The 58352-nt window shown below is 34.6% G+C and overlaps 2 protein-coding genes across 3 annotated transcripts; one reads left to right on the top strand and one right to left on the bottom strand.

The window, feature by feature from the left end:
* Window positions 1-1854: 1854 nt before the first annotated feature.
* On the bottom strand, window positions 1855-13880 carry LOC114258636 (dihydrolipoyl dehydrogenase 2, chloroplastic). Of its 2 annotated transcripts, XM_028198624.2 has the most exons (16): window positions 12911-13880; window positions 11389-11535; window positions 9613-9747; window positions 9356-9461; window positions 8610-8734; window positions 7865-7990; window positions 7652-7732; window positions 6703-6765; window positions 6530-6604; window positions 6373-6451; window positions 6176-6276; window positions 3889-4002; window positions 3618-3731; window positions 2752-2823; window positions 2405-2460; window positions 1855-2259 (listed from the first exon to the last, which is right to left on the bottom strand). In XM_028198624.2, the coding sequence occupies exons 1-16, from the start codon at window positions 13229-13231 to the stop codon at window positions 2193-2195; spliced, it is 1782 nt and encodes a 593-aa protein (XP_028054425.2). In that variant the 5' UTR covers window positions 13232-13880; the 3' UTR covers window positions 1855-2192. The 2 variants fall into 2 exon arrangements, with proteins under 2 accessions (XP_028054425.2, XP_028054426.2); XM_028198625.2 differs by lacking the exon at window positions 2405-2460.
* A 13988-nt stretch (window positions 13881-27868) lies between these two features.
* On the top strand, window positions 27869-32856 carry LOC114258637 (universal stress protein PHOS32). Its single transcript, XM_028198626.2, has 4 exons — window positions 27869-28325; window positions 31373-31533; window positions 31646-31764; window positions 32594-32856. Exons 1-4 carry the CDS (start codon window positions 28127-28129, stop codon window positions 32688-32690), a joined length of 576 nt encoding a protein of 191 aa, XP_028054427.2. The 5' UTR covers window positions 27869-28126; the 3' UTR covers window positions 32691-32856.
* The last annotated feature ends 25496 nt before the right edge of the window (window positions 32857-58352 follow it).

The raw sequence follows: 58352 nt of genomic DNA on the forward strand, positions 1-58352 counted from the left end.
ACTCTGCAAAACTTTTGTAACCTTGCGCATACTGCTGGAGTGGTGGAAAGTTTGTTTGAGTGGTCTCTTTGATTTTGAGCACTTCACTTGAACGGTGGTCTGTTCAAGACAACACATTTAAAAGTCGATCTAAACTCATTCTCTTTCACTTATTTTCACATCTATTCTCTCTCTAACATCCATTTCCAAAACTCTAACCTTAAAACACTTGATTTCACTTAGTTTTACCCTAGATCCGCCTTAGATCTTCCAAAGGAATTGAAAAACAAGCTTGATTTAAAAATTCTACTAATTATTTCTCGTTTTCTTGAAGTTTGAAGTTGGGTTTTTATTCCTTATCTTCAATCTTGAGGTAGGGATACTTTTAACTTATTATATCTTTGATTTGAGACTCGTGTGATATTTTCATTAGATATCAAGTTATATGATATGTATTATGCTATAAAATGGTTTAATAAACAAAAGTGGCTTATACCTAATATTTTTGGAAGAGATTCTTAATGTTTCTTGTTGATTACTGTTACAGATGATGGATATTGACTCTTAAAGTATAGAGGAAGGAAAAGCTCCAATTATCTTAAAATCCTAATTTTAAATTTGATTTAATAATAGTGCTTGGTTCAATTGACTCTTGAATATTGGAATTGGGTGAATGATTATGACAAAAGTGTTGAGACATGAGGTTTTGAACTATCTTGGACATTTGAACGTATTAATTCGTAAATGTGAGATTGTGGAAATTGTGGAATTAAAGACTATTGTTGCTCATATTATATTTTGTTGCGTTGAATTGAACAAACCCTAGGGAAATTGAATTTGAAAAACTCATGCACCATGTGTATCATAATTTCTCTCGTGATCCTACAATTTTGTGGAAGTTTGGAAAGGTTAAAAGGAGGTAAATAGCATATGAGTCCGGATAGTTAAGTTGGGTTCGAGTAATGGGTTGTGTTTTGTATTTGGTACCCGCGAGGAAAATCAATGTGTCCAATTGTCCTATCTTGTGCATATCGCTGAACGAATATAGAAAAGATTTTTTAGATGTCCATGAGCCTATTGTTTATAGATTCAGCTGATGTGAAAAACTTGATTTTGGGTGTTCACGAGCTTGCCGTTTTATGAGTCGGCAAATATGAAGAAGGAAAAGTCTTGGGTGCCCATTGTCCCGCCGTTTTGAGAGCGGACAAATGTGGAGATTATTTTTTGTATATAAATCTATATATATGTATATATTTGGTTGGTACTCGGCCTTGTATCGGGACGTTATAGCGTATTTACACCCCATGATTTTGGTTATAATAAGTTGTTGTGATCGAGCATTTCGCATCATGATTTTATAAAGAAAGAGGCTTTGGTTTTTCTCATCTCTAGCATGGCATAATCATATGTATTTTGATTAATTATATAACTTGATAATGATATTTCCTGCTGGGTAATTGCTCACCCAAAAAACTAACAACCTTTGAGAAAATGATGCTATTGTGCTGTCAAAGTGAGTTGGCTAAAGAGAGGTTTTTTGGATGGGAGCACGAATGAATGTTTTCTGTCGAAGCCTTGGGCTATTTTGTACTGAAGACAGAACTCCGTCTTTTGTGTATTCAACGAAAATCCTTGAAAAAATTGTAAGCCTTTAGGGCATTATATTTTGTATTTATCTATTGCATTTTAAACTATTTATTCTATTGATTAATGTACTTGACAATGATATAATCACTCGAATAGTTCAACGGGGAAGAGATAATGTTTGGAACTTCTGAAATGGATTTATTAATGATCTAACTTGTTCTTATAAATTATATTGTTGGGAATTAATGTTGTGAAAAGATGATAATATCAGGGCATTACAAATTGGTATAGCAAGCAACCTTGTTTTTGTTTTATTAGCAATTTTTTTATTTCTCAAATACAACATTTCCTCCCATTACAAAAACTTAACAACTCAAATACTATGGAGAGTAAAATATCCACTTAAACAAACAATAACTAATATACTCATACAAGTCTATTACGAAAAAAAGAAATTGAGAACCTCTGTAATGTGAATGACACAAAATTGAGGAAACAATAAACCAAGAAAAGCAGAAACTACTCTTCCTAATATAGTTATGCTTCTGTGCTAGTTTGCTTCTCATCTTTAGAGACAATGTGCAGCTTCGTATGGAAATCCCAGCAAAATTATACATCTCAATAAATTATACCTTGCTGAGAAGCTTAGACAGCAACTGGTTCACCAACAGAACTAGAACTGTCAACTTTAACCTGCATCGTGAGAGGCAACCGTAAATAAAAATGTATTATTCACCATATCATACATTTATTTTTCTCAAAAGGTGCAAAAGACGACATGGAAAAGAAAATATGTGTTGTTCAATGTTATTTGGGTGAAATGGGTGATCTAATGTACCAGTGCAAAATGACAGAGTATCTCAGTTCAGGACCTAAGGAGGCTTTCCTCCTTACCTGCAATTCGTACATGCACAGATGTAAGGGGCCTATAAGCATTTGGCCGTCTCACCTAAGATTTCCAAACTAGAGATTGAGAGCACGTGTGTTGCTTTTGCTTAATTAGTTGGCCGACTAACTAATCAATCCACAAAAAGCAAATTTTGAGTACTTTTGCGTCAGAAATACAGTTTGTGATTTTCAATTCTGACGTATGTTGTTGATGAGGAAACTAGACTACATATCATATGTTTCGACCTTACTGAGTTGCTGTAAATCCTCCATCACAAGGAATAAAGAGCTTCTTACCTTGGCTGACTTGAAGAGCTCATCAAGTACTTCAGACAATGTTGGATGTGCATGAACAGCATACCTGATGTCCTGCAGGATGTAAGTGTTGCAAACTATTGATATAGAACGAACAAATATTGAATGGATAATATTTTAATGAAGGTACTACATTATATATATATATATATATATGTAGTAATAATTTATAAGATAGGAAGTAGTAAAGGAGAGACTATTGAACATCCCAACAGAATTAAGCGATTCAACCATCATCTGGAAAACTGATAAAAAAATAATAAAACTTGTCGTAAGAGCATTTCTCATTATTTAACTTTCAAAACAGGTAAATTGATTAAATGATTTTATGGCAGATTATGTAGAGGATAACTTTTATTCCATAAATGGCTACAATTGTTATTATATTATTCCCAATGTGTGACACATGCCGTGCATGTGGCGAGATTTGATTATCAGAACACACTGAGATGGTAGAGAAACATAAATAACTCCAGTTAACAAGATATCTTGCTAAGTTTGAAAGTGCAACTTCTAAATTTTATTTTATTTTTGGAAAAAACAAATAGATTATGTGGGCCTCCGTTATTTTTTTCTTTTTCTTATATGTTTTATATAAGTCTCGACTCGAACATCATTTAGTCCTTCAAAATTTGGAAAATTTCCAAGCAATGTTCAAACACCTCCCTTGTCCCAGGGTTCTTAAAATTAGACCACATATCTTTGGAAAGTTGTTAAAGCTATTGCTACATGGAACTTATATATTTTAGTTAGTAATTTAAGAGTTACCATTCTATTTGAAGATATTCATATAGAGCCTACTAATTTATGTGCTAAAACATGCACATGGAAGGGGGGCAAAAGTATACTTGTATCCGGGTTCCCAGAGCTATTGCATTGGATGCTTCATGTATGAGGTCTGCAGCATGCAATCCAAAGATATGCACTCCTAGAATCTCTCCATTGTCAGGTCTGTAAATCAACTGCATAAAACCAATAGACTTCAGTAAACATGCAACCTAATTGTATCTTCGAACAATGAGAAAACTTGCAACAGTTCCCAATGAGGATAAAAGGAAAGGCAGATCTTTAAACATGCCACACCACACTCCTAGAAGCTAATGGAATTATGTATATTACCTTAGCAAGTCCTTCCCCTTCATTTTCGGCAAGAGCTTTTGTGTTAGCTTTGAAACTAGTCTTGGCAACACTGACTTCAAATCCCTCTTTTTCAGCTTTTTCCCTTGCTTGAGGCTGCAACATTTGAAAACAGTGAACCAAAACTGGAAAAAGAGCAAACTCTTTTATGATTTTCAGTATTATGTTGAAATGAACTTCTTCATACGAGACCATGCTAGGAAAATTAGGAATGTTTTATAATTGTTTCTTGAATTCAAGACAGAAACGCTGCTGAGGTAAACTGAAAAATTACCAGGAGAAAAAAAAAACTCATCTAAGGGAGGGACTACAGATGAAGACTTAACTTTTGTTTATCTCCTCAGTATAAAACTAAACTATACAAGGCCAAACTATCATCAACTCTTATTACTTTTGCTCTTTAGTTTCGACTTGCATAATTTACTAGTGAACCATACAAAAAGTTGTTTATAGATCCTGCAGGGACAAGTTACCTAAAATGCACTTCACTGTCAGCCTGGGAAAACTAAGAACCCACATTATTAGCTGAAAATATTTCTGGTTGCCAAAGGCAAAGGGGAAGGCTCATTAAAGTATTAGAGATCACTGAAAAATAGAGTTGAATGTCCTGTGCTATGCAGGATGAGAGTGCTTAAGTTTTGATCGTTCGACAAAGCGTATATGATCTGAATTTTAGCATAGTAGATACTCTTCTACGAATAACCTGCTTATACACCTTTCTTGAACTTCAGTCATTTTTTATCCCCACAGTTGAAAGTATGGTATACATCCAAAATAGTCTTAGCAAAGCTGGGAGCATTAACTCTTGTATTACACAAAACTAAAGTAAAAATCTTTTGATTTTCCACCATAATTGAACAGCTGATGTAAAAGTAACTTGATGAGAACTTGTTGATGGAGGACATGATACCAAACTTGTGCCAGAGCCTTCAATACTAAACTTGTGCCTGATAGCCAGCCAACTAATGTAGGAGCAGGACAGCACTTGGTCAAAAAAGTGTGGTTCTCTTTAATCAAAGAACATTGGAATAGGCAAGGCAGTAAATGGGACAACAATGGTAGAGAATGGAAACAGTAGAGGAATAAGGACAATTTTTAGGCAACGGACCTCAATATTATCAAGAAGAATCACATTTCTTGATCTAGATGAAGGAAATGCCTAGGCAGTCATACCTAGCTTCTTGGGCAATCACACTTAAAGAAGAAAAAGAAAAACAGAGAAATTTCTAGGTAACCATATCTAACAGAAGATGAATCACACATCAGGAATAATAAGCTTCGAAGACAACTTCATTCACTCGTTGAATAAGATAATTAAATCCCTATCACTAGGGGACCTTAGGACCCTACTTCATAGCCAAGTACCTAACAGGGAACTATCCTATTACGTGCCTAAGGTTTAGATACGTTCTAGATGCAAAAACTAAAATTAGTAAATGCACACAACAATAAAACTTATTATATAGATCTTAACCAACATCTCGCAACAATGCTTTATTAATTCATGTAACTTCAAGGAAATCTGTGTTTCTAAATGAACCAATTTTCCAAAAGTCTCTTCAAAGTTCAAACCTTCTGTGTCTTTGTCCTTCCATAGTTAACATCAGTTGTAAAACTTCAAAACTAAACACAAATTAATCACTTCAAGTAGTGTTAAAATGGCTATATCACATTCAGAAGCCTCTCCATCCAAAGCTCATGTCAATGTGATAGTAGCTGCTCTGGAAAGAAAGGAAGGGGCGAAAATAGTGTATGCCTTTTCTCAATTAGAATGATACAAGGGAATTGGAGGGAAAGGGAGCTATCTTTTCTTCCTCCAGAACCAACTTGGTTTCTTCCAAAAGTGGGAGGAAATAGGACATAGCAACTTCTTATTTCTGGGTTAGGGAAGGAAAACATTTCTAGCAAAGAAACAATTTTCTCCTGGTACACAAATTCTCTTAGGTTTTTTTAATAGACTTCAAATATCAGCAAAATAATACTCACCGCAAATATTCTCCCCACTGGCCACGCCACCTATATTAACTAATCATGTGCTAGTAAACACAAGATGCATCTAAAGAAACACATAACACCCACACACACACACATAAAATGATTAAAACAAGGACTCGTGTTTTTAATAAATAGTTAAAAGATTATTACCTATTTACAATGACCATTTTGAATTTTTAAAGAGTCGGTTCTGTGAAACAATAATGTAACATACATTCTGGGAAACAAAATAATACACAGGCAGAAGAAGCAAAGTTGCAAAGGCACAACTTACCTCTGTTAATCCAACCATACTGATTTCAGGATGAGTGAAGCATGCCGCTGGGATACTCAAATGATTCAGCACATGATCCTTCCCACAGACTTGTTCAACAACTATGTTAAGAAAGCAATGCCACAAGTCATATAAGTCTATACACAACTGGACAACAAATACTATATGGTTGATGAAGTAGAGAATGAGGTTGTTACCAGAAATTCCTTGTGCACTTGCAGCATGAGCAAGCATCATTTTCCCATTTGCATCACCAATGCAATACAAGTTAGGGACCTAATTATTCCAGATCTGAGTCAATAAAACAAGATATAACCAAACACTACATACAAATGAACAAAACTCATGACTGACCAATTTTCCATTTGCATCGATTACACGCATGCGCTCATCAACAGGGACAAATCCACGTTGAGTTTCTACATTGATCTGCAAATGAAAAAGGTGTATTAGATTACTCAATTTAGTACTTGTAAAAGTGATGTTCCATTAGTAGTTGAGATGTGTTATTTTCCTAATCTACTAACATTTTCCAAGCCAAGCCCTTTTGTATGTGGAGCCCTTCCAGTCGCAATGAGAGCAGCATCCACCTGCAAAGTACATAACATAGTTCAAAGTTATGCTAGGATGGCGACAAGATGATTATGATTCATCAATTTATCATAAGAGAATAGAACACTAAAGGAAACAACTGTAGATATAGGGAACAGTCTCACTTTTGCAACTCATTTCCTTGTTAATAAAGCCATAATAATGACGATAACAAAATTCACAAAATGCAAGAGCAAATACTTGAGTAGTGGCTGTGTGAATTAATAGCCTTTTCTCCAACAGTTTATGCTGACATTAACAGTTCAACACATTCCCTGAGCTCAAGTATGCATTTCATGTGCACTGCTAGACTTCAACTAAAGGGTACAGAACAATGTTCAAATACCAACTATTTGGTTGGGAGCAATAAGAAAAGCTCATACAAAGTTCACAGCATTGTTTGGAATAGTGTTAGACCACAATACAATGCCAAAGTTTATGAGCCACAAAACCTAAATTGTAGAGACAACCAAAATTAGAATAACTTCTACATATATTTGAACAATATGAACAAGGTGCTATAGCATTATCATATTAGTAGTATAAAATTGGCTCAGGACTGAGGTTTTGTTCGACCTTCTTTCATTAATCAAGAGAACCAAATTGTGAGATGAAGTGTCTCTGCTTACACTCACCTCAAAAGAGAGAAAGGAAATAAAAATGTGGTGAAACAGAGAATTAATCTTAGTTGATAAAGATGGACTGCAACTTGATTTCTTCTGTTGCCTACTGAAATAGTTGACAATTTAAAGTATTCCTATGTAGTTGTTTATTATAGCAGAGATATGCTATATTTGACACCAAAGCATTGCTCCATCACATACACATATGCAACATTGTGTAGGAGCCTCAAATGTTTGCTTAGACAAGATGCTTGCAACTTACCTCAAGAGTATCCTTTGGTTCCTTTGTCTTAGCATCAACAAGCTCAATCATTACAGGCTTTCCATCCTTTGCTGGAGTAATCTGTTAACAACGTTTACCATACAAGGGGAAAAAATTATAACAAAAAGGAAAGGAAAAAAAATGGAATATATTTTTTGGGATATTGCCAATGCAAATAAAAAACATATAAGTTCATGGTAAGCCACAAAGCACCTTGCTTGCAAATACACCAGTGTGATAATCAATTTTTCGAGGATTTACAAGAACCCGCTGTGCCAGTTTACCAATCTCAGGATCAAAACCAGGCATAAGCTGATCTAGTGCTTCAACAAATGTGACCTGCAATATAGTGCTGTTGTTACTTTGGTGACTTGGGTAAATCTTACTGCATTTATAATGATCAATGGGAAAAGACAGAGATATCACTCATTTAACTTCGTGATACAAAATCTAGACGACAATCCAAAGTAGTGACTTAACTCTGGATGGAATGTCAGAGGGAGGTGGGGGAAACTCTGGGTGGATGTGGGAGTCCTCTGGGTGGATGTGGGAGTCAAGTGGGGGAAATCTCCGTTGGAGAGCTTGATATGCATTGTTATGTCACTTTCCCACTTGCTTAAGCTTTTAAAACTAGTGGTGATCTACCATGGAATTAGAGCTCGGGTTAGAAAGGTCTTGGGTTCAAGTACTGGGGAGAGGCGGACTGAGTACAAACACATCTGTCCTAACTCAGACAGTTAATGCAAAGCTTACGGGAATTAAGTTGGGAAAACACTTAAATTCTAATTTCCTGGCAAAACATTTAGCTATTTCAGTTACTACTAATACAATATATAGCCTTCGTAAGAATACATGTTCATCATTTAATTATCAGAAGCTACTCCATAGATACTTTTTTTCTATTTTTAATGAAATTAACTTCACACAAAGTTCTTCAGATAGTATAAACCATGCCTACCTCACTTCCAAGTGCTGTATACACATCACTGAATTCAAGACCAATATAACCACTTCCTATGATGGCAATCCATTCAGGAACAGATTCCAGTTTGAGTGCATGATCACTGGTTATTACAGTCTTACCTGCAAGCCATTATCCAGAAGAGCTTAGTGGTGTCATGAACCAAAGAAAGGTAGTATATTTTCATATTAAAACCAAAGGGAAATTCCATAAACAGACACCGGAAGTTATGACCCAAAACATGGAAAAAAATTCAGCCAAAAAACAAAAAAAAAAAAGAAATAATCTAGGAGGTAGAAATTAAAAGCAGCATTTTCACTCCTGTGATCATATATGGTCACTTTTTGTGACTAAACGCTCTACTACTAAGCTAAGCGTACCACTAAACTATATTCCACGTAATATCAGAAAATACTTGGTAATACCGATTCATAGAGCCAATTAGTATTGGTATTATGCAATACTAAGTATGCTCAAAAGTATGTCACAATATGTGCACAGCTATCCTAATGTGACAGACAAAGAGTACGAAAATACCAGTTTATCCTATCAAGTAATGCACATATTCATACCATGTTGTTTGTCATTCAGGGAGCTCTTTAACTGTTAAGAGTGATGAATTGAAAAGCATGTTACCTCACAAAAACTTCCTAACAATTTCATGATCTGCAAAATCATATTCACTCTACATCTTAACTAGAAAGTCTAGATAGTAGTAGAAGGATGACAAAACAAGCACTAACCATCAACTTCAATTCCCTTCGGCACAAGAGGTACTGAACCAGTAGCAATGATTATGTCTTTTGCAGTTATTACGTTGTCTGCCCCATATTTCACTTTTTGTGGACCCTGATTTATACATGAAAGATTAACACCATCATTTATAGATACTCATTTTAAGCACCATTAATCAAATGACAATTATAAATTGAATCATAATTATTCGATTGAATTTATAGCATCTTTTTACTGAACCCAAATTTCAGCATATCCAACATACCAAAATTGTACCAACACCAGTCAATATATCAACACCAAGAGCTTTCATTGAATTGGTCAAGTTACTTCGTATTTTTGACGCAAGATTACTTGCATGATCAGCAACCGCCTGTCTGTCATAACCAGCAGCTGCAACCTGTTGTCAAGTTTTAGACAGCAGCACTGCGTTTAAGGTGCACAGAAGGAAAACAAAACAATACTAAACCCACACCAAAGAGCATAGACACAAAGTATAAGGATGCCATAAATCATAAGCTATAAGCGCATGCCAAATCAACCCATACTACTTCAGCTATGAAGTCAACATGACATGGGCTCAGAAAATATACGACCCACAAGTAGAAAATAATTACCGAGTATTCTAAAAAGAAATATGCATGGAAAATCAGGGCACATATTTTAAAAGTTTGGGATTTTGTAGAATTGGAAAAACATCTAGACAGATGTATTTGCAGGTTCCCCAAAAGTTGGAAAGTGATTAAACATCTAGGTTGAAATCCACATGCATAATAATTTATTCTCCATTGAATATAACCACCACCTTACAGTTGACAGTGGACAATGTTGCAACATTAGCTACTCTTAGACAATGACTATATATGCACTGGGATGAAGCAATGATGTCTTCAAATAGGTTGGTTTCATCCATCTTGAAGAGTACCAAATCAATTATACAAACATTTTACTGCTCTCCCTTAAAAGCTTATGCACTAAGCGAAGTTGATTGTTAACATGGCATCGAACCACATCAAAAAGAAATGTGGATTTCTTTTCTTTATAAAGATGAACACAGAGCATAAGTTTTGCTGATATTCAAATGTTTGCTTAGCAACTGGATAGGAAAGAACTTTCAATAATATAAGATTTTTTCTTCAGATAAGATCAATGTAATTTATAAGCTTATTTGCATGACAAAAGTACATATCTTCAACAGTTATGCATCCATTAGTCAATGTCTGAGGATTGTTATTATTTTGAAATGTTTCTTGTTGTGCGCTTCTTTTCTGAATGAATGCAAAAAACCCATGAACCTTATACAGGTAGTCACAAGTCCATTTCTTGGTGATTCCCCAAAATGCCTCACATAAAGAAGCCATAACATAACCCACAAAATGCTCAAGAAAAAAAAAGGTGGTGATGTGCTATTAAATTTTTACCTTAATGGCAAAGTCATTTAATAAAATGTTGGTTCACTACCTCATGTATCCAAACCACATTATTCTTATGTGAATTCCTTCCCCAGCCATTACCGACTGATTTAATGGTGGTGATTCTGTTGTACTCCAGTAGGTACTATAAGTACTATAAGTGCATCTTTGAGAAGCTTAAGTGTAATAGGGCATCAGTGTTACTGTAGTATTTTCTTAGAATTGTGTGGTTGTTAAAAATGGAAATCACTTCTCAAACTTATATTATATAAACTCGTGTAATATTTTGGCTCATGAGGCGCAATCATGCACTGTATATTTGGTAAATGATCATACACCTGTTTAGATGCTACACAAGAAAGCCACTGAAGAAAGTTGGCAGGAACCCCTACATGGGGGCCCAGTCTTAGCAGATCTCGTAGAACAGGCCGCTGCACATGTGGAAATCATGACTTGAACCCAAACATTGAGTGAGGAATGATGAACACCCAACGCAAGTAATTGCAAAGTAGAGCACAATTTTAATCAAAGCAATAAAAGTTATAATGTCATGATAGATAAATGAAATTTGAAAGTTAGCATGAGATTCGAACATCTTATAAACAAGAGGTTACGACACTCTTATTCACCTGTAAACCAAAAGCCTTCATGTGTTGTTCATTCTGAAGCTCCCGCATGCGGCCACTTACAGCAAGGAGCGCTTTGGAAGGAACACAACCTCGATTTACACATGTTCCTCCAACTACATCCCCCTCAATGATGGCAGTTTTTAAGCCCTGCAACGGATGTATGTATTCATACATTTACCTCAATGCCATCAAAAACAGAATATAGAAAAGCAACAAAAAGAACTCAATACTCCTTGTGCACTTATTTAGGCAACATACACTGCCCCTTTTTGAAAAGATAGTAATAAACAATGTCACTGTGTTTATTTTGCTCAACTACCGATGTGATGCACTATATTGCATGCCATTACATATGTAAGTAATATACAATTGATACATACGAGGTGAAAATACGAGTACAAACAAGTAAATGGTCACAATGAAAAAAAAAAAAAAAAAAGTGCTCATCAAAATAAGTTTTGCGGAATATTAAAAAAGAGGAATTAGAATAAACTAACCAGCAATAGAGACTCTGTAGTTTTCAGTTTTCTCAGTCTTAGCTCATAATAATACTTACAATTAAAAAACAACGAGAACAACACAGAATCAAGTTCTAAATGATTAATGATGTAAACTATGGCAAAGTACTCAACTGCTATTTTTAAGCTTTACAAAAATGATGATCACCAAGGGCGGATTTATAAAGGCACAAGTGAGAGCAATTGTCCCCATATTGACTCTTGAAAATTTTCATTTGTACATATTGCTTTAAAATCAATATTGCCCCTACTGGAATTGGAAATTATTAATTTGCACTTCTACTGCAAAAAAAATTCAATTTGCCCCACCCCACTACACAAAAATCCAGGCTATTCAGCTGATGTCAGCAATTCAAATTTCTATATTTTTTTTTTGCACACAATTACATTTTAGAAAATTCACAATCAAAACAAATTCAAATTGAACAAATTCAGCTGATGTCAGCAATTCAAATTTCTATATTTCTTTTTTTCCACATAATTACATTTTAGAAAATTCACAATCAAAACAAATTCAAATTGAACAAATTCAGCTGACATCAGCAATTCAATTCAAATTTCGATCTTTCTCTTCTTTTTTTTTTTTCCACATAATTACATTTTAGCAAATTCACAATCAAAACAAATTCAAATTGAACAAATTCAGCCGACGTCAGCAATTCAAATTTCTATCCTTTTTTTTCACATAATTACATTTTAGCAAATTCACAATCAAAACAAGTTAAATTGAACAAATTCAGCTGACATCAGCAATTCAATTCAAATTTCTATCTTCTTCTTTTCTTTTCTTTTTCTTTTTTTTTCTTCCCCATATAATTACATTTTAGCAAATTCACAATCAAAACAAATCAAATTGAACAAATTCAGCTGACATCAGAAATTCAATTCGAACTTCTATCTTTTTTTTCTTCACATAATTACATTTTAGCAAATTCACAATCAGAACAAATCAAATTCAATGCAATTTACGCAATGAACCTTGAATCACATATAAATCGCATTACCTTCTCGACAGCATGGAGAGCGGCGCCGTGACCGCCAACGCCGGCCCCAATTATAACCAAATCGTAGTCGAATCCTTTCGACGGGGAGCCATTGCCAGACAACGACGCCGATACCTTGTTCAAGTTCCTCTGCTTCGCAACGAGCCGAGCTGAATTGGAAGATCGGAGTCCGAAAACTTCCCTTCTGAAGCCGCAGAATCGAAGCGAGCGCGGCACGAGGGAGCCGGAGCCGGCGAAGAAGATGTTGTCGGCGACGACAGTGCGATCGGATCTGGAAATGGAAGAAGGGGAAGAGAGAGAAAGAGAGAGTGAGGATTGCATTTTGTGAGAGAGAGAGAGAGAGGGTTTGGAAATGGTGGGGGGCTGAGGAGAGAGAAGAGAGAAGTGGGAGGGTTTTTGAAGTGAGAGAGAGCTTTGTGAGGTCAGTTGGAGGGGCGGAGCTACCGAAGAAGTGAGTGCGTTTGTTTTTCTACGTGTTTGTGAGTTTGATCAACGACTGTTGCCAATTCACTACCAACTCATATAATATTTCTTGGTTATATTCGGCAGTTTTTGGCGCTCTTTGTATAATAGGGCTTTAATGGGTTGGACACACTTTTATGAGCCGTTTTGACAGTTGGGGAGTAGATTAGTATGATCATGGCCCAAGCCCACTTCTGATAATTTCAAGAAAATTGAAAGCATAAATCATGGGGAGTGGTTCTGATAATTTTCATACAATGATGATCTAGAGCTCTAAAAGCAAAGTTTTAAACAAAGTTATACTGAACTAGCAGGTTCTAAAAAAGTAAAAAAAACAAAAATTTAAGCTAAAATATCGCATTAAGGTAGTCCCCACATAACTGTCATATCATTAGAGTATGCTTTAGAGCTCTTGCTCTAGAGCTAAGCATTTTTCATTTTCATATCCATTAAGGTTCGATTTTGATTTTCATACCTTATACTCCACTTAATTTATTTGAATTAATAGACTTTCTTAATTTTGAGTTTGCTTTTACTTGCACCAAATAGAAACTTAGACCTCATTTGGGAATATGCTTTTTTAATAACTTTTTAACTTTTTGAATAAAATATAATGTAAAAAAATTAATATGTTTGGAATGACTTTTTAATTTTTTACAAAAAGATGTGTAAAAAGTACAGAGAAAATAGAATCTTTGACTTTTTAGTATAGGTTGTTGGCTTTTTGATTTTTTTAGCCTCCGTTTGGGAAGTGGGTTGGCTTTTTGGCTTTTTGGCTATTTTAGCCTGGGCTATTTTAGCCTGGTTTGGGAAGGGCTTTTTGGCTTTTTGGCTTTTTGGCTTTTTTGACTTTTTTTGTGAGAGGGGATTGTAATGATTATGAGTTGGATTTGATGTTTTGTTTTTTGTGGCTAAAATAGCCTATTTTGTTTTTTATGGCTATTTTAGCCAAAAAAGGCTGGGCTTTTTCTTGCCAAACGGAGGCTAAGTAACTTTGACTTTTTGGATAAAAAAGTCATTTGCCAAACGAGACCTTAGTACGTCAAATTTCTCAGTACTCTCTAGCACTATTTAGTATAAACTAAACAAGTTCACTTAATTAGATAAGTGCACGTATTTATATCACATCATTTTTCTATTTTTTTATACATCTTTTCGTAAAAAATCAAAATATACTTATTTAGATCATCCAAATTAAATTATTTAGGATTATAATGGGGAATTTTTTTTAATGTCCCTGGTATTAAAATTTTACAGCATAAAGGACACTCAATATTTTCATAATGTCTAAGGTCCCTCAAATTGATCCAGAGAAAATTGATCTAGAGAAAATTGGTCCAAAGAAATTTCACTCTAGAGAAATTTTGGAAATTTCTTTGGACTTCGGAATTTCTCTCCAGAGAAATTTTGGATTTATCTTCAGAGAAATTCTGAATTTCTCTGACTTCGGAATGTGTTTTAACCAAATTTCTCTAACTTCGAAATTTATCAAATGTGTTTTCATAATGTGTTTTAACCAAATTTCTCTGACGATGTTGTTTCTCATGATATCAAATGTGTTTATCAAATGTGTTTTCATAATGTGTTTTAACCAAATTTCTCTGAAGATGCTGAAAGAAGCTTTAGCAAAGTGCAACAGTGAATTGCAAGCTTCTAGGAGTATTTGGCAATGGAACTGAATTTTCTCTAGATTGATAATTTCTTTGGTAATTTAGCTCACAGAACGTCTATTTCGATTATTTTTTTTCATTTGAACTAAATTTTCTCTGGGTTGAGAATTTCTCTGGAGAAAATTCAGTTCAAATGAAAAAAAATAATCGAAATAGATATTCAAAATAAAGAGAGAAAAAGCTCCCCCCGGTAATGGTGTTCTGTTATCTCCTTCTCCTCATCCATGAGTGAGATTGAGCATGTGAGTTTGTTCTTTCGTAGGTTCATCTTCTCGCTTTTGAAGTTTTGGACCCGATTAAGAGGCAAAGAGATAGAGTTCTGCTTGGTTTTACTTGCTTTGAGTTTTGTTGGTGTTGTAATGGTGTTACCATTTTTGAGGGTGCTCTGGGCTGTGTATGGAGGTATCTTTCAAGCAGCTGCAATATCACTCCAGTTATGAGGTGCCGCTGGTATTTGTGTGGAGGATATTGCAGGTCTGGACAATGGCCGAGATTAGTCCATCTCTGTTCCAGGGCCGAAGTTATACACGTCCGAGGTGGGTCTATTGCTCTTCTTGCGCTATGATGTGAAGAGTGGAACCAAGCAGACAAATCGTTCGCAGAGTTCATACGTTGTTACTTGTAAGTGGATTCTCTTGTGTCTATCATCAAGCAAGCATATATATATATATATATATATGTATGTATGTATGTATGTATGTATGTATGTTACATGTATCCTTGATTCTGCAAAATTTAGGGTTCAAAAGTCTTCAAATTTGAGTTCTAAATCTATCTCAGGTTCTATATCAATCTGTTTATCACTTGCAGGCAAGGTTTTGTAAGAGATTGATTGAGAATGGCAACTGAACCTAAGGCAGCAACTGAAGAGTCAAAAATCGACCAATTCGAAAACAAATTTCTTTGATATATGTTTAGGGATCTTAGACATCAAAAAATAATGTTGTGGATTTCTTCTATTACGAAAAGTGGGATAGGGAGCCTAGACTAATTTTCCCTATAATTTATTCTCAGTGCACCCTATATTTTTTCACAAATTACTTTCAAGATAAAATTATAATTTATGGTACACCCAAATAATAAACAAATCAAAAATTTTAAATTATACCATTTTTAAAAATCCTTAAACAAATTTCTCATGCAAAAACGAGGCACTGGCAAAGGACAACGATGAAGGAGAATGACATCGGCAAATCTCCCAGCCCCATTGTTGGTTCTCGTCGCGTTCGCATTCAGTGACTTGTCTGCTGTGTCGTAGCCCTAGAGGAACTTAAGTATAAATCAACGAATCTGGAATCTATGTTTGGTTTAGTGGAAGAGAGATAAGGTACTTGGAAAAGAAAAGATAAATAAATGTTGATAGAATGGGATGAGATGAAATTTTAAGCTCATAAAGTTTGGATTTATTAAGCAACTGGTTGTTGTGAGACTATTCCTTGATAATTGATGCAGGTCTGAGATTTCTCTGTAATTACTTATCCGAAGATCTTTGATAGAAACATCTAGAAATACTTCATGATGATAATGATGAATTTTAGTGGAATAGATTTGAGTTTTGGAGTAATGAAGAAGATAAAGAAAAAATTATTAAAATTTGAGAAATAAGATGATGAGACTTAAATATAAAGAATAAGTGATTAGGGTGTACTATGATAAAATAATAATAATAATAACAATTTATTTTAAGGTTTAATATGTATTGTCCTTATTAGTAAATTTATATTAGGGGATAATAGGAACTAAAATTTCAAAATTTTAGCAGGACGTACTGAGTTACTATTTGGGTACAAATAAAATCAACCATCGTGTTGGAAATTCAACTTGAGAGAGTATTTTGGCTTAATGAGCCCATTATAAACTCAATCTTGGTGATACAAATTGTTCACTTTTTAGAACTCATTGAGAAGAATATTCATGTAAAAAATTAAGATGATTGAATTTCGGTAGCTTTCTTTGTAGAGTGCAAAGAATTGTTCCTCCATTTCTGCTTCTGCAAGTATTCCCCACCAGAGTTCGTCTCTGTTTTTCGAGGAACTTTTTCTCTAAGATGAAATTTTTTCCCATTCTATGAAATCGCTTCCTTTCTGTATATACTGTACGTTCAGAATATTCCCCGATATATTAAGAAGACTAAGAGGGGAGTAAGGAAGTTACAATTGTACGATTAACAATTAAGGGACGTTAAATTTGATAATAAAGGTGTAGTGAGATTGTTGAATGGTATTGAGTTGAGTAATAAAAGATGTGACCGTTAATCAGACACGATCATCGTTAAGGGTATAAAATTAATTATGAATGTTCAATTGGGATAAAAAGCTAAAGAGGAAGTTGTGGTCCATGACGTTTTGTTTTTCGTCATAAGTGATAATAGTCCGTCAGATTCCGTCCCCACACCTGACAAGATATTTATTGGAGTTGGTGAGGATAATCCTAACCAGTCCGATAGGTTTTGGATGTTAAAGAAAATGAAATTCAAGCTCAATGGTGGCAAGGATAAAGAGTATGTTCGTCACGAAATAGTGGTTGTGGACCGATTCTTTCTTGTTGATGCTTGGACGGACTACAAAGATACGCTGTTGGGAAATGTTAGAAATATTCAGAAGGGTGCCATATATTTAGTGGTTGCTACTGTTAGTGAAAAAGAATGCAACATTACGTTAAGTAGTCAAATGTACTTTAAAATTGTTTAGAATTATAATTTTATATATTTTTATTCGTAATGTTTAGGCTAATGGAGATGGACAATATAAAAACTGGTATTGTTGAAGGTGTTTTAGCAAGTGATTTTAGTTGTGTTGAACTTGCGTTGCCTAATTTATTTTCTCAGTTGAGGTTAAGATACAAACAAAAGAGTTTTAAGGTTGATAAAATATTGATAGAATATTCCCCCTTTGCGTACCCAATGCTAGTGGGTTGGTCAGAGTAAATGTGTATGATAGGAGGTTAGATGGTAATGACAGTTTGCAGGCGTACTTTATTTTTCCCGTGGACTGCTAGTGCGAATTAGTTTATTATGGGAATGGTTATTGTTCCATTAACGACAAACATGTGCCATGGATGGTGAAGTATCGACTTGAAAATTCGAACATTAAAAGGGGTATTACTTATTGTAAAATGAAGGAGTATTTGAAGTATTCTACGAGTGAAATGCCAGAACTATATGTTTGAATCATATTTGTTTTTAAAAATGGACGGTTATCTTTGAAATTATATTTTTCGTCCATTTTTTAAGACAAATGTGATCAAAACGTATAACTATCAAAATTCAATCATCTTGATTTTTTTTACATTAATATTTTTCTCAACGACTACTAAAAAGTGAACAATTTGGATTATCGAAATTAGATTCACAATGGGCCCACTAACTCCAAATGCTCTCTCCAGTTAGATTGTAAACATGAGAGAAGTCAAACCCTTTAACTTTAGACCTCGTTTGTTTGGCAGATTAGATTAGATAGGGTTACAAGTAGGGATGTAAGAAAAATTGAAAAAACCAACCGAACTGGTTGAATCGAATCGAACTAGTTATTTTTTGTCAGTTTTTTAATATGAATCGATCTGCACTATTTCTAAAACTTTTTTTTAATTTTTTATTTTCGATTCACTCATATGTGCTTGAGTCAAGTTTTGCTACTACTATGTTTTTTTAGCTATAGCAGATATTTATGTTGTTTTCAAATTTTTTTTTGTTTTGATTCTACCTGATAGACTTATAATTTAGCCTTATGAGATGATGGTTTTGAACTTTGGTGTCAAGACTTTGATTTTCAGATTATATTTTGTTTCTAATTCTACTTCAAAATTTATATAAATTATTTAATATACTACAAATTTAAAAAGTAACTCAAATTTGAAAGGCCCTAAACCGATTAAACCGCATTGAGCTGAATCATTTGAATTGGTACGATTTAGTGAAAAATTCAATCTGTATCAGTTCTCAATATAATTGAATTGACATTATCGGTTTGGTGTAAAATTTCACTTAAATACCAGCCGTTTCAAACCGATTACATCCCTAATTACGAGTACAGTGAAATTAAGTGAAGAGATTAGTAATAATGCGGGATTAAGTTAGAAACGTAAGATAAAAAATATTTTTATTTGTACATTACTGGATTAATAATTCCATAGCAATAATTTTTATTTTAATTAGTAATATATAAAATATCAAATGCCACTGATATTTCGCCAATCTTTGCAAATGAAATGGAGGAGTGAAGAAAAGATGATTGATATAGGGCAAAGGGGCTAAACACTCGTTTCCAATATTAATTCTATTGGACTATTTTTTTTAATCTCACTTCTCATCCAACCAAGCTAATTCCACTACTCAATGTAAGAGGGATTTTATTTGCACTTAAAAAATTATTAAGTACACTTAATTTCTCGTTGTATACTTTATTAAATTATTTAAAATTATAATTTATTCTCAATACATTCTATATCTTTTTTAAATTATCTTTCAAGATACATTCAAATAATAAACAAATCAAAAATTTCAAATTATACCATTTAAAAAACTTTAGTGCTTATTAATATTTTAGAGAGTGATGTTAGGAATTCCAAATAATATACTAATTTTTTTTATCAAATCTCTCATATGGATGTGGAACACACACACACATGGGTTTGTATGAATTTCATACCTATGTAAAAGATTTGATAAAAAATTTAGGGTTGGTTTGGGATGTTCTAAAAAAGTATACTTTTTGACTTATTGGCTTATATGGGTTGAGTTTGGGTTGGGTTCGATGTGATGTGTTAGAGAAGTGATGTGATTTAAACAAGATGATGTGACTTAAATAGGATAGTGACTTTTTGACTTTTTGTATTATTTAGTAGATGCCAAACTTAGCCTTAATAAATTATTTAGATCTATAACATTTTCCTATTTTAGAAGGTGACTTTTTCAATGTGCTTAAAGCAATTCAAACAATTAATCTTGACCACTCTTATGTTGGGCTATTGCTGCCGATGTGCCAGAAAATTTGTCTGGTTTTCTGGCGACAAAATGCACCCATGTGTTGATGACTGGCTGGCAAAGCACTTCATGTGAATAATTTCCATGCTTAGGTGGAAGAGGTTCCTTCGAAAATTCATAAATTTATAGTCTCGAATATTCCAGTTGCTAGTTGATTCTGTTTTCCTTAAGGCTATCAAAAAATAATGGGCAAATTACATATATGCCTCGAGGATTAACTAAATTATAGATACTCCCGACGTTTGAGAAATTATAGATATCCCTTAAAGGTTATATTTATATAACAAATTAGAGGACAATTTGTTATGAAAATATAAAGCTCAGGGGTATCTGTAATTTTCGAAACTTCAGAAAGATATCTGTAATTTAGTTAAATCTCGAAGGGGTATATGTAATTTGCCCAAAAATAAAATATAAAAAAGATTGTTGGTTTTTTTGGATGTCATGGGATGCACAGTGAAACATTGTTATGAAAATTTATCAACTTCAAAGTCATGGATACTAAAAGATAAAAATAAAATATTTATATAATAATGATATTGATAATAGTAGTGAATTTTGGTGAGGTGAATTAAGGTCAAGTTTAGCTATCCTAAATAAGTACACACTTTTTATTTTTTTATCTTTTTTCCATCACATCATCTCTCTACTTTTCTTGACATTTTTTCGTAAAAAGACAAAAAGTGCACTTATTTAGGCCATCCCAAACAACCCCTAAATTTTTGAAGTGAGAAAAAAAATGAAAAAAAAAATTTGAAATTTAAAGAAGAAGATGAAGAGAGATCATTTTGAAGAATAGGTATAAGGAAAAAAAATAATATTTTATTTCAAAATTTAATGTCTATTATCTTTATTAATAAATTTACTTTAGAATATAATAAAAACTAAAATTTTAAAATTTTAATTAAGCGTAGTCACTTATTATTTAAGGATAATCAGAACACCTTCAATGGGATTACAAAACTCACTGGAATACCAATCCCCATGCTCATTTCACGCACCAAGGATCCTCTAGAGTATTTTTTTCCTAAAGTTTCCTAGAGTGGTGCATTGTGTGGTTGAGATTTAATGTTGAAAAATTGATGTGACTTGTCATTAAATCTCAACCACACAATGCACCACTCTAGGAAACTTTAGGAAAAAAATACTCTAGAAGATCCTTGCTCCATTTCACGACCAAACAAGTCAGAGTAGGGCCCAAGTCCATCCAACTCCAATCCTGTCTTTCATGCGGGAAAACAAATGACCCCTAATACATAATATTTTATTTAAGTTATAATTATCTTATTTTTGTTACATTATCTCTTTATTATATCACTTTAAATTTAATTCATATTTTATGTTTTTTTATAAAAAGTCAAAAAATATATTTATTTAGATCATCTCAAATACCTTTGGTATCATAATTTTGGTTAAGTAAATTATACTTTCCTCTTTTTATGTTTAATCATTTTTTTAATATATTTTAACTCTTAAAGTTTTTTCCCCTCATTTCAACCCTTCATATTTTCAATTTTTTTTTATAATTTATTTCTTAGAATTAATTTATGTTCAAAATTAGATAGAAAATATATGTTTGCTGCCACATAACAGATAAAATATATTATTATATTGAGATATGAGATTGTGTCAGAGGTGTGAGTAATATAATAAAATATTTTTATTTCTTATGATTGTCAAAGTGTCATTTTTTATCTAATTTTGGATATAAGTTAGTTTTTGGATTAAAATGAGAAAAAACTCGAAACATGAAAGATCAAAATGAAAAAAAAAAAAAAATTAAGGACCAAAGTGAAAAAATAGTCAAACATAAATATATAAAAAAAATATTATCATATGACTTATATATGACATTTAAAATATTGTGAAATGCCTAAAAGAATATTATTTTGAGAAAATATCATATCAGCCGGAGTTGAAAAAGTAATTATAAACCAATGAAAAATAAATATTAATAATTAAATTTATACATATATGTATTTTTTTATCAATATATACTTTTTTTTCCCTCACATCATTGAGATGTAGTAACCCCTATTATTTTTTGCAATAACTTGCCTCCAGTTCACCATTTGAACTGAAGGGTTCAATCTAACTCATTGGTCTCATTTTTAGGTTATTTTTCGATAATTCGAATCGTTTATATTTTAAAATTTATTGAATATATTATTCCTGTAAAACATCACATCGATCAGATAACGGATACTATGTATTCAGATCATTTTTCTATGAACCATTAATTTGTTAACCGTCTATTTTTTTCCAGACAAAAGTGATACGAATATATAGTATTCGTTATCCGATCGATATGATTTTTTACAAGAATAATATATTTAATAAACCTTAAGATATAACAGTTCAAATTATCGATAAAAAGTCCAAAAATAAACCCATTAGACCGAACTGAAGTGAACTGTCCTAGATCTCCCATTATGTTTTTTTGCTCCTCCCTTTCTTCTACTCAAGGCAGCAAGAATAATAGTTGCAGTGTAGGTAGTTGTAGTTGTTGATGTGAATGATACAAACGAGACAAAGAAGATAGAGAAAATAATGGAAAGAAAAGATTAAAAATTTGGGATAAATTATCAATAAGTCTTAATAGTTAGATTTAATTTCTATGAAATCGTATTGAAAATAAGTTATAGTAAAATCATCGCTAAAAATAATTTTTTGTAACAATTTTTTGTATATGTCGCTAAAAATTGATAATTAGTGACTTTTTTATCAATATTTTTATAAATTGTCGCTAAAACTTACAATTAGTGACTTTTTTGTGACGAATTCTTCAAACTATCGTTGAAAGTTGAAAATCAGTAATTTTTTTTGTTACAATTTTTTTAAACTATCACTAAAACTTATGATTAGTGATATTTTTGTGACAATTTTCAAATTGCCATTGAAAATTTACAATTAGTGAAATTTTTTAATAGTATTTAATGAAAAACGTCATTAATTCTCATAAGACCTATTAGGCCTATGTTTGGGAAGTGGGTTTTGTGGGGTTTTTTTTGGCTAAAATAGCCACAAAAAATAAAATAGACTTTTTAGTCCAAATAAGACAAAACATTGCATGCAACTCATAATCATTACATTTTTTCTCTCACAAAAAAATCAAAAAAACTAAAAACCCTTCCAAAATCAGGCTTTTTAGAACCAGGCTAAAATAGTAAAAAAAGTTAAAAAGTCAAAAAGCCAACCCACTTCCCAAAGGAAGCCTAGACTATGGCTAAAATATGAGATAAAAAAAAACTAGTATGTTTAGGATGACTTTTTAAATTTTTACGAAAAGATGTGCAAAAAATAGAAAGAAAAAAAAATTGATTTTTTGGAATAAGTTGTTGGCTTTTTGATTTTTTAATAAGTTTTTGACTTTTAGGCTAAAACAGTCATTATCAAACGAGGTCCAACTATTAGGACTTACATGTAAGTTCCTCAAATTTATTTAAAGCAATTTACAAAATTTGAGATATCATATACAAGTATAATTTTTATCCATTTATATAACGGATTTTTATGTAGCACTTTTTAGGTCAAGTTTGGCATCTCCAAAAGGATAAAAAACTAAAAAATTACTCAAAAAGTTAAAAAATTATCATTATTCACAAAAAAAATATATTAAAAAATTAATTTTCCACACAAAAATACAACTCAACAATCATGTACGTTCAGCGCTGTGCAGAGTTTGTTAAGAAAAATTGCACAGTTTTGGTGCAATTTTCACACACTGCTGTTTGGCCCATGGGGGCCCATCACGGGTCCCGTTTTGATAATCTGAACCGTTGTAGAATTCGTCGAGTACTATATGTTTGTAAAAAATCACATTGATCGGATATCGATAACTATATGATCAAATCAGTTTTGTATAAAAAAATGGATGGTGTTATAATTAACGATTGAAAAAAAACAAATCTGATCTGATAGTTATCGATATCCGATCAACGTGATTTTTTTATAAGCAGATAGTACTCGACGAGTTCTATACATTGAACGGTTCAGATTATCAAAATGGGACTCGTGATGGCCCCCACGGGCCGAACAAAACCGTCCAGTACAATGTCCAAAAAGTAGTCAATAATTTCTTACCACCAATTCAGCTGTGCAGATTGTACGGCTGTACCACACACATCTCTAATATTCTCTTACATACTTTATACAATTTTTTAATATATATTTTTTCATAAAAAGTCAAAAAGTTAACTTAAGCATCCATATTTTTTTTCTTAACTCTTTAATCTAAAAAGATAAAAAGTGCATTTATTTAAGAAATCCCAAATAATCCCTTAGTCTATGGAAGTAAATTGATGTAATAGTTGAAGAGAATAAAGTGTAATTAGGGTTATGACTAAAAATAGTATCATGAGTTCTATACATTGAACGGTTCAGATTATCAAAATGGGACTCGTGATGGCCCCCACGGGCCGAACAAAACCGTCCAGTACAATGTCCAAAAAGTAGTCAATAATTTCTTACCACCAATTCAGCTGTGCAGATTGTACGGCTGTACCACACACATCTCTAATATTCTCTTACATACTTTATACAATTTTTTAATATATATTTTTTCATAAAAAGTCAAAAAGTTAACTTAAGCATCCATATTTTTTTTCTTAACTCTTTAATCTAAAAAGATAAAAAGTGTATTTATTTAAGAAATCCCAAATAATCCCTTAGTCTATGGAAGTAAATTGATGTAATAGTTGAAGAGAATAAAGTGTAATTAGGGTTATGACTAAAAATAGGGCAAATTACATATACACCCCTCGAGGTTTGGCTAAATTACAGATGCCCCCTGAGGTTTGAGAAATTACGAATTCCCCCCTGAATGCTATATTTGCATAAGAAATTAAGGGGTAATTTGTTATGAAATATAAACCTCAGGGGGCAAATTGTTATGAAAATACAAACCTCAGGGGGCGGGATGTAATTTTCGAAACCTCAGGGAATATCTGTAATTTAGCCAAACCTCGAGAGGTGTATATGTAATTTGCCCCTAAAAATAGTATCATGAAGTCCAAACTGCCAAAAAAAACAAAAAAAATGACAAAAAAAAGGGTTAAGTGCTATAATTTTAGTTCAGAAGGATAAAGTGACGTTGGACAATAATTGAGGGGTTAAAGTGTAATTTATCTTATTTTTATTAATAATTTTATATAAATAATAAATGTACGCATACATATATTACGCTAACCTTATAAAATTTATGAATAAATTACCAATAAATTTTCTAATATTTGTTTAAAATAGAAATTATCTTTTGTGGTTTTAAAAATTACAATTATTTCTTATAATTTTTTTTACGTAATAAAATTAACAAAAAATATAAAAATTTTAACTAGTCTCCTACGCAACAATAAAATTATCATTAAAAATTATTAATTGACTTAATAATTTATTAATAAAATGGATCATTTGTTATGCAATTAAAACTCTTAAGAAGCGAGATGTAATTTTCAAAATTACACAAGATAATTCGTCTTTTAAACAAATCTTTAGATGTGTATTTGTAATTTACCAAAACTTTATTATATTATGTGTTTGGCATCCAACTAAAAGAGTTTTATTTTCATTTTATTTTTTTATCTTTAATTATTTTATTTCAAAATTTTCAATTTTTTCACTTTTCAAGTCTATCTTATATACACGAATCTATCAACAAAAAAAAAAATTACACAAAATCCAAATTTTTTACTAAAAAAAGGGGGGGGATAATTTACCAATACAACTTTTGAAATTTGTTTAAAATATGGATTTTCAGAATTTGTCACCTAACAAAGTTAATAAAAATAATTAAAATTTTCAACTACCTTCCTATAGAAATAATAAAATTATTAGAACTATTAATTAAAATATATTTTTGATATCATTAAAAATTATTAATTAACTTAAGTTGATTAATGAAAGGGAATCATTTGTTTATAAATTTTAAAGGGTTGACTTAATGGTTAATTAACTTAATTTCTATAGGGGCCATTAACATTTTAAGGAAACTTCAATGGTGCATTTGTAATTTATCAAAAAAGATGACCAAAAACAAATTGTTCAATATTTAACTTTTTCTAGTGGATCAGAACATAAAAGTGTAAATTTTTTTGATTTTTTTAAAAAATTTATTAAAGACAAAAATAAACCCATAATTTTTTTTTAAAAGAAATAAATAAAAAAAAAACTAAAAAACCGACCCCAAAATTTACCAACAATCTAAAAAATCATCAATATAATTTACAAAAATGATTGGGAGTTCTAATAAAGGAATTCCAATGAGCTCTAATGGAGTGAACCTTACTGTAATGTGATGTTTTGATCTTATTTTTATTTTTATTTATTTTCTGTCACATTATTAGAGTTCAATTAGAGTTTTAAAATTAAGAAATGTATCATTGTTTTATAATTTATTTATGAAAGGTTAGAAATCAATACTTTTAAGCACATTAATTCATCCATAATGATGATAAAGAAATTAAATCCTATATTATTGGTATATAATAAATTAAAAATTTACATTTGTTATTTCGACAATGCTACGTAGCTCAAATTTTGTGGCTCAAAAGTGGCTCAAATGGCCAAAACGACGTCGTTTTGAGTACAGAACAACATAAAAATGGCCAAAACGACGTCGTTTTGGCCATTTGAACCACTTTTAAGTTACAAAATTTGAGTTGCGAGACATTTTCCTTGTTATTTTACAAGTGAAATTGTCAAAGGTTTTTAGCAATCTTTAACATTTTCTATCTTATCCTAAACAAAAACCAATAAGATGCCCCCAAAATCTCAAATACCAGTCAAATTGTCAGAGATTTTTAGCAATCTTTAACATTTTCTAATGTATCCTAAACAAAACCCAATATGGGTCTAAGACGCCCCCAAAATCTGAAATACCATCAAACCTAAAAACCACCCACAATCTCAAATACCATTCGATACAATTTATCCCAAAGAAAACCATACAGGGGTCTAAAATCAGGTAGCCTATTGAGGGTGGGTGATTAATTCTATAGTAGCGCCATGTGTTACTTTATAATATTATAATCGACAAAAAAAATATAAAATATTAATTATTTATATTGAATAATTAAAAAATATAAAAAAATATACTTAATGATAATTGATAAGAGAGTTTGATCACATGGTATTTTAAAATTATTGTATAATTTTTCAACATTATATATTATTGAAAAAGAATTATTTACCCAAAGGCTCTCTAAATTATTAAAAATATCATTTCAACCCCTTAAGTTATAAAAACTTGCATCTCATAAATTATTAAGAAGTATTATTTTGACCTATTAAATTATAAAAGCGTACAAATAAATTATTTAAACTATTGACATATTTCACTTTTACTCCTTCCATTACTGCATTAATATTTTTTAGATAAAAATACCCTTCAACATTCTATATAACACACCCAATAACACATCTTCTCAATTTTCTTCATTTTCTGTTTTATTATTGTTTTTTTAAATATTATTTTGCAAACTATATTTACAAAGAATATTTTAAATAATAATAATAATGGATGAATGCTTTTATGGTTAAATTTAAAAAAAAAACAATAATAATGAAATTGTAAATATATAAAGCGCTTAAGAATATTTTCGTCTAAAAAATAGTTAAAAGTTTGGTTTAACCATGGTACAGTAATGGAAAAGGTTAAAGTGGAACTTACCAATAGTTTAGGAAATTTATTTATACGATTTTATAGTTTAAAAAGTCAAATTAAATGATATTTCTCAATAGTTTAAGAAATTTATTTTTACGTTTTTATAATTTAAAAAATTAAATTAATATTTTTCAATAATTTAAGGGGTTATGTGTAATAAATAAATAAATAAATAAAAAACCACTGCTTTCAAAACCACCAAACACATACTAGAAACTGCCAACAGATTCTCCTTTTACTTTAAGCCCATCATCATCATCATCATCATCATCGCCAATCACTATACCAAAACCACCTTCTTCAATCGCACCAAACAGACTGCTCCCAAGACACAAAAACACGTTTCCTCAAAGGAAAAAAAAAACGCAAAAACACAAAAACACAATAGAAGTGTATAAGTAAGCATTTCCAAATTCCAACCGCAAGATCAATCTTAAAAAAAAATGGCAGAGTGTGAAGCAAAGGAGAGGAAGATATTGGTGGGCGTAGATGAAGGAGAAGAGAGCATGTATGCTCTCTCATGGTGTCTCAACAACATCCTCGTCTCTCAAAATTCCAAAGATACCCTCATCCTTCTCTATGCCAAACCACCTCGGCCCTTCTACATGGCCCTCGACGGAACAAACAGGAGAGAAGTCCGAGGTAATTTTATTTTGGACAAACTATACTTATAAAATTGCTTAGTTTGACTTTCGTGTCAATTTAATTTTTATAATTTATTGTTTAATTTTTTGTCAATATAATTCAATTAATACGACTTATTTGAAAATGTATAAACCATTTTAAATAGATGTCAATTTCTAAACCGCTGAATAAATTATTTTGTCCCTATTTTCAAACTAATTTTTGAACTGGTGTTATTTGTTGGATCCCTTACCCTTCCCCTTCTCCCTCTTTTAAATTAGGAGTTCTTCCCTTGGATCGATCACAACTTATTTTTATGATATGAAATTTCATGTTATAGACCTTAAGGCGGTCATTGTGAATCTGAAGACAATTGTTGTTGCAAAATAGAAATGTTTAGTTGTTAGGACACTACTATCAGGAGTTTTTTTTTTAATATTCTAAATATATATATATAGAGAGAGAGAGAATTGACTCAATTTTTAAATTATTTGAGAAATTAATCTAGTTTTTAAAATTACATTTTAAAAGTACGATTTTAAAATTGAAATTACATTTTTGAAATTGAAATTATATTTTTAACATGTAATTTCACTTTCAAAACGGATGTTAAAAATGTAATATATCTTAGTGAAATTTATGTCATCACAAATTATATTTTTAATATGTGATTTCAAAGTGAAATCATTAAAAATATAATTTCAATTTAAAATTATATTTTTTAAATGCAATTTTAAAAACAAGTTAATTTCTCAAATAGTTTGAAAAGTAAATTAATTTTTTAAATTATTTTTTTATTTAAAATATTAAAAAAAAAAACAAACAAACAAACAAACTCATATAAGATATGAAAAATGCTTCGGACCCCACTGGGAGTCGAATCCCAGTGAAATGGCGCGCCGTGAATGAACAAAAAAAAATTATTTTATTTATTTATTTTTTTATTTTTTTGAGTTTCATTCGGTAGAAACTTGCCACCTCATTGGCTGCGACCCCCACTGGGGTCTACAGCAGCTCTCTATCAGATATATATATCTCCAATTTGGTGCTTATGTTCCTAGATTTTTCCTTGATTGAGTCATGAAATGGTCCCACACAAATGTGAAATTGACCAATAGAGGAGTGTATTTTATTCACACTATGTCAATAAATTGTGTTTAGGACTAGGGATGATTTGGAATGTTTTGAATAAAATATCTAAAAAAATAGAGAAAGTGAGTAAAAAAATAAAAAATAAATGTTAATTGATGTGACTTAAATAAATATATTTATGTAAAAAAAAAATACATTTTTGTTAGTGGATATCAAACACCTACTTATACAGTGTTATTCCCCATACCATATTACTCCCTCCGTCCCATATTAATAATCCCTTTTGAAAATTTTAAATTTTTTAAGGAAGGATAATCATTATATTTTGAATTTAAATTTTAAAGAGTTAATTTTAAAAATATCTTTTTATTTTTATTTTTAAATATATTTATAATTACTTTCAAGGGGTAATTTTGAAAACATTTAAATTTAAAATTTTGACTTTTCAAAATAAATATCACAAAAAATGAAATAATGGACTAAGTCCTGATTTGGATATCATTTTAGGATTAAAAAAAAGCATAAAATGACAAAATAAACTAAATAAGTTAATAAAATAAAATATCATATTAAACTTATAATCATTATATTTTTTCTTTCACAAAATCAAAAAAGTCAAAAAAATTTAAATTTAGGCTCCGTTTGGGAAGAAAAAAGTCAGGTTTTTTTGGCTAAAATAGCCACAAAAAACAAAATAGGCTATTTTAGCTACAAAAAACAAAACATCAAATCCAACCCATAATCATTACAATCCTCTCCCACAAAAAAAATAAAAAAAGTCAAAAAGTCAAAAAGTCATTCTCAAACCAGGCTAAAATAGCCCAGGCTAAAATAGCCAAAAAACTAAAAAGCCAAAAAGCCAACCCACTCCGCAAACGGAGGCTAAAACAGCTAAAAATATCTCAACACAAAAAAAAAAGGGCTATATTTGCCAATGGCAAATGAAGCTTAATAGAATGAGACGGAAAAAGTACTTATTAATATCTAATAGTAGGAAGTTTTTCTTTAAAATATTCCCAAAAAAAAATAATTCAGAGAATTGGCTCACTATTTAAAATATTTAGAAAATTAATTTTTTTTTTTAAATATTAAAAAAAAAACTCATAATATCTTATATTGGGTGAGTCTAACATGTAAACTCCATAACATGTCAGATATATATCTCATTCTGTGTTTACGTTTCTAACATTGCTCTTAAATCAATTAAAGGAGTTTGTTTTAAGTTATACACTATTAAACGTACCCACGAAAGGTTTTAAAAAAACAAAACTAAAAAATGTTGAAAAAGGTCCACTATTTTTTAGAAAAAATTATAAAGAAATCTTAAGGTTTAAATTTTATAACAAAATATATCTCGTTTTTTTAATTATGTCAATTTAAATTTTAATCTTTTTATTTATTTTCATCTAAATCATTTATCTATTTTTATTAAGTAAAATTAACGAAAAAAATAATATTTCATTCATTGAACTTCATAAATAAAAATATTTTATATACCTATATTGATTATAATGATTAAAATATTATTTTTTTTGTCAATTTTTATTAGACGAAAATAAGTAAATATTTTAAATTGAAAATAAACTAAAGATTATGATTTAAATTGATAAAATCAAAAATTAAAAATTTATTTTGTTATAAGACTCAAACTTTAGATTTTTTTTTTTTCATTTTATAGTTTTTCCCTTTTTTTTTAGTGAATATTTTTAGATTTTATTAAAAAACTTTTACTTTATAGAGATCCTTGTATGTTAGATGGATTTGAAAAGGTAAAACTGACACAAATTTACAAAAGAAATACAAAAAAATAAAAAATTTAGAACAAAATATGACTTTTTTTTTATGTGATTCGAAACTCATTCTAAATTAACACAATAGTCAAATTACAATATCATGAGTGTAATTTGTCTTTTTATTTTAATCTTTTTCATCTTGAGATTGAGTGGTGCCTTGATAAATTGTAATTATTTTAGGGCACATGTTCTCAACTAACGTAATGGCGACTATGGACAAGTATACCAACGAACTGGCTGAGGCTAACATAATGGCGACCATGGACAAGTATACCGATGAGCTGGCTGAGTCTGTGATAGAGAAAGCGAAGAGGCTTTGCAAAGAGATTCATCATCTTGATGTGTGTACTCTTTTCTTTCTTGTTTGTTTTAGTATTTTTGTTGTGTTGTGAAGGGTAAAATAGTCATGTTAAATAAATGTTTTTATGGATTGTGTGTGCGCTTGCATTGTAGGTTAAGGTGGAGACGAGGGTGGAGAGGGGAGATCCAAGGGATGTGATCTGTCAAGCGGTGGAGAAATCGGGTGTCGACATGGTGGTGTTGGGAAGCCACGGCTACAGGCTCATCACGAGGTGGTTCACTCTCATCTTTAAACTTTTTGATTTTTTTTTTATTTGAACCAATCACATTTTGCAAAATTGGATTATTTTCAGTCTGAAATAATGTTTGTTCTATTTGATTTTGACATTTAAAATTTTGTTTGTGTTTTTTTAAATTTATTTTTAGTGATTTTTTAAATATTTTAATCATTTTTAAAAAACTTTTTAGATCTATTTGATCTAAATGCACTTAAAAAGTAACATATATGTGGAAAAAAAATCACAAAATACCAACAAAAAAAAAAAATCACCTAATCTACATATTGATATTTTGTAATTTTTTTCTTTTTTCTTTTTTTTTTTGTATTTGGTAAAAAAATTAAGATCGTTGTGACAAATTTTAAATTATTTATTGATAAAATTGTGTGATTATAATTATTAAATTAATTTTTTTTTTAGTAAATTACAAATACAAACCCATAAGATTTGCCTTAAACACAGATTTGTCTTATGTGATTATGAAAATTATAAATAGCTTCTTTTCAAAGTTTGTCATTTAACAGAAAAAATGAAATTCCTTGACAAAGAGCCATTTGTATTTTAAGCAGATTTTAAGAAATGAATTGATACTTTACTTTTTTTTATTATTAAATAATTTGCACATATGAGCTTATAAAATAAACAAAATAAATGCATTGATTTAATGAACTTCACCTAATCTAAAAGCTAGATCATTTATATCAAAAGCGTTTTTTTGTTAATAGCATATTACTATTTTGAAAAAAATAATGAATAAGATTATACGTATCAATTGATTAACTTTTTTTCTTCTTTTTTTTTGTGTGTTTAATTTAAATGACAGGGTTTTTTTAGGAAGTGTGAGTAGTCATTGTGCGCAGAAGGTAAAGTGTCCTGTTCTAATTGTGAAAAGGCCCCAGTCAACATCGCCCAGCAAATAATAACAATGACGTTAATTTTACTTCTGTCAATTATTATTTTTTTATTTCTATTTTGGTTTAATGTTGTTTTGCTTTTGTTTTGCTTTGTTGAATAAATTTTCATGAATGTCTTTCAACAATTTTTTCGGCGAAGTTAAATTTCACAATATATACAAATTTTCACGAATAACTTATGTTTCTTTTTTTAATTTTATGGTAACTTTTTTTTTTTCTTTTTGAACGATGAGACCAATCCATTAACAAGCTCCAAGTCAATTTACAAGAGCCGAAGGAGGATTTGACACCCAATCTAAGGGTAAAACCTAGTCTAAGCAGGCCCGAGCTATCCAGTGGGCAACCCCGTTAGCTACTCTGGGTCACCAAAAGAAAGATAGCTCTTGAAGCCGAGCAAGAACTCTAATATCTTCGGCAATAACACTACAATCCCAGGGAGGAACAGAATTACAAAATAGGATGATGGCCTGATTATCTCCAAATATTTCCACCGAAGCCAGGTTGAGAGAGTTTGCAAGACAACACGCAAGTCTGATTGCCAACGTCTCGCCTTGCAAAACAGAGGACATCATGACTTTCTTGGCAACTCCATCCACCATTCTGCCTTTTGCATCTCGAAGCACAACTGCAACAGCACCCTTTCCAGTCCCAGAATTGGTAGCTGCATCACAGAAAATTCGCCACCATCTCGAGGAAGGCAGAACTCCATCCCTACCCTTGGTTATTCCACTAGCCACCCTTGGTAGCTGAATGGGGAGCCCTGCACTAGGTCCAACAAACTCAGTCTCCTCCCTTCTAGCTTTCTCGATGGTAATAAACGGGTTTATTTGCGCATGGTTTGTTACTGGCACATGATTAAATATACACTCATTCTGAGTCTTCCAAATCTGCCACATCACCCAGGTCACAACCATCTTGCACTCCTGAGAAAATCCAAGACACCTGAAAATTTCACCTAGCCACTTACACACCGAATCTACTGAAAAAAGATCGACTTTATGCCCCAGCCCACTATCGAACCATACCGCATTGGTCCATCCACATCCAAAAAATAAGTGTTCAACAGACTCAGGCTCATTAAAACAAATTTGACACACAGCATTAGAAACGCACCTCCTAAAATAGAGGTTCTACCGAGATGCAAGTCCATTAGTACAAACTCGCCACAAAAAATGTTTTTGTTTCAATGGAATGCTAAGATTCCACACAAACTTCCATTCCTTCGTATTCCACCCAGACGATGATGGTGACGATGGTGTGCCTAAATCTCCCCCTCTAACTGCAGATAAAGCATTGTGATAACCAGATTTGACGCTATACTCCCCTTTCGACTCATGCCAAACTACTTGGTCCTCCCTTCCTCAATTGATAGAGGAATGGCAAGTATAGTTTCGTACTCTGACTTTAAGACCATCGCCTTGAGCTTTGTTTTGTCCCAAACTCTAAGCGACGGAATGACTACATCCTGCACTTTCTGAACTGACACTCCCGGCGTAGGAGCAGACCACACCTTGAAATGGCCGATAGATGGGATCCATTTGTGGGTAAACTAGACTAGACTAGTACTTCACGGCCGATCAGTAAACTAGACTAGGCCCACGAGGCATGGAGCCCCCCTTGAAGCATGGAGGAAGTCCGAAGCATGGAGGAAGTCCGAATGTGGGTAGTAAATTCCTTTCATCATACGGCAAAAAAAGAGTTGGGGTTCTTGGCGAGCCTCCACCCTGGGCGGGCTAGCAAAGCTCTGTTGAGCACTCTAAGGTCCAGAAAACCCATCCCCCCATTACACTTAGCCATAGTCATCCTCTCCCAATTGGCCTAATGGATTCCCCTACCTTCTGGGTCCCTTTCCACCAAAAAATTCCGAATGTACGAGCTAAGCTTATCACAAATTTTATTTGGAAGCAGAAAACAAGCCATGGCATGAGAAGGCACAGCCTGTGCCACTGCTTTGATAAGAGTCTCCGTACCTGCTTGCGACAAAAGATGGGCCTTCCACCCTTGAAGTTTCCCAGGGACCCTCTCACATAAGAAATTATAGGCCTCTGCTTTAGAACGACCCCAGCATGATGGTAACCCCAAATATGTAGCCTTGGCCTTGACTTCGGTAATGCCCAACACACCACACACCACACACCACATTGTTCTGCACCAAATCTACATTTCCCGAGAACTGAATTCCAGATTTATCAAAGTTAATGGACTGTCCCAATGCCTCCCCGCAAAGATTAAGAATGCTAAGCACCTCCCAACACTGACTCTCCTTCGCTTTGAAGAAAAAGAGTGCATCATCCGCAATGAAAAGATGCGAGAGGATTGGGCAAGCTCTCCGAATTCTCAGTCCATGGAGCCGCTGCTCGGGTACGCTCTTACCAGTCAATTTGGACAGCACATCAATGACAATGATAAATAAATATGGTGACAAAGGATCACCTTGTCTGAGGCCACTGCTCGGTTTGAAGCTGGTTCTCTTAGCCCCATTCACAGACATTGAGAACGTAACCATCGTAACACACTCCATCACCCACCCAATCCAAGTCAAATGAAACCCCAACTTAGTCAAGACTGCCCTCAAAATAATCCCTATGAACTGTGTCATAAGCTTTATTGAAATCTAATTAGAGCCACATCATTTGCTTTACCCCTGCAAGTCCGGAGTGAATGAAACGCCTTACGAGCTATGATGATATTATCTTGAATAAGGCGGCCTGAAACAAACGCTGACTAATTGGGAGATATGACCTGTCCAAGCACCATCTTCAACCTATCGGCAAGAATTTTTGTAATAACCTTTATAAGGAAATTACATAAACTGATGGGCCGAAATTGGGTCAACCTTTCCGGAGCTTTCACTTTCGGGATGAGCACCAAATTGGTGTGGTTCATTTCTTTGAGTAAATTTTCAAAAATTGAATTCTTAATATCATTGTAAACAAGCAACAAATTCAAATGCGAAGACAAAATCTAAATCAACAATACATAACAAAATATTTTTGTTGAGTTTTAAATAAAACTCAATGAAATATTTATATTATTTTACTATAGAGAAATTTCTCTAACATATACTATGCCAAACACAGTGTAATTTGACACTAAATAAAAAATTTCTATTTCTCTGTGAAATTTCATTGAATTGTTTCAGTGATTTTTTTTTTTTGTGTTTTGAATTACTCAATTAATTCAATTTAAATTCATTAAGTTTGTTGATGTAATTCATAACTTAGTGAAATTTCACTATCATGATGAACATTAATTGTGCGACATTGAAATCACACTATTTTGGTAGGAAAAAAAATAGAAAGAGAGAGGAGAGAACAAAGAGAAATAGAGAGATGAATGAAAGAGGATATATATATATATAAAGCTAAACTAGCAAACAACGTGGCGATGACGGAATGTTGAAAGCGTAAGTGTTAAACCGGTAATAAACAAATGTGGAGATTTGAATATATAAGGCAAGAATGGTGGTGGTTGAGACACAAACAGTGACTTGAAATAGTGAATGATGAATAACGATCCAAATTTGGACCGCCTAATAGAGCAACACCAGTGGATGATGATAGAGCAACGTCGGTGGATGACAATTGAGGAGTTGCCGATGAAAGACACTAGAGAATGAATAAAGCAAAGAAGGAGACAGTACGATGAGAAATAAGTGTTCTAAGACTTTTTATGTTTGTAAGGTTAATTTTTACCATTTATGTTTTAAAAAAATCTTATTCTCTTAAAATTTGAAATCTTAGGGATTTCAACTAATAAACAAACTATTCTAAGAAAAAGAAGAAAAAAATCTCTAAAGATATGCATTTCTAGTTGTTTTTACATTTTGTCTCATATGTTATTTTGGTCCTTAAATTTTTAATTGGTTTAAGTCAATTTAATCCATTTTATCCCTAAAAGCATCAGACATGCTGCTCATGTGTATATTGTTTTATAAAAAATACAAATATTTAAATTAATTAAATCAAATTGAATTAAAATTATAAATTTAAAGTCAAAATTGAACTAATTAAAATCACACAACACTCAAAATATAAGAACTAGTCTACTGATGTAATTTATTCAAAAATCAATGTGCCATCAAAGGAGGATAAATGTAATTTATCAAAACGGTCCAAAAGAAAACCCAGGATTGTCTAAAACCAGGTAATCTGTTTGCCTCTCTCGTGGAAAGTTATTCCATGATACAAACATCAGTAGGTTCCACCAATTACAACAATACATGGAGGAAAAAAAAGTTCCATATATTGAGGAATTTTAAAAACTTCCATTTATACACTTTTTATAGTTTAGGGGTTAAATTAATATTTTTCAATAACTAATTAGTAGGTCTTCATAACACATTTAAACTTGGTTAAATTATAGTACATTTTTTTGAATTATGATTTATTTAGATTTTATCTTCATGAATTTCAAAACTTTACAATTAACTACTTCAAAATATTATTTTGGTACAGTTAACTCCTTCTGTTAGATATTTATACAAAATTAGATCATATATAACACATGTGACACATTTATTGAATTTTTAAGGCAATAATGTCATTATCTAGTGATCATGTTTATACATTCACTAAAAAAAAAAAAACATATTTGGCGACTAAATTTTTAGTTGCCAAAAGTCGGTTTTTAAGTTTCCCCTACTAAATTTTTTAGTCGCCAATTTGGTCGCCGGAAGACGGTCGAGAAAGGTATTGGCGACTAAAAAACTTTTAGTCGCCAAAAAGTAAGTCTTTAGCGGCCAAAGCTTTAGTCGCCAATAGTCAATTATATATTTTAAATTATACATTTACAGACCAATGTTTTAGTCACCAATACTTAAGGAATCGGCGACCAAACCTTTTAGTCACCAAAAGCTCATTCGTGAAAAAAAAAAAAAATTACACTCACTAGCTTCTCATCTACTCTTGTGAAGATTTGATTTGAACCATCAACCTCTCATACCATAAAACTTTATACAATACACTCTTTCCACTACGCCTCTACAACATCATATGATTATATATGCAACATATATTATTTATATAGTACATAAACCCGTATTAATATAAAAGTATATATATAAAGATAATTATTTTTTATTGAACATAATTTATGTAAAAAATAAATTATTTACTAGAAAAAAAAGAGACAACTTTTGGCGACTGAACATAATTTTAGTTGCCAATTCTATACTTTTGGCTACTAATTATTTTTTAGTCGTTAAAAAATTTAATTCTCGCACTAAAATTACCAGTTTTGGCGAACTAAACTTCTTTTTAGTCTCCAAAAAGCCTCACTTTTGGCTATTAAACATCTTTTTAGTCGCTCAATACCTCACTTTTGGCTACTAAATTATTTTTAGTCGCCAAAAAGCCTTACTTTTGGCTACTAAAATTTTTTTAGTCGGTAAAAGCCTCACTTTTGGCAACCAAACATCTTTTTAATCGCCCAATGTCTCACTTTTAACTATTAAATTTTTTTTAGTTGCCAAAAAGCCTTACTTAAAATTTTTTTAGTCGGTAAAAGCCATATATCAGCGACCAAACAGATTTTTAGTCACCCAAATCTATACTTTTGGCTACTAAATTTTTTTAGTCGCCAAAAATCTTTACTTTTGGCTACTAATGCTTTTTTAGTCGGCAAAACCTATACTTCCAGTGACCAAAGGTGTTTTTTTAGTCGCCAAAGATGCTTTTTCTTATAGTGTTTGTCACTAAGACAATGAAGATAATGTGTAAATGAGATCACTATATAAGAGTATTATTATCCTAAAAAAATTAATAATGAGTATTTTTGTTCTAAAATATCAATAAGTGTATAATGTACATTGACTTGATTTCATTTAAATCCCGAGACATAATTCTAATGAACAGTGTTGAGTGTAATAAGATAATTGTTCGAGATGGTTAATTATTGCATTTTAAAGTTTATGGGGGGCAAAGTGCAAATAAATTACTCTTTCTATCGCAAAATATTAGTTTTTTACTCTATTTTTTATTGTCCCAAAATATTAGTTTCTATTAAAAACTCAAAGACTAAAATAGGATGAATTTCTTATTTTGCCCATTCTTTTAAATTCAATAACATTAATATACAAAAAAAATTTGCACTAGTATTTTAATTTTAAATCAAAGGTAGTTTTGAAAAATTAATATTGTTAAAGTGTAATAATTGTACTATTAAAAAAAGTTAGATTACCAAGAAAAGACTAATATTTTGGGACAGAGAGAATATTGTTTTCAGCAATTTACTGTAATTTACCGGTTAAACTTTTTTTTAAAAAAAAATTCACAAAGTTATTTAAATGGATTTTTTATGTAAAAAATTAAATTCATAAGTCATATATTTGAACACATTTTACTTCAAAAAATAAAATAAAATAAAAAAATAGTCGACTTATTTTTAAAACCATATTTGTCACATATATATATTTTAAAATAAATGTGTTCAGATTATGTAATTACAATTGTCTCATCAATGGAATGTTTGAAATAAATAATATTTTTGAAAAACCCTACAAAAGATTAATTTGAATTATTGAGATAGATCCGTAACAAGTTCAAAGAGCATAAATTATTCTGTCCGGTGTAGCATATCATCATATGAATGTAGTGTGTCAAACTAATAAAATTTGGGCGAATTACACTAGTGGTTCCTTTAGTTTAGAATTTATATCACTTTGGTCCTTAACTTTTTAATTGTGACACATTTGATCTTGAATTTTGAATTGTCTCAAATAAGGACAATTGAAGATATCATGCTTAATTTTAAGGGCAAAATCGTCAATTTTATAAAATATAAACTAATGTGACAAAAATAAATGTCAAAAAAATATTTTTGAATTTCAAAAATGGTAAATTACAAACACACTCCCTGAGACTTACTTAAATTACAAATTATCCCATTGTGGTTCTAGAAATTACATTGTGCCCCCTAATGTTTCTAATTTCATAACAAATAGGTCATTTTGTTAATAAATCATCAAGTTAATTAACAGTTTTTAATAATGTTAAAATTTTATTTTAATTAGTAATTTAAATAATTTTATTATTACATAGGTGAACAGTTAGAAATTTCACTTTTTCAATTAATTCAATTAAATAAAAAATTTTGACAGGAAAGTATTTCAAACCATAAGAGACAATTCGTATTTTAAGTAAATCTTAGGGTTGTAATTTACCCTTTAAAAAATTATTTCTACCTACTAAATATAAAATTATGTAAAATTGATAAATTTCTTGGACATTTATTTATTTATTTATTTACCAAATTAATTTTTATTATGTGTTTGGATGATGATAATGTAATGGGTGGTTACTTTTATTTTCATTAAATTAGTTCCTATTTTTTCCAAAAGTTAAATATGACAACAATTTTGATATCATTATTAAACTAATCTATCAAATCAAAAAATCTAAAACTAAAAATAATTCATATATTAATATATCGATTACACATTAAAATCCTAACAACCACTCATTATATGATAATCATCTAAATACATAATAAAAATTAATTTGGTAAAAAAAAAAGTTCAAAAGATTTATCAATTTTGCATAATTTTTTCTTTGGTTAGTAGAAATAATTTTTAAAAATTTTAAAATATGTTTTTGACATTTATTTTTGTCAAATTAGTTATATTTTATCAAATTGACAATTTTACCCTTAAAATTATGCAATGATATCTTCAATTGTCTTTATTTGAAATAAGATTCAAAATTCAGGGTCAAATGTGTCACAATTGAAAAGTCAAGGACCAAAGTGACACGAGCTCTGAACTATAGGGACTGTTAGTGTAATTCGCCCATAAAATTTTAAAGAAAGTGATAGTTGTTTATTTATATATTTTGGGTTCTCCTATGCTGTGCATCCTTAAAAATTATGTGCACTCTTATTACAAAATGTGTAATTTTATCATAAAATTTTATAATATCAATCACAAAATACATAATAGCGTCACAAATTGGTATAATAAAAAATGTTATAACCACATCATAATTTTTTACATCAATCACAAAATTATGAACATTTTATTACATTAATTTGTGATAAGATTACGTATTTTGTGATAAAATACATATGATATGTACCCCTAAAAACGTGCACACTATAACATTTTTTTTTTTAAATTTAATAACACATTGACAAAGTTTTTGTAATTTAAGAAATCTATTTATATATTTTTATAATTTAGTGAGTAAAGTCATACTTTTTAATAATTTAAGAGATATGTTTTAATACTTTTTTATTGAAAAAATCAAAATAATATTTCTTAATAATTCAAACATCTTCGTATAAATAACCCTTTAAATCAAAGAAATAGAATTCATAGTAAGGGGTTATTTGGGGTGTCCTAAATAAATATACTTTTTGTCTTTTTAGACTAAAAAGTTGAAATTGAAAATATGAATGTTTGGGTTAACTTTTTGACTTTTTATGAAAAAATGTGTAATAAAAAATTGTAAAAATTGGTTTGTAGGGGAAAATTAGAATTGGGAGTTGTGCAGCCGTAATTGTTGACTTTTGGTGAATAGTAATAACTTTTTAACTTTTTGAGTAACTTTTTGACTTTTTGACTGTTTTGAGACTTCCCAAACTTGGCCTAAAGCAGCGAATAACATACAATTAGACAAAATCTTAATCCGGATAACTATTCACTTTGTTTAATTTTCATATTTCTAGAATTCAATTATCAAAAAATAGTATTTTTTCATTTTTCGTATTTTTTGTTTTCACTATTTTTTTTTAATATTTTAAGCATTTTTTTTAAAAATTTTTGGGCACACCTAATAGAAATATATTTAAAAATTATAATATTTGTGAAAAAATCTTTAAAAAATTCACTAAACACCAAAAGTATCCAACAAAAAATAAAAATTTAATATATTTTTCGTATTTTTGTATATTTATTAATTTTTAAAAATATTTTTTCACAAATATTTTACTATTTAGATACATCTAAGTAAGGTGCATTAAAAAAAGTAAAAAAAAATTAATTAAAATTTTAAAAATATTAACTAAAAACAAAAAATTTAATTGAAAAAAAATTAAAACCAAACACACTAATTATTATTAATTTAAATAACTATTAGAGTTATGTTAGGAATCTCAAATAATCTACTAAATTTTCTATCAAACTTATCATATAAGTGTGGAATTCACACATATATAGATTTATATTAATCTCACACTATATAAGATGTTTAATAAAAAATTTAATAAATTATATGAGATCATAACATTTTCCTAACTATTATGTACTTAAAATAATTTCGCTACGTAACTCGAAATATCAACGGCTCGAATGGCTCGAAATTTCAAAACGACGTCGTTTTAGAATTTTTTTTTATTCTCTTACCGCCAAGATAATATTTTTCGTATCATTCAGACTATTCGAGCTCAACGCATTCAAACTCTTACGCATTTTCCTGCTTAAAAATGTCCATTGTTTCCAAAACTACCAAAAACACCCCGATTCCAAAATCCGCCAACTAGGCCAACAAAGACCAAAACTAGAAACCGCCCCCCATAGATTTTTTAATTTTTTCAGCTTTAAGCTCATCATCATCATCATCATCATCATCATCATCATCATAAAATGCCTGTGTCCCCTATAATAATACTCTTTTCGAGTGTGTTTAATTGAATGGACTGAGTGAAGTGATTAAAATCTTTCGAGTTACAATTTTAAGGCTGTGAATTCCTCAGATTATTTAGTTAAATTAGATGTGCATCTCGTATTTATTTTTTCATGGAATTAAATGTTTGAAAAAGACTATTTTTAATAAATCTAATGTTTGGTTGGACTGACTGAATAAAGATAAATATTCAAAAGACTATTTTACCCATGTAATTTATAATTTATATTTTTAATTTAATATATAATTTTAAATTTATAATCTATAATCTATAATATATAATTTTAAATTTGTAATCTATAATCTATAATCTATAATTTATAAGTTAACAACATTAAAAAAATTTAATTTATAAGGCCATAATTTATAATTTATTATTTTTAATTAAATAAAATTTATAATTTATAATTTTATTTAATATATAATTTTAAATTAACAACACTAAAAAAATAATTTTATTTAATATATAAATTAAATTTTTTTAGTATTTTTTAACAACACTAAAAAAATTTAATTTATAAGGCCATAATTTTTAGTTTATTATTTTTAATTAAATTAAATTTATAATTTGTAATTATATTTTTTATTTAATATATAATTTTAAATTAACAACACTAAAAAAATAATTTATAAATGGTCAAAAGACAATTTTACCCTTTTTTAATTGTTTTGTAAGTAATAGCATGAGGATAAAATGGACATTTTACACATTAGTTCCGTGAGATACCAATCCCATGGAAATAATCTCACCTCCCCCTTAGGATTGTTTAGTAGCACATATGGAGGATAAGGAGTCTGGTCGGACTCCATGTACGGCAGATTAAAAAAAAACAAATGCCGGGTATAAAGCCTTCAATGGATTAAAATCCGAACAGTAAATAGTCTCCCCCTAATCCTCCCAATCAAACGCACCCTTTTTGTCTCAATTTATTTGTTCATTTTAAAGAATCTAATTTATTAAGAAGACAAATAATTGTTATATATCAATTTCAAATTTAAAATATTTTTATCGTAATACTTCTAAATTTTAAATTTTAAAATGCGTTTGTACTAGTGTAAAATGCGTAATTTTAAAAATCTTAAAAAATTTCAATACTCAAAATAAAAAATAGACAAATATTTTAACATGTACCAAAATGGAAAGATAGACCAAAAAAAAAACTATTGCAGAAGTAGATAAGTATTCTTCTACGAGCATTTTAAACCGTCCGATCAATCTCGCAAAAAATCGCAGAGGGTGAAGCAAAGGAGAGGAAGATATTGGTGGCAGTGGATAAAGGAGAAGAGAACATGTATGCTCTCTCATGGTGTCTCAACAACATCCTCTCTCAAAATTCCACACATACCCCCATTCTTCTCTATGCGAAACCACCTCAGCCCGTCTGCAAGGGTGTCGACGGAACAGGTAGGCGAGAACTATAGGGTAATTTTATTTTGTGTCAATATAATTTTTATAATTTTGTTAGGTTAATTTTTGGAGTCAACTTCAATCAATATAATGGGGTTTATTTGGCAATAAATAGACTGTTTCAAATTGACCTTAATTTTTCAATCACTGAATGGATTATTTTATTCGTAATATGTCAATCTAATTTCATAACAGGAGTTATTTATTGGATTAAGGTTGTTTGGCATGCCTTACAATAGAATATTTTTTATTTTTTTTTATCATATCAGCTCTTTATTTTATTTTTTAAAAATATATTTACTAAAATTATTCCAAACAATCTCTAAAATTTCCTTTTCTCTCTCCCTTCTCTCCTACCATGGATTGAGTGGGATTCATCAGGACACTATTTTTTATGACATGAATTGTTCACGTCCACTTGTAAGGTCAGTACTGTCGTGGGAGTAAGAATCCGGATCACCCGTCGCCTTCCCCTGTCGCCCTTTCCTGTCGCCCCCAAAACGACGTCGTTTTGGGGGCAATTTTCAGAAAAAAAAAAACGCAGAGAAGAGGGAGGAAGGAGAGGAAGAGGGAGAGGGAGAGGGAGAGGGAGAGGGAGGGTAGGGAGGAGGAGGAGGCTGCGAGCTCGCCGTCCTCGTCCTTCGCCGCCGTCGCAGCCGCCGTCGCTGCCGTCGCAGCAGCTCCACCTCGTCACAGCCGCCGTCGCTGCCTCCGCCTCCGACCCGTCTCCACCTCCTCCTCCTCCTCCTCCTCTGTATTTATGGCCCCCTCCAGTCCGGCCCTTCCCCTCCTCCTCCTCCTCCTCCTCCTCCTCCTCCCTCCTCCCTCCCTCTTCCTCTCCTTCCTCCGTCTTCTGCGTTTTTTTTTTCTTCTGAAAATTCGCCCCCAAAACGACGTCGTTTTGGGGGCGACAGGAAAGGGCGACAGGGTAGTGCTACCGACGATCCGTTCCCTGGGAGTAAAGCCACCTTCTATGTTTGAAGTTAGGTTTGTTTGGCCAATGAAGGTGGATATGATTGTTAGTAAAAGAATAATTAATAAAAAGATTATTAATGTGCAAATTGTTAGTAAATGAATTAAGTAAAAATAAATTTATTTTGATGATAGTATGAGAGATAATTAGTGATGAGATTGTTAAATTATTTTTATATAAAATAAATAAATAAATTATTTTTATATTAAAAAAATTAAAACAAACAGGTATATTTGGTAAAATATATATATATATATATACATAAAAAATGGACTCAATTATCTCAGTATTTTCTTAATCCCACTCAAAATTTAGCCAAGCTAATCCCCTACTGAGGGGGATTACTAAGCCTCTTGGACTATCAATCCGTCCTCTCATTTCACTACCAAACATGCTGTGGGTGGAACCCACAATCATAATAGTCCAATCCAACCACTCAAACCACAAAACAAACATGTGCAATGTACTTTAGAAGATTGTCAATTGCACTCTCATTTTCTGGTCTAGAGCAAAAAAATTAAATTAAGGCTATGTTGGGCATGCCCATTTGGACTACTTTAGCCATATAGGATAAAATTGACTATTTTAGTCAAATAGAACAAAATCTTAGATTCAAATCATAATCATTTTATTCTTTCTCTTTCAAAAGTCAAAAATTCAAAAATCTTATCTTAAACGAGACTTTGTAGCCCCAAGCTAAAAAAACTAAAAAATCAAAAAGCCAACCCACATCCCAAACGAAAGCTAAGGATTGTTTTTGGAGTTCATTATTGATTTTAACTTCTCCTAAGTTATCATCTTAATTTATGAGAATTTAAAAGAGCGTTTAAGGTTAGTATGTGCCGTTTTGGGAAGCAATAAAAAACGCCACGTTTTTTATCCATGTTCCAAAAAAGCTCCCGGCCCAAAATGTCACTTGTGGAGAAGTGGTTTTGGAAATACTCTTCAGCTCCTGGGAGACGCTGGTGATCCTCTGCTAGTCACCTGAAAAGACACAAACACTCCGGTCGGGGGTGCCGGAATTAGCACTCCGACGGACAAGTTAGTTCAGACACTCAGAATAGCTTGTTTACCAAATTTAGTGAAATGATTCTTACATCCCTTTCTAAATCTATGGTTCTTGTATTTATACTTGCTTTTTGAGCCTCGGGGCCTGAACCTACTTTTATCCCATTCCCCTTTTATTCATTCGGAGCCATTGACCTCCGTCTATTCGGCTTTCCTAGCGTATTCGACGTCCTAGTCACGCAATATGAAGCCGGATAGTATCTAATTTCTGGAGTACGCATCTTCCGACTCTTCTACTTATTCGGCTCCCACAATTGCCCCTCAAGCACTTCACCGACGACAGCTGGCTGGAGTGCTTGGTTTTGAATTCCTAAAAGTCAGAGCCAAAATTCGGCGGTTGGCCTCATCCTCATGTGGATATCTAAGCGCACCCTTTCGGTTGTCGTGTCGACTTCTCGCCCTCTCGTACGTGTTTATTTATTGCGATTTAAAATTTCGACGTCCTTTCAAGTATGTATTTTATGATGCTCATCGCTGGATTGCCTTTTGGATCGTCCCTGAAACTCTCTTCTTCGATATCCTCTTCGTCCTTTGTAAGTTCTCTCCTCCCTTGCATCGAGGAGGACTCTTTCTGGTTTATTCCTTCCTTGGCATATTCTCATAGACTGTAGGGTATGGCGAAACATTTAAAAGACCTCCTCTCGTCAGATCGTATTGCTGGCTTTAAACGTCATTTCTCCATTCCTGATGATGTCCGTCTGTCGCTTATGGCAGATGGCACTCTTGATATGGAGAGGGAGGACGAAACCACGATTGTCTTTCCTCTTTTGTCAATTGCAAAGGGTGGAGTCCGTTTTCCCCTTCACCCGTTCCTTAGGGCTGTGCTTCGCCATTGGAGTTTAATTCCTTCCCAACCTAATGTGAATTTCTTTATAATCATAATGGGGGTTATAGTGCTCAATCGTCGCCTAAGAATTAACCTTGGTATTCCAGCCATCCGGCATTGTTATGCCTTGGCTAAGTCTTCTGGTCGGCACGGGCGTTTCTTCCTTAGGGCCAAGGATATCGACCATCAGCTGATTACTATGCTTTCCAATTCTAGAAAACGAGTTGATGATGTTATGGTCGTTGTCCAGGGTAACTGGGAATTTGGCGAAGGGGAGGATCACGTCGACCCTATTCCTAGACGGAGGGGCGAGCCAGGTGACTGATTGCTTTCTCGCTTTTATTATTTGTTCATTTTTGTTGTAAAGCCTCTTCTTTGAAATGTTATGGCTTGGCTTGTGTAGGGAGAAATTTGAAGAAAGTTCTGTCTTCAACTGACGGTTCCGTTCTTTCGGATATCGAAGTCGCGCTCAAATATTTCGGTCGTCGAAGTCTTCAGAAACAAGGCAGGGCGACCCACATTCTGCTTCGTTACGAGCCGACATATACAACCTTCTCGGCGGCGGAAAATATCCCGGTTCCGGAGGGTGAAGACTCTCTCATCGCTCTTATTTTGTTCGACTTCAAAAACTTGAGGCAGGTTGGTTTTGAAGGGTCGGATTCGGAGCGGGGTGTAGCTAATGTTACCGAATCAGATCAGTCCGAAACCGAGTCTGACGCGGTATTGAATTCGGCCGATCCCCCATCCGCTCCGGGCCGAGGGGATCCTTTGCTTGACGGCATTTTTCACGTCTTAGAGGATATTCCCGCCGCAAACCCCGAAAACATGGCCGGGTTAAGCCTGACAAAACTTGCCAGGAAGGAGAATGCGGAAAGGTTGGTCGCGCGGCGAAGAGCGGAGGCCCTTTCGTCTGAAGTACCACCCGCCACCGAATCTCAATTCTCCCTACCTGTTAGCGAATCAGAGTCCTTGCGCGTTATTGAGGTGGAGACGGCGAAAAACATGGATGCCGAATCTACTTTGATCGTGCAGGCCGGCCAAGAAGTTGAGGTAGAGAAACACCCTGCCGAGTTTGAAGCCGGCGTAGAAGAACATGGCGGCAAACGTCTTCGATTGGAGGGATCGGACGTGATCGTTCCTTTTGTCATTCAGCCGATGATAAAAAACATGCCGATTTCTTCTGATGCTTCGGCGCTTAAAGATCCAGAAGTCGCATTCAGCTTGGCTACGTCCGTGTCGTTGCCGTCTGACAAGGAGGCTTTCCGGGTGGAAACGGATCTGAATGCGACAGCACTAGCCGCCCAATCGGCACTTTTGGTACATATTCAAACTTAGCTTCACTTAATCCAAATACTGTTGAAGTTATGGTTTTAAATTCTTGTTTTACAGACCGTCAGCTGGATAGCCGATATGGGCCGTCGCCATCGCGACGCCGTCAAACAGATTAGTCATTTACGCGAGGAAGTTGAAGGCCAGAGGAGAAGGGCCGAGGTCGAAGCTTTGAGGGCGAACAAGGAAGCCTCAAGGGCCGACGCCGAGATGGAGAAGGCTCGTTGCGCGGATCAATTGAGGTCGGATGTCGAGAAGAAGGCGGACGGGAGCGAAGATGCGCTCAAGTTGGCCAAGAAGGCGATCTCCAAACTGGAGGCTGAGTTGGCTGAAATGAAGGGGGTGAAGGAATCAGCCGACTCGGAGTCTTCCAAAGTATTCGAGGCCGGGAAAAATGCTGGACTCGCCGAGTACGTGGACCAAATCCCCAAGTTTGAAAATCGGGGATTCAAACACGGCTGGCACATAGCCCTTGCTACTGCTAACGCTTCATTGATTATGCCAATACCATATGAACAAGTGGATGTTGAGCCATTGGAGTCTGATTTCGATGGCTAATCCGGCCGACTGACAGTTTTTAGGATGCCGAATGTATTTTTACGGTTTTCAATTTAGTATTTTTCATCTTTTGCTACAGTCATAGTGTTTGTTTTTTGCTAGGCATTTTTATGCGGGTTTGTAGCTTTTTGTTTGGTAACTTGAGTATATAAAATTTCATGAGTTGTGCTCAACTAACTAAGGAAAATGTTGTTGATGAATGTTATTGCTTTCGGTTATGGTTAGATCGGCTGCTTAGCTTAGGTATTTGTCCGATCAGATCCGCCCTTACCTTAGCCAGGACGCGAGCTTGGGAAGCCGGATGGGCGTAACTCGTGAGCTGGCTGAGGCACACATTGATCGGCGTTTGCGCTTGAAAACATGGCCAGCCGGATTAATAAAGTAAATCTACCATTGCCTTAGTCAAGGCGCGAGCTTGGGAAGCCGAATGGGCCTGACTCGTGGGCTGGCTGAGGCACAGATTGATTGGCGCTTGCGCTTGAAAACATGGCCGACCAGATTAGTAAATTTGCCCTTGCCTTAGCCATAGCTAGGGCGCGAGCTTGGGAAGCCGAATGGGCCTAACTTGTGGGCTGGCTGAGACACAGATTGATCGCGTGCTTGCGCTTGAAAACATGGCCGACCAGATTAGTAAATCTGCCCTTGCCTTAGCCAGGGCGCGAGCTGGCCCAGCTCGTGGGTTGACGTTTGGGATTACTGACGTTGCCTTGGGAGAGCTGCAAACATTGAAGGATAAATGGGGCGGGTGCACGCCAGAGGCCCTACTTATTTCCATTCAGGCAACTTGGGAGGGACGAAGATTGACTGAATCAGACGCCGCAATGAGTCGTTGTGATACCCCCGTTCCGTAATGCGTTAATTGGTTCTTAATATGAATGAGATTATGTGTTTTGATATGATTTTGTGCACCATTATGTGAAAATATGTGGTTTTGAATTTCTGTCTGTTCACCGTAGGAATATCTGTTTGATTTTTCCGCTTCGAAAATTAAATTGGAGGCCTTATTGGCCACAGAACCCGAAATTGATTACGCCATTGTGATTGGCATAATTTTTAGAACCTATGGTGAAATTTAATTGAAAATTGATTCGGGTCAGATTAAATCGATTAAATTGGTGAATTAGAGCCCAATTATCTTATTAATATTATATTGGCCTTAGTGGGTTTTGTTGTAAAGTCACTACACTCTCTATCCTCTCCTATTCACTTCATTTGGCTGAATTTGGGACTCAAAATAGAGAGAACCGGCTGTAGAGAGAGAGAAGGAGAGAATTATGTGGATTTTTGGCTCAAGCTTGGGAATTTGCAGATTAAGCTCGAGATTTGGCTAGAACTTGGGTGTTTAAGGCTCCTAGGTGAGTAATTAACCTTTGAATCATGGGTTTTGTTTGCTATTTGTAAATTCAGAGTTGAATAAGAGTAAAGAACATGAATTTAATTGAGTATGATGAATTGAATTGGTTTTGTTGAATTGAAGGCTAAATTGTGCATGGATGTAAGAAATTGTCTTAAATTTGCATGTTTGAGCTTGAAATACATGATTCATGTAGAGTTTTGGTTAAAGCTCATGATGTAATCACCAATTGTATTATCTAAGTTGAGAATCATCACATGTATGTACAAATTATAAGGTTGAATGCATGACATTGTTATGTTGGTAATGAGTTTGGTGGAAAATGAGCCATGTATGTGTTTGATTCATGAGATTAAGCTCCATGTTGATGTATTCTAGTGTTAGTACCATGTTAGTACAAATATATGTGAGATTGGAGCCATAGTATGCAAGAAAAGTTGGTTGAAAGTCGATTTGGAGCTCAAGAACTCATTCTGGAAAACCCAGAATTTTGATGTCCGCTTGAGCGGGGGAACTGCCGCTCGAGCGGAAAATACGTGCTCCCAGCACTTTTTGTATACATGGTGTCCGCTCGAGCGGAGAAGTTGACGCTCGAGCGTGGAGCTATGTAGACAGGCCTTACGCTCGAGCGGCCTAGTTCACGCTCGAGCGGGGACTCTATTTCTGAAAATTTTGTGTGATCGTTCTGTGTTTCGTTTTCCGCTCTCTCTCACTTGCAAGCACTCTTAGGCATGCATTAAGCATTGTAATTGAGTTAAAGAGATAAGAATAAAGCCTAACGAGGAATATGTGAATTAAAGAACGGATTGAGTTATTTGTGACCCATATATGTTGTGTGATGTGTAGGGTCAAGCTCCAAGGCAAATCCACAAGCCGATCACTGTGAATAATATCTGAAATGTATTATTGTCCAATTGCTTTCTTCTATGTAAGTTTGTAAAGCTCATTAACCTAAATGGTGGACAAAGTTTGAAATGAAAGTTTGAAAGGCCTAAGAGGCCAATTTGGAATGAAAGTTTGAAAGGCCTAAAAGGCCAGTTTGGAATGAAAGTTTGAAAGGCTTGAAAGGCTAGTTTGAAATGAAAGTTGAAAGGCCAAGAGGCTAGTTTGATACGAAAGCATGAATGGTCCGAAGGTCGTTTTGGCACAAATAAATGGACCGAAGGTCGTTTTGGCACAAATAAATGGACCAAAGGTCGTTTTGGTACAAATGAATGGACCGAAGGTCGTTTTGGCATAAATGAATGGACCGAAGGTCATTTTGGCACAAATAAATGGATCGAAGGTCGTTTGCATAAATGAATGGACCAAAGGTCGTTTTGGCATAAATGAATGAACCGAAGGTCGTTTTGACATAAATGAATGGACCGAAGGTCGTTTTGACATGAATGAGTGGGCCGAAGGCCGTTTTGACATGAATGGAAATCTGAATGGACCAAAGGCCAGTACGTTTGGAACTACAGTCACTTGATCTAAATTTTGTATAAGTGTATATATGTTAAGTAGAAATATGAATTGGGCCCAAGGCCGTTTGGAGCATGTTGTTCTACACATTGTTTATGTAACTTCTGTATTTGATATTATTCACTGGGCTATCGCTCACGCTCATTCATGTGTTAGTAGGTGAGCCAAGAGAAGTCCAAACCCAGCCCCAGTGAAGTTTGTGAGGAACAACAAAGGTTTTTGGAGAGTCAGCCCTTGTGTCTCACGCACGAGACCCGTCTTCGCCTTTCCGTCATGTATTTATATCTTGTCATGTTGGCGAAGTTTTTGATTATGTCTGTATATAGTTTATGGGTTGACTTAGTTGGATGATCCTGTCTGTACAAAATTTTATGCTACTACATTTCTAACGTAAGTTATTAACATGAGTTTGTATGGAATGTTATGATGTGCATATAAGCACGGCTCTATGGACAAAGTTTTTTAATTTGCTTCCGTTTGGCCCCTTTTACTCTGATGAGTTTTGTCTTATTTGGTTCGAGGCCGTAGGTAATCTCGTGATTACTGGCCGGTTATGGCCTTAACCCATAGGGGCGGGTTCAGGTCATGACAGTCGTAGTAGCGAGCTTACGCGCACAGGAGGAAGAACGTCCAAGGATCGGGAAGAAGAACATCATCGAAGCAGATCGCCCCGAAAGGACAGGCAACAACGGGGAAATTCTCCGCGCCTGCGACCGAAAATTGAGCCTGATGCGACGCCACGACCGTTGAGTTTTGCGATTTTTGTGAGGCATAGACCAATGATGGAGGGGGGTTCTATCATTAAAGACCCAGATGTGGCAGTCGAGTTCGCTCGACAGATATTCCCGCCGGAAGTCCAACAATCGATGGTCGGACGTCGAGATTTTGAAGTATTTCAAGACGGCATACATGGGGCCGTAAAAGGGCTATATACTGCTTACGAAGTCGGCATGCGTCTGCGGAAAGCGCGACGTAAGAGCGAGAAAAAGGACTAAAGGAATCGCAGTCTGGAGATTCACGTGGAAAAGGCTGAGCGTCAGCTTCGGGAGCTGAAGAATGTTCAAACGAGCGTGTCGGTGGTGGCCGGTCAATCTAAATTGGTTGTTGCGGAGAGAGTGACCCAACGGACCTCGAGTTATGAAAAAGGGTGTCAGGACGGCCTAAAGGTCGGGATAGAGAAAACCAAACTGGACCTTGCTGAGGAGGTCTGCCGATGTGAAAATCGTGGATTCAAGCACGGCTGGATTAAGGCCCTTCAAACCGAGAAAGCTCTTGAAGCTGTGGGCATTGATTCGGCCCCGCCCCTGTATCATCGCCACTACTTTCCTTATTCCGATTTCGACATTGAGAAGAGCGACGATGAGGGTGCCGAATGAATAGACTTCGCGCCGAATAAATAGAATTTCTTTTATTTTCAACGTTTGTATTTGGTCTTGAAATGTTATGTGTTTAATTAATCGTATTATTTCAACTTTCTAGCAAGTTTTGTGTTGCGTGGCGTAAATGTTTAAACATGTATTGACCGGCTTGAATTAAGAACGATTCTTAGTGAATATTTATTCGGCCAATGAAGTGGTGCGAATGCATCTCTCAAAAAAGGCCGATCCGGATCCGGAGCCTTAATCGGCCCTAAGGTGTCATGCACCAAAAGGGGCTCCGAATCCGGAGGCTATTTTGGCCAATCGTGATATCCACGAAAGGCGCTCCGAATTCGGAGTCTTAATCGGCCTTAATAGGCTTAATCAGCCTTAAGGTGTCATGCACCAAAAGGGGCTCCGAATTCGGAGGCTTTATTTTGGCCAATCGTGATATCCACGAAGGGCGCTCCGAATTCGGAGTCTTAATCGGCCTTAATAGGCTTAATCGGCCCTAAGGTGTCATGCACCAAAAGGGGATCCGAATCCGGAGGGGCCTCCGGATTCGGAGTCTTAATCGGCTCTAAGGTGTCATACACCGAAAGGGGCTTCGAATCCGGAGGCTTTATTTGGGCTAATCGTGATATCCACGAAGGGCGCTCCGAATTCAGAGTCTTAATCGGCCTTAATAGGCTTAATCGGCCCTAAGGTGTCATGCACCAAAAGGGGCTCCGAATTCAGAGGCTTTATTTAGGCCAATCGTGATATCCACGAATGGCGCTCCGAATTCGGAGTCTTAATCGGCCCTTAGGTGTCATGCACCAGAAGGGGCTCCGAATCCGGAGGGACCTCCGGATTCGGAGTCTTAATCGGCCCTAAGGTGTCATGCACCGAAAGGGGCTCTGAATTCGGAGGCTTTATTTTGGCCAATCGTGCTATCTACGAAGGGCGCTCCGAATTCGGAGACTTAATCGGCCCTGAGGTGACCTACACCAAAAGGGGCTCCGAATCCGGAGACTTAATCGGCCCTAAGGTGACATGCACCAAAGGGGGCTCCGAATCCGAGGCTTAATCGGCCCTGAAGTGACCTGCACCAAAGGAGGCTCCGAATCCGGAGGCTTTATCGGCCCTGAGGTGACATGCACCAAAGGGGGCTCCGAATCCGGAGACTTTATTTTGGCCAATCGTGCTATCTATGACGGGCGCTCCGAATCCGGAGACTTAATCGGCCCTGAGGTGACCTGCACCAAAGGGGGCTCTGAATCCGGAGACTTAATCGGCCCTGAGGTGACCTGCACCAAAGGGGGCTCCGAATCCGGAGGCTTTATCGGCCCTGAGGTGACATGCATAAAAGGGGGCTCTGAATTCGGAGACTTATTTTGGCCTTAGAAGGCTTAATCGGCCCTTAAAGGCTTGGGGGCGAGCTTCAGAAAACGAGAAGCTTTGTATTGCAACGGTGGAATATGTACAAGTATCAAGCCCACAAGTCGGGTCAATGATAGAATTTATGTAAATGTGTTGAATTCCAAGGCCGTAGCAGGCTTCTTCCTGACATGTTTGAGAGCTGATATGCCCCTGTTCCTGCGATGGATTCGATCTGATAGGGGCCGTCCCAGTTTGGACCCAATTTTCCATCGGTCGGTCTCCGGTCGGTTGGAAGTACCTTCTTCAGGACAAGCTCCCCTGGCGTGTATCGGCACAACTGAACTCGCTGATTATACGATTTGGCGAGCTGCTGCTGATATCGTGCCATGGATGCCAGGGCGCAGTCTCTTCGCTCTTCGATCAGAATCAGATCCAGGGCAAGCATCATGTCGTTTTGGCCCATATCAAAAACTTGCGATGTCAGAGTTGGGAGGCCGATTTCCAGGGGTAAGATTGCCTGGGTTCCAAAGCATAGAGCAAACGGCGTTTCTCCAGTGGATCTCCTCGGCGTAGTACGATGAGCCCACAATACACTCGGCAATTCTTCGACCCATTTGCCTTTACCCTTTTCCAGTCTCTTTTTGATGCCGTCCAAGATGGATTTGTTAGAGGCTTCGGCTTGACCATTGCTTTGGGGGTAGGCCGGTGTCGAGAAGTAAGGCCGAATGCCATATTTGCTGCATAACTCTCGATATACACCACAATCGAATTGGGTGCCATTGTCTGAGATGAGAGCTCTCGGAATGCCGAATCGTGTTATGATGTTTCTCCATACAAAGCGTTTAATGTCGGCATCTCGTATATGTGTTAAAGCCTCCGCTTCGACCCATTTTGTGAAGTAGTTTGTCGCGACGATTAAGAATCGCTTATTCCCTGGGGCCCTGGGCAACGGTCCTACGATATCAAGTCCCCACTGAGCAAACGACCAGGGGCTGGTGATAGAGTTCAACTCTTCAGCAGGCAAATGGGTTAATGGGGAAAACTTTTGGCACTGTTCGCATTTTTTTACATAACTCTTCGCGTCAGCTCTCATTGTCGGCCAATAGTATCCCTGCGTTATAACTCGATGGGCCAGGGAGCGTCCGTCGGAATGGGCACCACAACTGCCCTCATGTATCTCTGTCAGAAGCTCCTCCACTTTGTCGGGGTGCACGCATTCCAAATATGGACCAGAGAGGGACTTTTTGTAAAGCCCTCCTTGCGGATCCAGATAGTATCGCAGGGCTTTATTTCGCAGCTTGTGTGCTTCTTTTTTGTCCTCTGGGAGTTATTCAGAAGAGAGGAATGTAGCAATGGGGTCCATCCAGCTTGGTGCGGATTCTATAACGTTGACGTGGATTTCCTCGGAAGGGCCAATACTCGGCTTCGGGACAAAACCTACTTCGATGGTCCGTTTGATCTCAGAATTGATGGCGGAGGCTAGGCACGCTAAGGCATCCGCGTGTGTATTCTGGTTGCGTGTTATTTGGTTCAGTTCGTGATGGTCAAATTTTGCCAGCAAGGAATTGGCCGTTTCATATAGGCCGCCATACGGTCGTTTCTTGCCGCGTATTCCTCCTTTAGCTGATTGATTACCAATTTTGAATCACAAAACACAAGCAGACGCCGAGCGCCGAGAAGGTGCGCATTCCGTAAACTGGCTAGAAGGGCTTCGTATTCGGCTTTGTTATTTGATGCTTCAAAGCCAAGCTTGACGGCCTGCTCAATTACTGCGCCGTCTGGAGACATGATTACAACTCCGGCACTACTGCCTCTTTGGTTAGATGACCCATCACAGTATAAGTGCCAAATATCCCCGACATAAATTCTCCAGTTCGGCTTTGGTAGAACTTCAGCCTTTGGTCGAACTTCATTAGGTTTGAGGCTGGCAAGCTCGCCGGTGAATTTGGCAACAAAGTCGGCTAACACCTGCCCATTGATTGTAGTTTTAGGTAAAAATTGAATGTCGTATTGGCCGAGTTCAAGAGCCCATTTTGAAACACGTTCTGATGCTTCTGCACTCCGTAAAACTTACCGGAGGGGATAATCTGTTAGCACCCCAATGCTATGTCCCTAGAAGTAATGCATCAGTTTTCTTGCCGCCATGACTAGGGCTAAGATGAGTTTTTCCAGCATAAGGTAGCGTGTTTCGGCATCAACCATTGCCTTGCTCACATAATACACTGGTTGTTGCTCCCCCTCCTCATCTTTTAACAGTACGGCGCTGACGGCCCTATCGGAAACTGCCAGATATAGGATGAGCGGGTCACCAGCGGCGGGTGTTGTCAAGAGAGGTACTGAGCGGAGGTAGGTCTTGAGTCCGTTGAAGGCTGATTCGCATTCGGCGGACCATTCAAAAGCCTTACCCTACCGTAGTGTCTGAAAGAATTATCGGCAGCGATCTGTAGACCGGCTGATGAACTTGTTGAGTGCAGCGGCCATCCCCATCAACTTTTGGATTTCTTTTAATGAACGGGGGGAGCCGAGTTCCAAGATTATTGTGACTTGCCTCGGGTTGGCTTCGATTCCTCGGTGATTGACGATGTAACCCAGGAATTTGCCAGAGCCGATTCCGAACGCACACTTGGAAGCGTTCAGTTTCATTCTGTATTTACGTAAGATGCTGAATATCTTTTCTAGATCGGCTATATGACTCTATTCTTCTTTGGACTTGACCACCATATCGTCGATGTATACTTCCATAGTGTGGCCGAGTTACTCTTTGAACATGGTGGTGACCAATCTTTGGTAGGTTGCCCCTGCATTCTTCAGCCCAAAGGGTATAACTTTGTAGCAATAGGTTCCTCTTGGGGTGAGGAAGGCAGTTTTGTCCTGGTCATCTGGATGCATGGCGATTTGATAGTAGCCTCTGTAAGCATCTAGGAAGCTCATGCGTTGATGACGTGCCGTCGCATCGACGAGCTGGTCGATTCTAGGTAGAGGAAAACAGCCTTTGGGGCAAGCTTTGTTCAGATCCGTGAAGTCGACGTACACTCGCCAAGTCCCATTTTTCTTCTTCACCACCACTGTATTGGAGAGCCACATAGGGTAAGTGACTTCTCTAATTGCCCCGGCGTTAAGCAGTCTGTCTACCTCCTCAACAACGGCGGCAGTGTGCTCCGCGGCTGATCGTCGGCCTTTCTGAATGATCGGCTTACATTTTAGATTGACATTCAGATGGTGCTGTGAAACTGACGGGTCTATTCCCGACATTTCGTACGGAGTCCACGCAAAGACGTCAAGGTTGTTGAGCAGGAAAGAGATCAGCTGCTGCCTGTCGGCTTGATTCAGAGAGGCGCCGATCATGAAGAACTTTTCTGGGCTGCCATCAATGTCAACTCAATCTAAATCTTCCGTGGCCTTCTCATTTGGATACCGCCCAACATCGTCCAGGATCTCCGATTTGGTACCTCAATGGAGTTTACTTGCAGTTCCTTTAGCGTTCTGGCGACAAGGAGATAACATGCTTGTGCTGATTTCTGGGATCCGCAGATTTGCTCAATGCCGTGTTCTGTTGGGAAACGTAGCAGTTGATGATAGGTGCTTGGGACGGCTTGCAAGGTATGCAACCACGATCGCCCTATGATGAGATTGTACGGCGATGGCAGCCTGACGACCAAGAATTCCACGTCCACCGTTCTGGAGCCTGCTCGAACAGGTAAGCTGATCTTTCCTAATGGGTACTCTAGAGTGACATTGAAGTCGAATAGTGGATAAGGAGACGGAGTCAGGTCTGACTCGCTGAATCCGAGTTTGGTGAAGGTTTTATATTACATAACCTCCGAGGTACTGCCCTGGTCGATAAGAACGCGTTCGACGGTGAACCGGTTTACGCGCAGCTCAACAACCAACGGATCGATGTGAGGGAGTGTTACACTGATCAAATCAGAATCGTCAAAGGTGATACTTGGCATTTCTTGGGGCTGCTTTGCTGGCGTGAGTTGCTGTTGGGGGCCTGGATGTGATTGGATCTCATGCACGGCCGGGGCTGCTGGCAGGCTGTATATCATGTGGACGGTGTCAAGCGGAAATGCATCATTCGGACGGGCAGGTGTTTCGACCACACTCCTCTGGACGCGTTGGTGGAGACGTTCGTCCTTTACCAACTCCTGGCGCACCGTTTGTTTAGATTTTGCTATTATCGATGCTAGATTGCGACGAAGGCGTTCGTTCTCAGCGATGATGTTGTCCAACCTCTGTTTGGTTTGCCTAGCTTGTGTCATGGTCGCTTGTATTGTCTTTTGCGTTGGGTTTGGAGATGAGCAGAGGTCCGAGACAAGTCCTGCTGCGATGGTTTTTGGTCCAAGCG

Source organism: Camellia sinensis, chromosome 5, assembly GCF_055761805.1.
Source record: "Camellia sinensis isolate YWXY chromosome 5, ASM5576180v1, whole genome shotgun sequence".
Classification (NCBI taxonomy): domain Eukaryota; kingdom Viridiplantae; phylum Streptophyta; class Magnoliopsida; order Ericales; family Theaceae; genus Camellia; species Camellia sinensis.

Coding starts and splice junctions, on each gene's coding strand:
- LOC114258637 (XM_028198626.2), top strand. CDS start 28,127: ATGGCAGAGTGTGAAGCAAAGGAGAGGAAGATATTGGTGGGCGTAGAT. Junction 31,534..31,645: donor AAGAGATTCATCATCTTGAT/GTGTGTACTCTT, acceptor CTTGCATTGTAG/GTTAAGGTGGAGACGAGGGT. Junction 31,765..32,593: donor GGCTACAGGCTCATCACGAG/GTGGTTCACTCT, acceptor TTTAAATGACAG/GGTTTTTTTAGGAAGTGTGA.
- LOC114258636 (XM_028198624.2), bottom strand. CDS start 13,231: ATGCAATCCTCACTCTCTCTTTCTCTCTCTTCCCCTTCTTCCATTTCC. Junction 3,732..3,888: donor AAGGGGAAGGACTTGCTAAG/GTAATATACATA, acceptor GGTTTTATGCAG/TTGATTTACAGACCTGACAA. Junction 2,824..3,617: donor CTCTGGGAACCCGGATACAA/GTATACTTTTGC, acceptor TACATCCTGCAG/GACATCAGGTATGCTGTTCA.